The following is a 63,975-nucleotide window of genomic DNA, read 5'->3' on the forward strand; positions in this document are numbered from 1 at the left end:
TTTCTAAACAACTGTTAAAGATACAGAAGCTCTGTCCTCCTTTCCATATGGTCACCCTATCAAACATGCATAGATGGTGCTCATAGTGGCCCTCCATTAAAAAAAAAAAGGTTCCCCACTCTTGTTCTAAATGCTGTGGATAGCGATACATGTGTATGATGTTAGCACAGCCTCCAAATGGTAAACAATGAAGAAGTCTGCCTATTTGGATGCAAAGTGAAATTTGGCAGGAGCTGATTGTTATGCAGGGACAAGAGAGAAGCAGCACCCACCAAATGTCTCACCTCTTAAGAACTATTAAAGATCCAGGTCGTCCTTTAATTTGCACCTGGCCATCCTATAGCTCCTGGGAAGCTTTTCTACAGGAAGTTTTTTTTTTGTGCACTCCTGATTTCTCACTTGTGGTAGTTTGCTGATCCTTTACGCAACATGCTTTGCAACCATGAACACTTTTTCCTCCCTAAGGAGGAAAGTCTGGTATTATTTAGAAATAGTGGAATGTAGGGTGACCATATGAAAAGGAGGACAGGGCTACTGTATCTTTAACAGTTGTATAGACAAGGGAATTTCAGCAGGTGTCATTTGTATATATGGAGAACCTGGAGAAATTTCCTCTTCGTCACACCAGTTAAAGCTGCAGTTGCCCTGCCCTCTTTTAAATCTGGTCACTCTAGTATAGCTCCTGCACTTTAACTGTTGTGATGAAGAGGGAATTTCACCAGGTTCTCCATATACAAATGACACCTGCTGAAATTCCCTTTTCTATGCAACTGTGAAAGATACAAGAGCCCTGTCCTCCTTTTCATATGGTCACTCCAGCGGAATAACAGTCTCATGTAATTGCACAGTTCCGCCATCTAGTGGTTGTATATTGAAACATCTAGAAAGGCAAGAGAGAAACCCCTCCAGAAAAAAAGTACGTGTAAAGGACCCGATTGTAATCCTGCAAAGAATCTGGAAGCAGAACGCTTGGTAAATGTGTGGGATAAAAGCCTCATGTAGAAAAGCCCATTATTCATACACAGACCAAAAGATTGAAATCAAGGGGTTGGAAGGGCAAAACTCAGTTGAGCTAGGGGGTATTAGAAGAAGTTATGGATGAATGGCACAGTTCAGATCCAGATTACAAAGGCCATGGTTCATCATGTGTACATGTAACCTTAGGATATGGGTAGGGTGACCTTATGAAAAGGACAGGGCTCCTATATCTTTAAGGGAATTTCAGCAGGTGTCATTTGTATGCATGTAGCACCTGATGAAATTCCCTCTTCATCACAACAGCTATTCTAGAGTGACCAGATACAAAAGAGGGCAGGGCTCCAGCAGCTTTTACTGTTGTGAATACAAGGGATTTTCACCAGGTGCTGCATGCATGCAAATGACACCTGCTGAAATTCCCTTTTCTATTCAACTGTTAAAGATACAGGAGCCCTGTCCTCCTTTCCATATGGTCAGCCTATGTAATCTGGCCCTATACATATTCATTCCAGTGACAGAAAGGTAGATTTGCATGTAGATTTGTCTAGGTAGATTTACATATTTAATCACATTGGTTTTAGTGGGGGCCAGAGGGAGAGTGTATATGTTTGTGCACTTTTATTCAAATAAAATTGAGGGGTTTCATTGGGGGGTATTTTCAGATTTCCTTGTCAGGTTGTTGGAGCATGCCTAATTCCATGCTGAGTTGTAGCTAATGTCTTTGTTGTGGAAGTGATCTGCACAGTAAGAAAATGATACAATCCCTTTGTGCTCGAACAGTTGTTGCGAAGGATATTAATTCTAGTGACTCATTTCCTCTTTCTCTCCCCAATCTTCTTTCTGCAGGGACGAGTGGAAAAAGCACTGTGAAAACCAAGACCTGGGGGAATGGGTGAAGGGATGTAGGGTTTAAAAAGATAACTAGCGACAGTCCATCTGCCCACTCTCATGTCAGCGATACCAAATATATTTTTTGCAATTCTTTTTTTTTAAAAAAAGCCTCCTTATATCATTTTTTTCAATTGGTCCATTCAGTTGCACAGACTGAAAGAAGGTGCTCTGTTATTCCACATCGCCTGTGATCTGGACTGGTCCACTGTCTATACTGCAGACTGGGATGGCGGCAGGTGGTGGTGGTGGTGGGACGCTCCATGTATGAAGAAGAACCACATGAGTGCAGGATTCCCAATTGAACAGGAAAAAGCAAACTTCAGATCAACATCATGTTCATGTGCCCGTAAGAGAAACTTGGTATTATTTGCAGAACAGCATGAACCTGACAAGGGCTGAGGTGTGTGAATTCCTGGCTGAAGGAGCACACTTTGCTCTGGATAAATCCCACTGGAGACTCTGGGGCCCTTTCTACACCTAAGGATTATCCCAGGAAAATGGAGGGATCGTCCCTGCCTGCTCCCGGGATCCCCTGTGTGTCATTTGCATGCACAGGGATGATCCCGGGGAAATCCTGGGGGAAAAGGCAGGTGTAGAAATGGCCTGGGTCAAAGGAATATGAAAGCTTGCATTTATTGCAGGAAATACATGTTGTGTAGGACAGTCCCCAACTCAAGATGGAGGGAGACCCAAAGAGATTTCTCCTCTCTGAGATGCAAGAGCATGAAGAAGTAAGGTCAGCAACCCTAAGAGTATCAGTCTAGCATCAGAAGGAAGATTAGCACAGAACACAGGACAGTCTAGGAAGCTTGGAGTGCCTCTCTCTCTCTCTTCCCTTTTCATGCAGTCACAACAGCCTTTTTCTTTTCTATTGAGGTTACTTGATTTGCATCCACACTTCCAACAGATATGTATTTATTGTTACATTTATATGCGGCCTCTTTACCTCTTAGAAGGAACCCAAGGTGGCTTACATGATCCTCCTCTTCTCCCTTTTATCCTCACAACAAAGGTAGGTTAGGCTGAAAGTCAGTGACTGGTCCAGTCATCCAGTGAGCTTCATGGCCGAGTAGGGAATAGAACCCAGATCTCCCTGAGTCCCAGTCCAACACTCTAACCACTGCACCACACTGGCTCTCTAATGCAGGAGTTAGAGCAGGTGAAGCTTTTCACAGCACACAGAGATCCACAGGATCATCTATAAATTGATGTGGATCTAGCCAGAGGTGTACGAGGGGCAGTTGTTAGCACATCCCAATGTTTCCCAGGTCCTTTCTTAACATTACTCTTTGAGAGAATCTATCTGGTACTAGTGGGCTCTCGTTGTCCCTGCTTGCAGCGTCAGAGCCAAGCAGAGTGGAAGGCTACAGCCGACAGGTGTCCTGAAGCAGAGCAGATGGCCACACTCTTAACATTAACAGAGGCAGGTCTAGAAAGCAATGGGTGCTTTCAGATGAAGCCGTAATGGCGCCCATTGCCCCACAGACATTTACAAGAGTACAGATGTTGTCTTTGATAGGTGACCCTCCTGTGTTTTCCACCACTTGTTCTGTCTTTTCCCTTACCATGGAAAAATCTGTTAAGGAAAAAAGAGGGAGCAGTTGCACAAGGCCTTTGGGTAGGTGGTGCTAGGAGCCCTCGGTCTGGAAGCAGCCAGTGTCATACCATCTCTTTCTACGTTTTGACGTCAACATATAAGCCCATTCCCTGAATTTGATAAGTCATGCACTACCAACATGGTCATGCTGAAGCATGACCAAGAATATCACCCATGGAAATATTGGAGGAAGGGAAGGAGTCCCTCTCTCATAATACTAGAACTCAGTGGGGTCATCCCATGAAGCTGATTGGTGGGAGATTCAGGACAGATAAACGGAAGTACTTCTTCACACAACACCTAGTTAAACTATGGAATTCACTTCCTCAAAGATGAAGTGATGGACACAGATTCCTGCAAGAAAAGGCCATCAATGGCTAGTAGTCCTGCTGGCTATATACTAGCAGAGGCAGTATGCCTACATATACCAGTTGCTAGGGAACACGGGTAGGAGGGTGTTGTACTCATGTCCTGCTTGTGGACTTCCCATGGGCAGCTGGTTGGCCACTGTGTGAAGAGAATGCTGGACTAGATGGGATGCTTGGTCTCATCTAGCAAGTCTCTTCTTAAGTTTTTAGGAGGCCGTGCATCCCAGTTGGTTGATGGGGCTATTAATGCTGGACTGGGGTGGTGCCAGTGATGAGCAGGAACCTGTAATGGTGAGTTGGGGTGGAAGCCAAAGTTGGGATGTGGAAGTGGTGAGGAGAAATATGTGTGTATGTGTGTGGGCAAAGAAGGTGCAGAAAGGAGGGGATCTCCCCCCAGCCACCTTGCTTGTCAAATGTGACAGGCCTTGAGCTAGTTTTTAATAAGTTGTGAATGCTTTGCTGGCAGCCAAGAAAAAATAGCCACTCCAAGAAGTCATGGAAGCCAGACACATACAGCAAAGGCATGAAGGCAGCTTTAGTGAGGGTCAGTTGTGCTCTGGCACAGAACCATGAGGGGGCAAGGGGGAGGTGCTGCTCTCAAACCCTTTACTCTCCCTGGCATTAATTCAGCTTCCGCTCAACCGTGGACCCTGAGGATTCATGGCGCACAGAGCACTTGATGGAGGCGTTGGAGCGAAGGAGGTTGTGAGAAATGCTCAGGGTCCTGCTGGTGCTGTAGGAGCTGTCCGTGTTCAAGATCACCTGTCCAGGTGTGTCACCCCCTCCATGAGCCACAAAGGCCAAATCGCATGCTTGCCTCCATAAAGCACAACAAAATACCAGTTTCACAGAAGGCCAGTTGGTGATCCTCGCAGAAAGATGCAAACACACAAGAGTCCAAAGATCCCACCTCCCCCCATACACATACACAAACTAGGCCAAACGTGTGCACACCCAAAGCCAGGTAAACTACACACCACTCAGAAACCAAAGCATGAAAACAAATCAGCTAACACATCACACAAAATGTCAACTCACATAGCACAGGTAAAATACCCCATCCTTATTTCCCCCCACTACAGCAACCCCTCCAGGACACTGAGCTCCATCACACCAGCAATTCATTGCATGCTCACCACGCCTGGTATGTGGATTTGCAGTGCGTTACTCACATGACGTCATCCATGACCTGCACTCATCTCGCCCCTTTCCCCGCCCCCTTGTTGCATTTTATTTTGGTGCAGGGAAAGTCTGGATTATTTCCCCCTCTCACTTTTTCCTTTGCTGGGGGCATATACTAATGGAGTCTTGCTGACGAAAGGGGAGGGTGGGGCAGTTCTCCAGATTGATCAGGTTGGGAACAGAATGATGGACTAGATAGGCTTGTTGCACCATTAAGACAACAATTCCTGCTTTTATCACACCTCACCTGGTGGTCCCATCTGTCAGCATAGTGCCACAGGAATGAGGTTCCCAACAGCTTGCACAAAGACAAAGGGCTCATCTACACCAAGCCAGATATTCCACTATGAAAGTAGTATATAAAAGGCAGGAGCCACACCAAGCAGGATATAGCGGTATGAAATAGCCTTGATTTTTAAGACTTTTAAAAAAAAGTTTGTAGTTTTAAAATTATTTTAAAAAACTGCTGTCATTTTTAAAGATAAAGAGATTAAACTTGGCATGACGCTAGCTCTTAAGTAGGGCTTTAGTCACACCAAGTTTGTAGGAGATCTATTCATGGCTTCATTTTTTAGTAATTTTTAAATTCACCCCCTCAATCCATATCCCCCTTACACACACACGTTAACCCACTCCTGCGCATTTATGGAGGGAGCTTTTATCCTTTACTTTGCTGATGCGGAGCTCTACTACTGCTGGTGGAAGTTTCTACTCTAGCCTTTTCCAACTTGGTGCTCTCCAGATCTATTGAACGGAGCTCCCCACTCTGCACTTGAAGCCCAGCCAGCCAACAGGAGTAATAGTTTAACTGAGATAAAGAGCTTGCCTGTGCCTGACTCAGTTGTAAAAGCTTTCTCACTCATGATGCCAGCCAGCGCAGCAGCACTTTCACACTGTGGAAATGTGGATGATTGACTTCTATGAGTCCGCCCCCTCCCCCATGGCCAGAATCAGCAGCCAGTTGGTGTTTCCCACTCCCCTGAACACTGCGATTGGAGGAGAACACGGTCACAGGCAGTGCTGTGGCAATTCCTAATTGGTTAGCCACAGATGCCAATATAAAAGCTACCCCTCACCCCACTCAGCGTCTTCCAAATATGGAGATATTCAATTGAAACACCCCCGCCACACACACACACACACAGAATTGATGCCTGAAAAACAGTCGGATAATTTCGGAGGCGTTAGAAGCTCCGATTGGGCACGTCTCCGCTCTGATATTAATTGATGGGTTTTTAACCGGCCAATCTCCGCTCTGGAAGATCGAATGCTCTGTGGATGTTCACGGTTACGAGATAATTCCTGGGCTGAGCGCACACCCCGAGTGGACTGCAAGTTGAGCAGGTAAGCTCACCCCCCCACACACATTAACCATGCTCAATGGCCATTACGAGGCCAAACTGAAAAGCAGTGGTAAAGTTACAGTTGAAAACCAAGCTAGGCCTGACCTTATTCACATTGCCTTGCATGTTTGCTTTCTTTTAAATAAGTAGCAGGTGCATGGAAGTCTGTGCTAGATGGGGATCAGGTCATAGTCTTTTCTCCCTGCCATGGTCCATATTAGAATATCCTCCCTACCCACTCTGTCATTTGGGAGCTATTAATGGTGTAGTGGGGTTGCAACGGACACCATCATGGCAGGGGCAAATGGTTAAAGTCCCCCTCCCATATGTGAGTTACTGGTTCCTCTCTATTCGGCCCTGGTTAGGCCTCATCTAGAGTATTGTGTCCAGTTCTGGGCTCCACAATTCAAGAAGGACGCAGACAAGCTGGAGCATGTTCAGAGGAGGGTAACTAGGATGATCAGGGGGTCTGGAAATAAAGCCCTATGAAGAGAGACTGAAACAACTGGGCAGGTTTAGCCTGGAGAAGAGAAGATTGACGGGAGACATGATAGCACTCTTCAAATACTTAAAAGGTTGTCACACAGAGGAGGGCCAGGATCTCTTCTCGATCCTCCCAGAGTGCAGGACACGGAATAACGGGCTCAAGTTACAGGAAGCCAGATTCCGGCTGGACATCAGGAAAAACTTCCTGACTGTTAGAGCAGTGCAACGGTGGAATCAGTTACCTAGGGAGGTTGTGGGCTCTCCCACACTAGAGGCATTCAGGAGGCAGCTGGACAACCATCTGTCAGGGATGCTTTAGGGTGGATTCCTGCATTGAGCAGGGGGTTGGACTCGATGGCCTTGTAGGCCCCTTCCAACTCTGCTATTCTATGATTCCATGGGCTTGATCAAGCTTGCCTCCTCCTCCCACATTTGCAGTATTACTTGATTATATTATATTAATGGCTGAAATGACATTCCACAACAGAACACCACTGTGTTTGCTTGCATTTATTTCTGGGTTTGGGGAGAGCAATTCCTTGCCAAGTTGGACTCGATGGCCATGTAGGCCCCTTCCAACTCTGCTATTCTATGATTCTATGATTTATGATTCTATGATTTTATGAAGTAATGACTGAGAGGAAGCCATGTTTGTAAGATCTTCAGGTGATGGTGTTTCTCTATAGGTCACATCCCTCAATGTACTGATACAGGTTCTCACCCTGGCAGTAGCTTCTCCAGGCCACCCTGGGGAAAAAGAGATCAGATCAGAACACCCAGTCTAACACACGCCATTTTACCACAAGTTTGGTTCCATCACCTCCCTATTTGAAACTTCATGATCTAAATAGGCATATTAAAAGAACAATCATGAATCTCATCTTACAGGTTATAGATATTCTTATGGGCTGCACTTGCAAGATGGAAGTATGGAATATAAATATAAATATATTTAATGAACATTCAAACCATGGAAGCTCCTACTAAGGAAGAATATTTCTGCAGGCTCTGAATTGCAAACGACTCACTGAACTGATCATAACAGATGCAGAGAGAGGGGACATGACCATTGTTTAAACCATGGTCTGTTGTAAGGTTATGCGAGGGTTGTTTAACCCTCGCATAACCCCTGCTGCAACGACAAAGCCCAGGTACTGGTTGGATATGCAAAATACTGGCCAGCATACACCGGTATGTGCCACAGCTCACCGTGGCTTAAATAACTTGTGTTGGGCTACTTTGATCATGTGAACTGGCCAAATGAGTCACATAGAGGGAAAGCAGATAAGCTTCCTCTGTGAACAGATACTTGGGGCTCACAGGAGCTTGTCATCATTAACGTTTAATGCTTGAGTGAACCTATTTCTATTTCTAGTTATTTTACATGTTCAGCGTATGGCCTTGCCTTGTGATGCTACAGTGGCCATGTGTGGTCTACCCTGCAATCCTTCACCTGCTATAAGGGAATGCCAGTAAGAGCCCCCATCTGTCATGTCTAGCCCTGCTCCCCCTGGGTTGGAAGAAGGTGTTTCAGGTGATCAATCAGAGTCAGACTCTGAAGTAGAGGAGTCGGTGCCAGAAACAGGCCGGCCTGTACCAGTGGGGGAGAAAGCTCTCACGGGCTCTTCACCAGCTGGGAGTGAACCCTCTCCAGAGCTTATCTGCTCAAGGGAAAGAATACACAGTCAGTGGGAAGCCAATATTCTTCCGAAGGGGAGGGCACGGAGAGGTTAGGGTTTAGCTGCAGACTAAAATGGGTGGAGCTAAAGGAAGGTGAGAGAAAGTCAGCCCGGCTGGCATCCCGTCAGAAGCTGCCTCAAAACTAGTCGCTCTGAAGTTAACTCATCTTGGGAAAGGACTTTCCATTCTTCTTAAAAGGACAATTGTCTCGCTTAGTTTGAATAGTTTTTGCCTAGGGAAAAGTTCCTAGAAATTAGACTCTCTTCAGGTGAGAAGAGATGTTTATGGCTTGAATAAAGCTTTGTGGATTACTTAGCAGGCCTCCTTATTGTCTCCCAAGAAGGCGGGAGGTTTTGAGAAACACGACAGCATTCCTCCTCCCCTTCCCCAGCCCCCCAAAGCCCCCTTACCAAGCACCCATTCCATTTGCTGAGTCTCTGACCACAAGCTTAGCACAAGCCACGGATGGACCGAGGTTATCTGTCAGCAGTTCTGCAAGGGAAGAAGGTGGGTTGTAAGCATGAGAGTTCCCTATCGGAACGTTATATGACAGGAGCGGTTCCAGGGTGACAAACCACTCATCCGTTTCAACAGAGTCCAACTCTCTTCCGCTAAAGTTGTGTTGGGGGCACTGTTCGTTTTGCTCTCACTGCTCAGTAGTTTCTTTTCAACTGTCACATAGATGTCTTTCGATGAAATACAGTACATGTATTATTCTCTCACATAGTTTCTCGGATAATTACTTGAAAAACATTAATTACTACTTTGAAACTGCCCAGTTTGCTTAATATTATATTTCCAATTGGCATAAGTTCATCTTTACTAATGCACTTGTGAGGTTTTCCACACAAAAATGAAGCACTGGGGAAAAAATCCTTTTTTGGCATTTTGCTTCCTCACATCACTGCTGCCCTTTCTACACCTACGGGTGTAGAGGGCCGGAGAGGGGGCGATCCCAGATCATTGCCCTGTGTCTACACAGCTGCGCAATGTCCTGGAAGGGAGGTGGGACGGCGTGTGTGTTGCAGGCGCCATTTTTTTTAAAGGAAAAGGGGCTAGAGCTCACTTGCCCTCCAGCAAAAAATAAGGTAAAAAACAAAACAAAAAAAAGCCCTGACCCTGCTCCCCTCCCAATGGCCCTGGACTCCCCCTGTCCCAGCTCCTTCCCTCTGATGACCTCCGCTAGTAACGGGCAGGAGGGAAGAAGCCGGGACAGGCGGCCACACACCTCCTGCAGTCTCGGGATGATCCCAAGACTGCGGGAGGAATCGGGTTTTCGCAGGGAGTACTTATCCCTGGGAAAACCCGTGCTCATCCCCCCTGTCCCCAGGAGTCCCTGTGTGTCATTTGGATGCACAGGGACTCGGCCGTGACCAGCCTGGATTTTCAAGGTGGTGTAGAAACGGCTTGCTAGTACATCAGGGATTTGAATAGCTAGAGACTGGATGTTGGGTTGTGTGGCCTTCCTTGCATCCAACCATTTTCCTTGGGTTGATTTGCTTGGGTGAGTTTTGGTGATGCTCAGGTTCTCCCTGATCACCACGTTTCAGGGTGGGAAGAATTTTGTGGGGAAAGCAGCACTGAGAAGGTACACACATCACATACAAAAGACAGCAGAGCTCCTACAGCTTTAACTTCTACTGTTACTTTCTACTGTTAGTTTTTCCCTACCCTGTGCCTGCTTACCCTACCCTGTACCTGTTTGCATTCTCTTCCCCTCCTTATTGTTTTATTATGATTTTATTAGATTGTAAGCCTATGGGGCAGGGTCTTGCTATTTACTGTTTTACTCTGTACAGCACCATGTACATTGATGGTGCTATATAAATAAATAAATAAATAATAATAATAATAATAATAATAATAATAATAATAACTGTTGTGATGAAGAGGGACTTTCACCAGGTGTTGCCTGCATATGAATGACACCTGCTGACATGCCCTTTTCTATGCAACTGTTAAAGATACAGGGGCTCTGTCCTCCTTTCCATATGGTCACCCTATGCACATTTAGCTCTCCACGGGAAGCCAGGACTCACCGGAGCATTGAATTCCACAGATGTTAGAGCTTTGCTCATCACCATACTGGCACCAGTAGTGGCTGTTGATCTGGAAGATCCCAAAGTCAGTGCTTCCATCATAGTTGTTGTAGTGTGTGGCATCGGTATTGTAGCTGCTCTCGTGAAACGCCGTGCAGACCCCTGAGACAGAGCACATTGGGATTGAGTGCAGCCATACTGGGGAGGGTACCTCTACTACTCCTGCCATACCACATGGCTCACAATCCTGCTCTACCAGGAGCTACCCAGTGAGTCAGAGATGTTTAGGACAGCAGGGAACCTGTCCAGGAAGGATTCACACCAAGACTGGGTGCTGGTTCAGCACTGGCTGGGCCCCAACTGAGTGGCTTTATAGGTGGCACTGCTGCCATATCTGTTACTCGCCTGTCCTCAGGACCCTGATCTAGACCTTGTGAAGTGTTCGGCTTCCTTACTGCAAGTAAGTTATCTTTCAGGGTGGCTGACTCATGGGAGTTATTGGTATTCCTTGACACCCTTTGAACCTTGTAAATAAGGAGTGTAAACCCCTTAATATGGGGGCCACATCTGGAGACTGCAAGTGGTCTGGGCATTGTAGTCCAACACATCTGGAGAGCACCACATTGGGGAAGGCTGGCCAGTGTGGTGTAGTGGTTAGAGTGTTGGACTGGGAGTCAGAAGATCTGGGTTCTAGTCCCCACTCAGCCATGGAAACCCACTGGGTGACTTTGGGCCAGTCACAAACTCTCAACCCAACCTACCTCACAGGGTTGTTGTTATGAGGATAAAATGGAGAGGAGGAGGATTATGTATGCCACCTTGGGTTCATTGGAGGAAAAAAAGGCGGGATATAAATGCAATAATAAATAAATAATAAATATGTCATCCCAGTGCAACCCTGTATATGTGTAATGTACCCAGAAGTAAACACACACACACCCCTGTCTCCATAATTACGACTAGATTCATGGGCGGATGGACACAGAAAATCAAGGGCTTTCCTACATAAGGCTTTCAACCTGCACCTTTACTGAGGCTTCTGCTTCTGGATTGTTGGGGTGGGGGATTAAGATTGGCTCCTTTACATGTACTCCCCCTCCTCCCAGGTTTTTTCTTTTTTTCTCTGCCTTTCTATGTGCTACATTACTTAACCACTGGGTGGTGTGGTTGTATAGCGGAAACGTGCAAATATCTGCGTTTTCTATAAAGCACTGAGAAAAATACTATGAGGGGGGAAAGTGCGATAACGGTTGTAAAGCAGAGGAGAGGCTCTGGAGGATGACAACACTGTGTAAAGGACCACAAATTAATATGAATGAAGCATCACTAGTGTACAATAAAAGCCTTGTGTAGAAAGGCTCCAAATTCCCCCAAATACAGTGCACAATCTTTCCCCCTCCCATGGAGTGCCTGCCGTTTTCACAATGCTTGCCTAGCCAATTTCACCCAGTGGACTCACAGTTAGCCAGGCTGTAGCCAGCGTAGCCGTTTAACCCCAGTTGCTGGAGGCTCCGCGCCAGTTCACAGCGGCTGAAGATCTTGCCTTGTCCTGTGGTAAGGACGCAGGCGAGGAGAGCCAGCAGACAGAGAGCCTTCATCTTGCTAGTGCAAGGCGGCCAAGCTATCATGCCTGCTTTTATAGAATCTCCGTGGTGCACCTTTGGAAAGCAGCCAAGCTCAATGTGACTTTGAGAGATCCTTTGGAAGGCTAAGGCTGCCCTTGCTTAGCTATCGGAGAGAGAAGAGGTCAGGACTCTTAGATACCATTCCCTGGCTCCGGGTTCTAAATAACCATACTGGAATTGATACAACACTATCAGCTGACAAAATCTCAGGGGCACCTGCCTCAGCTATTGCAATAGCTTGGAAGAAGAGAGAACCACATATGCTGAGTTTTTAACTGACCCCAGATATGCTTTTAAATTTTTGTATATTTGTTTTTAATGTTCATTGTTTTTAACTTTTGTAAACCGCCCAGAGAGCTTCGGCTATGGGGCAGTATATAAATTTAATAAATAAATAAATAAAAATAAAAATAAAAAAATAAACCACTGCCTGCACTGGGGCAAGCCCACCTGGGGTCCCAGTCCTTTACTGGCAGTAAGAGCTTTAAGCAGAATGACCATATGGAAAGGAGGACAGGGCTCCTGTATCTTTAACAGTTGCATAGCAAAGGGAATTTCAGCAGGTGTCATTTGTATGCATGCAGCATCTGGTGAAATTCCCTCTTTATTACAACAGTTAAAGCTGCAGGAGCCCTGCCCTCTTTTGTATCTGGTCACCCTAGTATAGCTCCTGTAGCTTCAACTGTTGTGATGAAGAAGAAATTTCACCGGGTGCTGCATGCATACGAATGGTACCTGCTGAAATTCTCTTTTCTATGCAACCGGTAAAGACGCAGGAGCTCTGTCCTCCTTTCCATATGGTCATGCTAGCTTTGAGCTAAAATATGCTGGTAACTTTTTGTTTTTTAGCCCTACCCCGTTGGCCTTCAACCTGGCCCTCAACTGGAATGTGGTCCCTGAAAGCTTCTCCGAATTGGAACTTGGCCCTCGGGCGGGAAGAGGTTCTGCACCTCTGCTTTGGGAAGAAGCATGCAGGACGCTTAGCAGCTTCTCATGTGGGTTATACCCCTTGTATTCTGGGGAACATGACCAAGAGATTGGGATTCTCTCCCACCAGCTGCTGCCCAAGAAAGTTGCAAGGCAGGGGCAGTGGGGTGGATGTAAAGAAGTGACAAGTACTAAAAATGAAAAACAGACTGTCCTATCCTAGTCAAGTCTTGATCATTTTGTTTGCTATGGTTGTGCTTTATCTGCACATGATAAGCACAAGACAGGGTGGGGAGGGCAAAATGTTCATTTGCTTAGCACAGCAAAAAAAAACCCGTGGGCATCTGGCACACATGTGCTTTACTCTAGGGGTGACCCATGCAGTAGCTTTTCTTCCTCCTCCTCTGCCTTGTCCCAGATAGTTGCACAGAACTCTTCCTATGAAATGGAGTGGTTTATTTATTTATTTATTGAGTGCATGTTATGAATTGGGTGGGGAGATGATTTCCCCTACTGATAAACCCTTCCTTTACAAGGGTTCTCCCCAAAATGAACCCCTGATAGGCTGCCACCAGTCAGGTAGAATCCCTTTACACACCCTGGCCTGCCCAGCTGCATGGAGAGTTCTAAGCCATTCTGCCAAGAACCCCTCTGTTTAGCCCACCTCTAGGAAAACATAAAAAGAAGAGCACTTTAGATTTTCTTGCCCCAAACCCCCAAACACAGAACTTAACAAGGACCTTGTGAAAATCCTAAGAATACAAAAGGTGGTTCTGCAGCTGTGTGCAGTCCTTTACATGGGCTTGCTTTTTAGTGAAGAATTCCCTTTCAAAACAAAGCAGCCAATACAAATCAGTCTACCTGAGCTACTTACATATCGCCTACTTGAGTATTAGGTTTCAGAGCATATGCAGAGTTCATTGCAGAGAGAATATTTATTATTATTATTATTATTATTATTATTATTATTATTATTATTATTATTACTATTATTATTATTATTTCATTTCTACACTGCCCCATAGCCGAAGCTCTTGACCTCCTGGTTAGCTGTTACTAGGAAGATGACATAGACTGAGCAAACCCTCACTTTTACAGGTATCTGAGTTCAGTAAAAGCTGCCCCCTTAGAGATACTGACTGTTGTTTTTCCCATTGTTGCGACATCCTCCATTTCTAATGTCAGTGATCTAGCCAATAAGTAAATAAAAAATAGTTACGCACTGAATCCACCTTCGAAATGACCCTACACTTAAATGATAAAAAGACTGGCCAGTCAAAGGAGCTTAGATTTTAGCTGTGTGTTGGGAAACAATAAAATGAAATAAAATAGATCTAGCTCTTCAGGCATCCAGCTAGCCTACTAGATACTCTAGAAGGAACATTTGAGCTACATCAGCAGTAGGGGTTTGTTAAAGGGCATTTCCAGACTGTTTTCTGCCCTAAACAAGCCCCCCCCCCCAAGGGGTATACAATACAATAAAACAATATAATTAAGCAATTTAAAACATTATGCAAACATTAAAAACAAAGAGGGTGAAGCAATTAAAACTTCAATATTCTAATTGAACTTCACGTCCTGGACAAGGACAAGGATTCCAGTCATGAAGACAACAAACCCTCGTCCTCAGGGGAGCCTGACCCCTTATCCTCAGAAGAAGAAGCTCCACAAAAGGGCATTCTGAGGCTTCTTTCTACTCAGGATCCAGTTCCTCAGGAAGATCCCAGGGACCTGCCCCCCTGTATTCAGAGAGGAGGTTGCATTGCCAGTCTCGTTCTCTGAGGACTTCAGTCATGAGGACATCAGCACACCACAGCCACTCATATATTATCGCAGCCTAAGGCAACTGAGGCCTTAGCTAGACCTACTGGTCTAGCAGGACGGAGGGGTGAAGATCTAGTGATATTTTTATCGTGAGATCTCCCCCTCCGTACACACATGGCGTGCAATGACCTCAGAGGGAGAGGTATTGCGCCCGCCATTTTTTTTAAAGAAGTAGCAGCGCATGAGCGTTCATGCACAAAAGGTAGGTGTTCCCCTGCTCCCCCACCCCACCCTCGATGGGCGCAGTGCTCCTGAGGAGCTCTGCGCCCTATGTGCAGGTCCTGGCTGGGTCCTGAGTAACCACGAGGAACCGGAACAAACCGTGATGCCCGCACACACATTCCGCAGTCTCGGGCTCAGCCCGAGACCACAGAAAAAGATGGCCTAAAGTGTAGGGCGAGATCCTGGGGCAACGGAGGGATCATCCCTCCCTGATCCTGGGATCCCCTCTGCGTCATGTGGACACACAGGGATGATCCCGGGGATCACCCCGGGATTTCGCCATGTCTAGCTAAGGCTTAAGACAGACCAGGGCATTTTAAGAGAAAAGGCCTTAGTCGGTGTGAAGGTAGGGCTAACCATCCTAAAGCTCCTACTTAAGGGTCTTCCACAAGCTGTTGCTAGTTGGAGCAACATGTAGAGAAGCTCGTCCAGCTTCCAGCCTCAGCCCCACTTGGAGCTCTCCATGGTGCTGTCCTATTCCTGTAACACTTGACTTGCCCCAAACCTGATTTATAGTGACCCAGCTCTCTCTAGCAGAAGCACTTATTGAGCAGTTCATATAGGAAGAAGTTGACTTTGCCATATACAGTACTTGTCCTAAATCATTTAGGGCTTTAGAGATAAGAGCTGGCACCTTGAACCAATCCTAGAAATGAATTGGAAGCCAATTCAATTGATGTAATTAATACGGTCTGAAAAGCACACATCGGAAAGCATCCTGGCCATTGTGTCAACCTTGCAGTTCCTGCAGTTCCTGAACACTCTTCAAGTGGCCAGATCCATCTTCTCCAGGATGGTGCACAGCCATAGCTGAGCAAAGGCATTCTTGGCCACAGCCAGCATCTGGACATCCAGAAGCAAAGAGCACCCCCAAAATGCAATCCTGATCTTTTAGAAGGAGTGCCAACACATCTAGGACAGGTTATACTCCTAATTCTGGATCAGTTTGTTTACTGACCATCAATACCTCTGTCTTCTCTGAACTGAGTTTTGGCTTGCTAGCCTGGACTACACCCAGGCAATGATTCAGAAATTCTACAGCTCCCCTGGCATTAACTGAAAAGGAGAGATGGTGTTGCAGCAGAGTGGATTGTGAATGCATGCATGAACAGTAGACCTCTGAGGTTTATTTTGTGTAATGACAAAATTAGCTATGGCTGGCTGGTTGCTGCTGCTGGGGAGAAGCACAGAGGATATCTGTTATTGCTTTGAAACAGAGATTGGTTTGACCTCAATAAGAACATGCGAACCTCTGGAAAATCACTTTTCATCTAATATGATTAGATAAAATATGATTTTATCTAATCTCCCAGCTTTTGAACCTAGAGTAAAGAGGAGGAGGACATTCCCAGTCATTCTTCCTTGTTATTCTAAATCTAATGGAAAATCTAGCACATGGCTATTTGCGAAGGCATTACTTAAGAACATAAGAAGTGCCACGCTGGATCAGACCGAGGGTCCAACTAGTCCAGCACTCTGTTCACACAGTGGCCAACCAGCCATCGGCCAGGGACCCACAAGCAGGACACGATGCAACAGCACCTCCCACCCATGTTCCCCAGCAACTGGTGCACACAGACTTACTGCCTCAGATACTGGAGGTAGCACATAACCATCAGGGCTAGTAGCCATTGATAGCTTTCTCCAGGAATTTATCCAACCCCAACCCCTTTTAAAGCCATCCAAATTGGTGGCCATCACTATATCTTGTGGTAGTGAATTCCATAATTTAACTATGCGCTATTTAACTATTCAGTATTACTTCCTTTTCTTTGTCCTGGATCTCCCACCAATCAGCTTCATAGGATGACCCCAAGTTTTAGTATTTTGAGAGAGGGAGAAAAATGTCTCCCTATCCACATTCTCCATACCATGCATAATTTTGTACACCCCTATCATGTCTCCCCTTAGCCTCCTCTTTTCCATGCTAAATAATCCCAGTTGATATAACCTTCCCTCACAGGGGAGAAGCTCCAGCCCCTTAATCATTTTAGTTGCCCTTTTCTGTATCTTTTGCAGTTCTATCATATCTTTTTTTAGGTGTGGTGACTGCAGTATTCTAAGGGCTCATCTACACCAAGCAGGATATTCCACTATGAAAGTGGTATATAAAAGGCAGGAGCCACACCACTGCTTTGTAGTGTTATTGAAGTGCACTGCAGGATCTACACTACCGCTTTATGGTGGTACTGAAGTGCGCTGAGAATTGTTGGGGCCCATGGCACATCTACACCAAGCAGGATATAGCACTATGAAAGCAGTATGAAAGTGGTAAATGGTATGTGTCTTATGGCCCCCAACAATTGTCAGTGCACTTCAATACCACTACAAAGCAGTAGTGTGGCTCCTGCCTTTTATATACCACTTTCATAGTGGAATATCCTGCTTGGTGTAGATGAGCCCTCCATGTGTTTGCACCATAGATTTGTATAAGGGCAGTATGATACTGGCAGTTTTATTCTCAAGTCCTTTTCTAATAATGCCTAGCACGGAGCTTTCTTTCTTTACAGCAGCCGCACACTGGGTGGACATTTTCATCGAGCTGTCCACCACTATCCCAAGATCTCTTTCTTGTTCGGTCCATTGCCAGCTCAGATTGCAGCAAGTTATACTTGAAGTTGTTGGGGTTTTTTGCCTGGGGTCTGCAGCACAAGCTAATATGTAATAAGGAGGCCCTTAACAGCTGGGAAGGAGGCCAGTGTGTACAACCTTGCATTCCCCCGACCCCTCAAATACAGGTCTCAATTGCTCAATATTAATTGGCACAACCCAGCCAAGTCAAACACTTTAATCTTGTTGATTTAGCTCTCCCACTGAAATCAATGAGAGTTCAATGTGCTGAACATTGGTTGGTCCATTCCCATCCACACCAAAACAAGGCATTTCACATACAGGTGGGTGTACCTTGAAAGCAAACTGTTCCTTCTTCTCTGTTTGTCTCATATTAAACCGATTCTTATATTTCCTTTTGTTATGTCGCAGCCTAATCCCCCGCATGTTCATTATTTCTTCATTATTGACATGTATAGCCTTATATGCTAAACAGCTATCAAGATGGTATGCAGCAATTTAAAACAATGAAACCTTAACACGATTTTTTAACAACCCAAGGACATTAAAAACATTTAAGCAGCGACACAATTTATTCACAGGAGAGTAGTCCCAGTGAGCTGAGTAGGGAAGTCTCTTCCACAGAAGTGCTGTGGGTGACAATACAGGGCCCCAAAACTAATTTAGTGGTAGGACCATGCTATCATCCCCAAGACCAGAATGCTCAAGGTGACCTTGAGATGGAAAATGAAATCAGGGGGGCCTCCAAACAAGGAAATGTTGTAATAATGGGTGACTTCAATTATCCTTACATTGACTCGATAAATGCATATTCCAGTCATGACAAAGAGGTTAAATTTTTTGATGTCCTAAATGACTCCCCTAGAACAATTGGTCATGGAACGGCCAGAGAGGAGGTGACCCTGGACTTAATCCTAAATGGTGCTGCCCAGGGCCTAATACGAGATGTAAATATTGTTGAACCAATCAGTAATAGTGATCACAGTGCTATCAGATTCAATATATATACTTAAGTGGGAAACTGCCCAGGCAGTGCAACACAGTCACATTTGACTTGTCCCTGTGGTGTCACCAGCCTCTGTGACATCTATTATTAAACCTCTCCTTCGCTGCCACCACCCTATTCTTTATCTTCTAAAAGAATGAGGGAATAATAAACCTTTGTGTGTGAGGGTGCGTGTGTATTGTCCACTTGAAGTAACACTTATGACTGAGCTGACATGGTTGTTAAACAAAATAAGAATAGTTTATTCATATAGAAAAAGATTTTAAATGACACTTTAAGATTATCGCACTTTATCTGCAAACATCTACCTTCCTCACCCTCCCAGGGAATACCACCTCCAAATCCTATAACCCCACTTAACTAACACTATTTTGAAACAAGCCTCTACCAAACCTCATTCACTCCTACTAACTCCCTAACCCTGACTGACTCTTCTAACTCTAACTTTAACTAACTGCCCAACTGTCCTCTCACTCCCCCCTACTCTCTCTCTCTCTCCATTCAAATCAACCAACCAATCAGACAACACCATTCAAACTGCTCCCAAGCTGGGAGAGTGGGAATCCAAAATGGCAGATGCGGTTCAATGTAAGCAACTGTAAGGTGATGCACATTGAGGCAAAAAACCCCAACTTCAAGTATAACCTGATGGGATCTGAGCTGGTGGTGACCGAACAAGAAAGAGATCTTGGGGTTGTGGTGGACAGCTCAATAAAAATATCAATCCAGTATGCAGCCGCTGCGAACAAGGCAAACTGTGAAGAAGGCAAACTGCTTAATGAGGTTCACAGCTAAATCCATAGAGTCCCACACACACTTCTGGTTCAAATTCATGATGATTGGGGAGGAAGGAGGCTGAAGTCTGAACACATCTGGACAGTATCAAGTTGGGGAAGGCTGTTTTAATCCAATAGAGAGAAGCAAAAGATCCACCAAAGAAAGAGAATTAAGGCTGGATACTTTTCAGAAGAAGGAACTATTCTTTGTCATTCACTTATACAATATCCAAATCAAGAAAGGAGGCCTGTCAAAATTAATATATGGAATCTCTTATTACACGGCGCTTATCCTCCTCCTGACTCAGCTTTGGAGCCCACTGGGATGCCGCCCAATAGATCACATGACCAGTCCTTCCTCAGCAGGGACACCAGATTGGAGAGGACAGAGCTATATGCGCAATGTACATAGCAACACATCTGTATTCTTCAAGGACCTGCAGCAGCACTGCTTGGAATGGAATGAGATCAGGAGAGGGTGCTATGCTGTACACACCCTGGAGGATGTGGGTCACAGCAAGGGGCTGGGGCAGGAACAGGGAATGTTCTAGAAGTCAAGTCACTATGATGTCACAGGAACCCTGATGGATTCCAGAAGCACCTGTGTCTTGGCAGCCTCTGCCTCCAACCCCAGAAGGATCCAAGTGCTCCTCTTTAAGTGCTTGTTCAGTAAGTGGATCTAGAGGAGGGTGGTAGAGGAGTCAGGCTGGGTGTGGAATCTTGAGATGTAGGCCTCATCCACTGCTTTGGGATGGATATGTGGTCTTCAGGGATAAACAGAGCAGAACAGGTGCATGGAGCTAGATTCCTGTGGGAAGTGGCGGCTAGCGTTTTTATAGGGTGACCATATGAAAAGGAGGACAGGTCTCCTGTATCTTTAACAGTTTCATAGAAAAGGGAATTTCAGCCGGTGTCATTTGTATATATGGAGAACCTGGTGAAATTCCCTCTTCATCACAATGGTTAAAGCTGCAGGAGCTATACTAGAGTGACCAGATTTATAAGAGGACAGGGCACCTGCAGCTTTAACTGCTGTGATGAAGAGGAAATTTCCCCAGGTTCCCCATATATACAAATGACACCTGCTGAAATTCCCTTTTCAATGCAACTGTTAAAGATACAAGAGCCATGTCCTCCTTTTCATATAAGGGGCTGGAATGGTGAGGTAAAGTGCATGCCCAAACCCTACAAGGAAAGTGCTGTCCTGTACAGTGTTTTCCAAACTTCTGAGGTGTCAAGACACATTTCATTTCTATGTGAATTAAAATTGGTGGCCCAAACTCTGCAGTGACAGCCATTTGGACACAGCTGGTGTGGGGAATTTTGAATTGCTGGTACTTATATTTGCCTTTCTTGAATTTCGAAGGAGGGGGGACACCTCCACCTTTTTGGATTAAGTTGGCAGAATAGCTAAGGCCAGGTCTACAAGATCTCATGTAGCACGGGAATACCTATAATCCTACATCAGTGATGATGCTATGGGGTGCATGGATTAGATCATTGCCCAGAAGGTTGGATGGACCACCCTTTTCCCCTGGGGTTGTCCCTGGGTGCTCACTGTGCATCCAAATGATGTGCAGGAACTCCCAGGGGCAACGGGGGACGGGCACGGGTTTACCCTGGGATAAAGAAACCCTTGGAAAACCCGATTCTTCCAGCAGTCCCGGGACCATCCCACCTGGTACCCACTTACCTGCTCCGTGCCCATCAGGGAAGAGGTGGGCTACAGTTTCGCCATCCATGGGATGGTGGTGGTGGGAGGTAAGGGCTGCGATTTCAGGGGAATTTTTTTTAAAAATCGTATGTTTTTGATGGAGCGGGGCCTCGCTCCTGTGCGACCAGCCCTGCTGCTTAAAAACAAACAAGCCAGCACCTGCAATGTCCCTGCTTCCTCCCAGGACGATGCACGCCTCTCCACTTCCTCCTGGAATGCTGGGAGGTGTAGAAAGAGCCAAAGAAAGAATATCATCTTTGGCATTTAACACTGCTACTTCAATCTAGTTGGCAGCCACTGGAAGTGGGTCTCTTGCTCCTTACCAGAGATGAAGAGGAAGGTTTAGGCTGTGCTGATATACCTGACCAGTGGCCTTCAGTGACCAGCTTGGCTTGATGATGTCATCATTCATGGCCATTCTGGTGGCTGGAGGCTACTGCACAAACTGTCATGGCCTAATCCTTCTCCTTGGTTGCCAGTAAGGAGTGAGAGCCCTCCCTTAGCTTTTAGCCACTGTGTTAGCCAAGAGGGGCAGGGGGACGCGGTTCCTCTTACCAGTAGCCAAGCACTCAGAAGAAGGCAGTGTGCTCCATTGCCAAGCCTCTGCAGTGGCTTCTGGTGATCAGCTTGGTTGCAAACTAATGACATCATCACCTATGTTGATCACTGGAGACTGCTGCACAGATGTGGTTGTATGGCATGGTCCTTTTCCAAGGGTTTTGGTCACTGGTCAAAGTCTTTGCCACCTTTGATATCTGCCCTTCATGTTCTGTATTTGGGCAAGTATAGGAAGAACAACCACCATCTTTGAATTTGGGATAAGACTGGGGACTACATGATCTCTGACTAACCTATAGCACAGGGATGGGAAACATGTGGCCTTCCAGATGTTGGACTGATAGGAGATGGTTTGGAGCCCCATATAAACCTCTGGAATTTCTGAAAAATAAATTGAAATAAATAAGAGGGAAGTGTAGGATATAAGCCTAATAAGCACATGTTTGCATTCAACAAAGTTTTGAATATTACTTTCCAGGGCTGATTTTCATTTGAGGACATGTATTGAAAAGTCAGTGTGGTGTGGTTTATGTGGGGGAAATACTTGTGTTGTGGGAAAAGCCACATCAGTCAGGCCAAATTAACCCCACCTCTGCTCCTCAAGCAGCGGGGAGAGGATGAAATGAAATGACCTGGCTGTTGGATAACACCCCTGGCTGTCACCACAAGGATTTTTAGACAGACAGGAAATCACATTTCCTTACCGTTGTTCCACTTCCTGGTTCTCTTCTGCAATAGGGATGAGCAGAATCACATAGGTAAGAAAGCAGCAACCACATGGCCCATTCAGTTTAGTAGGACAGTTCCCTCTAGTGAGGGTTTTATAGCGCAACTTCTCCTGCACATGGCAAACAGTGCCATAGCTCAGAAAAGTCGGGTTTTCAGGGTCTTATTTTGAGATGGAAAAAAGAGCAGAAGGAGCAGGAGACACACAGGAGGATCACTGTGTCGTCAAAATGACCCATGAACATCTGTGATTGGCCATTCACAAGCGGGCTATTAAACGCTCATCTGAAGAAGCTCCATGAAAGGATCTTACAATACTTCTCTCTTTCCCCCTAGGCCATCTTGGAACCTTCCATCTCCACCCCGCCTGATGCCGTTCACCTGCCATCGTGTCCCTTGCCATTTTTTTTGTTTTAGGAATGAAGTTTTCTGTGCTGCTGCCTCTCCTCATGTGCCTTCTTTCCAGGGTGGTGGGGAAGATCTTTGGACGCTGTGAGCTGGCCCAGGTGTTCAAGAAGGCTGGCCTGGACGGGTACCATGGGTACTCCTTGGGAAACTGTGAGTGCCTTACACCTTCTCTCCATTCTCCTGCCCTTCGTGCAGTCACTCCTTGTGTGTGGAACACGACTCTCTGTCTCTTGTGTGCAGGATCTGGGTATTGGGATGAAGCAGTTGTAGAAGTAGGACTGTGTGTACCACAACCATGTATGAGCACAGAAATACCACATGGAATTTAGTGGTCCAAACTTGTGAACTTTAACCTTGAAAAGAAAAAGGTGTGTTTCTTATGACTGTGAAGATGGACTTGGAAATGTCTAGGCTAGAGATGGGGGACCTTGCGGCCCTCCAGATGTTCCTGGACTCCAAATCCCATCAGCCTCAGCCAGCATCACCAAGAGTCAGGGAAGATCGAAGTTGTAGTCCAACATCTGGAAGGCTACTGGTTCCTCATCCTTAATCTAGGAATGGAGTTTTTGAATGTTTCTACATGAGGTATTTGTTGAACGCTCATCATTCCCTATTCATAGTTGTTTATGGGTTCTCTAGATGAAGTCATGACCCTTTATTTGTAAACAGCACTTTTGGTGAGGTTTTTTTAGAGCAATTAATTTTTCACATTTAATTGTGAAAATGAAAGAAAATGCTATTTCCAGTTGTGTATTTGCCCTTTTCTGCTATATCATAGTGCCACCTAGAGGTTATGTACATGAAAGCAGGAAAGGAAATGCTCCAGCTTTTCCTGAAGCAGAATTTGGCCTCATCTTGGTGCAGAATTCCTGGATCCTTCTCCCTCTCCACATTACAGGGGTCTGCCTGGCTTTCTACGAGAGCCACTTTGACACGTCAGTGGTGGACCATGAAGCAGACGGCAGCACCAGCAACGGCATCTTCCAGATCAACAGCCGCCTTTGGTGTGAAGATTACAAACACTTCACACTGAACATCTGCAGAATCCATTGCAGTGGTGAGCTTTGAAGTGGGTTGGCTTCAGTTCTATGTCATGACACCAGAGGGCACTACACTGCAGTCATATGAAATATAGACTAGATAACAATAGTGGCTCCTACTGTACAGTCTAGCTCTGCCTTTACTTTCCGTGTGCAAGTGCAAGAGTTATCTACCCCGTGGAGTCACGCACACACCCTGTGCTTCTGTATGAGTCACTAATCTGAGCACACCTTCCGAATGGAAGTTTAGTCACCTCTGCAGAGACACACTGGCAGCCTACCGTGAGGGTGGCTACTGCTGAGTTTGAATAATTCAAGCGCACTCAATGCAGAGACACAGCAGAATTATCTCTCCCCCACTCCATCAGGAGATGGCTGGAAGGAGGCAAGGTCCGAGCAGTAAATCCTGCTGAGGAGCAATGGGCAGCCTCCTATGTAAGTGGGCATTTTGGACTCAATGAAATTCTCACGTCACCATCCAGCATACTGTGGCTCACGCTGTAGTCAGAAGGTGTGCTGATCCACGGAGATCTGGGCTAGATCTGCACTACTGCTTTATAGCAGTATTGAAGTGTGGTGATACCTGTTGGGGGGCACAATCCATCTTCCATATACTGCTTTCATAGTGGGATTTCCTGCTTTTTATCCCACATTTGCAATGGTTTGACACAAGGTGTAGATCTGGCCCAGGTCAAAGGGTTTGGTAAGCATGTTCTCCTCCGGATAGGAAGGGACGAGGCGGAAGCTCAGGCTAAACTTGTGAGTGACCTCTGCAGCAATCGGAGTCGAGGGCATTGGCACAGCCCCTCATGCCCTGTTTTTCTCTGTCCTCACAGATTTGCTGACCAGTAACATCAACGACGATATCGTCTGTGCCATGAGGATTGTGCAAGGATACAGAGGCCTGGGGGCCTGGTAAAGGGATCTGTAGGGGGTATGGGACATGGGAATGGTGATGTAATTTGGTGATTGCTAAGCCCCTGCACCCGAAGGAACGTGATGGCATGCTGGGAAAAGCTCAGATGCCACAAGGAAATTTGCTAGCAGGGCATGGTGGGGATATCCAACTTCTGTATTTAGTACCCACCACCACCACCACTGTTCTGGACATTTGGCAGCCAGAAGCAGATTGTCCCTAAAGATGGATAGTAACCCAGGAACTGTCTAAACGCTCAGAAAACCCCAGGGTGGGTGCGCGGTAGCACAGTGCCAATTATATGACGACGCTGCAATTGCACACCCACCCTGGGGCTTTCCGCTGAAGCTGCAGAGAAAAAAAGTCGGGGACTTGCCCTGACACCTTTTCCTGTGGAGCAAGGCGAGAACGCACAAGACGGTGACAAGACAGCCCCAAGGTCTTGCTCTGGAGTCGTAGTGGAGGCGTGGCTGGGCAGTGCCTGGTGGAAGGCGACCTGCAATGGGTTGCCTTCCACCAGGAAGAGGGGGGGAGCGGTTCCGGTCCCTGGATGGCCACCCAAACCCTCTGCGCTCCCTCCTCAGCATTGGGATTACCCGATGCCACCCCAGGGGAGGAAAACTACAGGGTTTTCAAGCCAACCCGGTGCCATGAAGACTGACAGAAGGTGAAAAGCACCAGAGACAACAACCAAGGGAAATAATTATTAAAGTAAGCTACAGAATTGGAACTAACAATTTTTATAATGCGCTTAAATTAAAACAGAACAAAACACCAATTTATTTATTTATTTATTACATTTTTATACCACCCAATAGCTGAAGCTCTCTGGGCAGTTCACAAAAATTAAAACCATAATAAAACAACCAACAGGTTAAAAACACAAATACAAAATACAGTATAAGGGTCTGATGCCATAGGAAAGTTTTAAAAAAGAAGAAGAAAACATGCTTTACAATGCCAAAAAATCTCCAAATGAAAATCCCTAATTAATTTGGTACACCCATATAGCAAATAGATCTGAAAGGCCACCCAAGTCAATGAAGATTCAATACTGGCTGATGAATACCCAGTCACTGGAGAAGTTTCCACAAACTCTTATTTAAGCCTACAGCAACACCCTAGATAAATCATCCATATATTGGTATTCGATAAAAGCAAACGCAATAAAAATCCCGCAGTTTCTCAGTGCTAGTAATGGTATCAAACTCTTCAGGTATGTAGATCTATAATAACAAAAATATAAATGACCTGTAATTATTAGTGATCACAAAAGATTGTGCAAGCTTTTGAGAACTTCAGACCCCCATCAAGCAGGATGTTACAAAAAACAGGTGTGCATGTGGTGGGGGAGGTAATAGGGGAAGGCAAAAAAAAATCTGATTGTGAAGTCACAGTGGGCTCATCTACACTAGGGTGACCATATGGAAAGGAGGACAGGGCTCCTGTATCTTTAACAGTTGCATAGAAAAGGGAATATCAGCAGTGCCATTTGTATGCATATTGCACCTGGTGAAATTTCCTCTTCATCGCAACAGTTAAAGCTGCAGGAGCTATACTAGGGTGACCAGATACAAAAGAGGGCAGGGCTCCTGCAGCTTTAACTGTTGTGGTGAAGACGAAATTTCACCAGGTTCTCCATATATACAAATGACACCTGCTGAAATTCCCCTTTCAATACAACTGTTACTGTCCTCCTTTTCATATGGTCACCCTGATCTACACCAAGCAAGATATTCCACTATGAAACTGGTATGAAAGTGGTATATAAAAGGCAGGAGCCACACAACTGTTTTATAGTGGTATTGAAGTGCACTGACAACTGTTGGGGCCCATTGACACATACCATATACTGCTTTCATAGTGCTATATGCTGCTTGGGGTAGATGTGTCATGGGCCCCAACAGTTGTTAGTGCACTTCAGTACCACTATAAAGCAGTAGTGCAGATCTTGCAGTGCACTTCAATACCGCTATAAAGCAGTAGTGTGGTTCCTGCCTTTTATATACTGCTTTCATACTGGAATATCCTGCTTGGTGTAGATGAACCCAGTGTCTTCATGTTTAGAATCCCAAGATGAAGGAGCGGGGCGCTGGGAGGGCTCCCTTATTCTCCCACAACCTGCTTTTTGTAACATCTTGCCTGATGAAAAGATCTGGAGGTCTCAAAAGCTTGCACAATTTTTGAGATATATATTTTTTATTTAATAAAGGTATTACACTAATATGGATTTTGGAATTTTTCTTGCAGTCAAAACAGTTACTTTTTTGTTGGTGTTGCAATTTGCAATGTAAAAACCCATCTGATTTGGCACAATATCTTAACTTTCCAGTTCAATTGCAAAAATGTTACAACAGCTGATTCAGAACTCAGACTGTGATGGGTGTGATCTTGTAATCATATCCTACCTGAAAAGTCTCTTTCCTTGCATATCTTGGGTAGATTCTAACACCAAACAGTAGTTAGGAGCAATGAAGACATCACGATGGGGAAACTCCATTGGTGAATATATATATATGTATATTTAAAAATTAGGCTGCGGTATGAAACAGGAGTACTCAGGAACAGATTTTTTTTGCGAAAGGACTGGAAACTCAGTTCCTGTTGTAAACACAATTCCCTACACTGAGTATGTGCTCAAGGGAACCCTGTTCCTTAATTCTTAATGGATGTCTGCTTCCCCCCCACCCCCATGCTGCATACATCCATAGAATTAGCACAATGCAAGTCAGAGGTTGAATTACAGCATTTGAACCTAATGGCCAAAGCTTTTGGTGACAACAACAATCTATTTATTTATTTATTTATTTATTTATTTATTTATTTATTTATTTAGACACCTTTCTCATAAAAAGACTCAAGGCATCTTACAACAGGGATTAAAACATTAAATTAAATAAATAAATAAAACATATAAAAACAGTTAATAATAAAATACTAAGACCTGAAAAAAACAACTGATTTAAGAAGTCCATCATATTTATTTTTATTTTATTATTGCATTTATATCCCGCCTTTTTTCCTCTAAGGAACCCAAGGCGGCACACGTAATCCTCCTCCTCCTCCTCTTCCATTTTATCCTCACAACAACATATGCTGTCAAATGTCTGTGAGTAGAGGAGTCTTATTTATTTATTTATTTATTTATTTATTTATTTATTTATTTATTACATTTATATACCGTTCCATAGCCGAAGCTCTCTGGGCAGTTTACAAAAGTTAAAAACAATGAACATTAAAAACAGATATACAAAATTTAAAACCACCAAAAGTATAAAAAGCAACAATACCCATGTGCCGAAAATATGACAATGTCGGTGCTAGGCAGGCCTCACTGAAGAGGACATCCCATAATCGGGGCAGGGGCAAGGGGGCAGCACTGAGAAGGCTCTCTTCCTTGTTGCTGCCTCCCAAACCTCCCTTGGAGGAAGGCCTCTGTTTTTGATCAAAGTTTAAGGAGAGGTTCATTCTGGGACTTTATAAGGCTTTATAGGTTAAGGGCGCAATGCTATGCATGTTTAGACAGAAACAAGTCCTAAATTCCCAGCAGCATGACCCAATCAGGGTCTAAACATGTATAGATTTGTGCCCTGAGAGGTTAAAACCAACACTATTACACTTTTATCCTGCCCTCCCTGTAAAGAGCTCGAGTCAGCACGAATGGGGTTTCCCCACGTTGTCCTCACAACCACCCTGTGAGGCAGGTTGAGCTGAAAGAGAACAACAGGTCGAGGTTTGTTTGTTTGTTTATTTATTTATTTATTACATTTTTATACCGCCCAATAGCCGAAGCTCTCTGGGCGGTTCACAAAAAATAAAACCATTAAGAACATAATAAAACATCCAACAATCTAAAAACCCAAATACAAAATACAATATAAAAAGCCCAACCAGGATAAAACCACACATATTCTCCCAGCAAAGTGCATAGTTCACTGGAGCTTCAAAGGCAGGGCTTTGCGTAGTCTCCTCCCTTGATGCGGAACCCTGCACCATCAGAGTTCCACATGACCAGAGGCCACGTACATAGAGCATGCTCCTTTCATGAATATGGCGACTCCCCAATGTGTGGATAAGTGGGGGAGAGGGATGTGATGGCATAGTGGGAGCATCCTTTCCTCTACTCCACATTGACCCTTACCATTCCCCAAAGCTCATACACATCTGCCAAAGAAAGCTCATATGCAGCATTCAAAGAATGGACTTCTGACATAACAATATTGACATGTATACATTTGAGGCACAATCCAATGAGAATGTACGTCTGGATGGCTGTCATTGGTTGGATTTCTTACCTCAGGCATCCGTGTTTCTTGGGTTGGTCCTGGTCATAATTCCCTTCGTGTCCTCTGCTTCCAGCTATCCTAGCCTTCGGAGTTTATTCCTGGTTCAGAGGATCTCTAGATTTACAGCTGAATTTTCCATTATATAATCTCTCGACTAACCACATCCCACCTTCAGTGTAGTCATCTCTGAGGCTGTGTAGCTTCTCTGGGAGACATCTCCTCCCCCAGAAACTAGTTATTAAGTTGGGCTCTTGTTAAGCTCTCATCTGTTTCTATGGGGATTGCCTAGCAGAATGTACAGGTGGATGGGCCCTTTTGAATTTGTCTCCTATATTTATTTGGACTGAGTTTACTAATGAAATTCTCTCTCTCTTTCTCTCTCTCTTCCCTCCCTCCATCTCATTTCCCTCCCTCCTTCCCTCCTTCCTTCCTTCCTTCTTTCTTTCTTTCTTTCTTTCTTTCTTTCTTTCTTTCTTTCTTTCTTTCTTTCTTTCTTTCCCTTCTCAGGATGAGTTGGAAGGAAAATTGTGAAGGCCTTCATATGTCTGTTTGGTTGAAAGGATGCATCCTCTGATAAAGAGAGAGAAATAGAGAGAAAAGTAAAATGAAATAAGGGGAAAGCAGTTTGTGGAAATGCTTGACAACAGTAATGTGGAGTGCCCCTAGATCATTGCCTTCCTGCATTTGTTTAAAGTTCTGGGCTGGCCCTTACAGCAAGAAGAGAGATTGTAACTTGGACACTGAGAACCAAATCTTGTGATATAAAAATATTTATTCAAGCGATGCGATTGAGACGCCGTGTATTACAACTCTTGTGACTGTGTGTGTGTGCTGGGATCAGTGAGGCCTGCAATTTTCAAACTGCATATTCCAAGAAGTCCCTCAGAAGCTTATCAGTGTTTCCTCAATTTGAAGATCAGTTTGGCAGAAAATGTTGAAAGACAACTTGTTCCATGTTACCAAATTCACTCTGCAATCTACAGCTTCAAGGGAGTGTGTTCTAGTATGCTTCCAGTTCAAACAAAGGCAACAGTGAGGCCTAACAGATCTGGCCAGCGTCTTGTGTGAACTGAATGTGCATCCTATAAAATATTCCCTGGAAACCTCAGCAGCATGCTGGGGTTCCATGGTTCCTCATTGGGCAAGTCAGCACGGAAAGTGTTCTCTGAAGATGGAAACTTTGAAAACCATTACATCAATGAAAGCTGATGAGTTGAAATTGATGGGGTGCATGTTGAAGAACTCTGAAGGAAGGTTCCATTGTTTGCCTGGATCAGACTGAGAGCCAAAGTACACCTCACAAAGATCATGTAGTGTGTAGCTGAGGGTTAGGTTTTTCTTTACTCTAGTCCAGGGGTGGGCAGATCCTAGACATTTTGGACCAACTCCCAGGAGCCCCTTTCAACATGGCCACTGTTCAAGAATCCTGGGAACTGAAGTCCCAAACATCTGGAAATCTACTTTCTGCCTGCGAGCACAAGCAGCCCCGATTCAGATTGGGACCACTACACACTGGGAGGAGAGGATTTAAACCCCCAAACTATTTTCTCCCATGGGGCAGAGGAAGTGATCCCCAACATCTGGAGGGAACCAGAGTGGTGATGGCTGGGCCCTCCAGATGTGGTGTTCAAACTTTCTACCTTAAGTGAATCCTTTCACAATTGGCTCCTCTGTTCCCCTGCACATCTACGACAGTGCCCCAGTATGGCCAGACCTATTGAGCCTCAATTACCTCCCTTGCACTGAGAACACAACATAGTCATCTAACATTCCTCAACCAGTTGTGGTGGAATATAAGTCCCATCATTTCCAGCCTGCATGGGGGCACTATGCAGTGTGCAGCTGCATATTGCTGGGGAAGATTGTTGAATGGTGAAGCTAGCTGTTCTTTGGGGAAACCAATCCACCAGGACCAATGAGCTAACATGGATATTAGGTGGATCAATGGCTTGACTCAGTAGAAAGCAGATTCAGCTATTGTACTCCTCAGGGAGGCTTCCCAGAATGGTAGTGGCCAGGAGGAAAACGTGTGGATTATCACAGGTATAGCTGTCAAGAAGCAGGAATTGAAGGGGTGCAAGAGACTAGATTGTTGGTACCTCACATTTAGTAGTATGTGAGGGAGCAGGAGGGGCACCATTTGAATTTTTCTGCCTCTTGGCACCAAAATGGTTTGGGCAGGCTTGGGAATTCACTCAAGATGCTGCCAGTAGTTCTAACCTGAATATTGCCTTTTCCTTGAGCAATTAGTTCTCATTTTCAGGTCATTAAACCGCAAAGGCTGTGCAATTTTTAAGTCTTTTAACCCCCAGAAGCAATGTGTGATTGTTATCCTGGAGAAATTGCCACTTTTTCAGTTCCAAATAAGATAAACTAAATGCATTGCGTTTGGTTTATACAATGGTTCCAAATGGAAGTGGGAGGTTTTATTTTCTCTCTAAGCTTATCTAGATATAAAATGCTTTAGCTCTCTACAATGATTGCCCAGAAACATTAGAAACCCACTAATTTTAATGGGTGCCCTTGCCAGTGGTTTATGCTTAACCAGAAATGAACCAGAAAGTTAGCACAGCCCATTTTGAGCTGATGCTCAAAAGCACAAAAAAGGAGTGGCTGTAGATTCCAATTTGAAGTGTAGGGAAAAGCCTGTACACATCTGGATTGTAAAACAGCATGGCCAAGTTAGGGATTATGAGTTATAGTCCAAAACATCTGGAGAGCACCAGGTTGCCTACCCCCATTACAGCCAAGTTATGATCACAAGTCTTATTGGGACATGGCATCTCTTCCATTTGGACAGAATCTCCTACCTGAAGATTCCTGAACCATTTAACAGCCAGGGTGTCTAGGTAATTTCCTTGGTGTTGTGTGTGCATGGGAAGAGACATCACATGGCATCAGGGAACCAATAGAATAGAACATGATGCCCTCCAGATGAAATTGTCCCATTCCCAACTGGGGTATTACTAATTGGGGATTGGTGAAGCAGGTGTCTTGGCATAACCATTTTGGGGAGGTATACTGGCAAACCTCTGGGTTAAGCTGGGTTGGAAGCTGATGGGTGTTGCAGCTCTGCAAATGTGTTCCTTAAGATCCAAATGAATAATGGAGCAACCTCGCTGAAGGTAATGGTACTGAAATCAATGGGCACAGGACTAGCCAAAATTGATCCATTCAGCTGGGATGTTTGTTAACTGGCTTTTGAGGCATTGCAAACATTTAACCAACCCCCACCCAATCTTTTCATGTCCCAACCCAATGTAAACCCATTGAAATGCATTGAAGTCAAGTTTGTTTGAGTAAAGTCTAGCAAATTCACTGCACATAAAAGAATTGTGTCAAGGCTACAGCTTTTTTCATAATGTAAAATGTTAAAAATCTCCACCTACAGTCTGAAAGGCACAATCCACCCCAAGGTTAAACCCTTCCCAAGTCCCAGTTTTTGAAGGTTAACATATTTCTCCTCTCATATAGGAAACCTTGTTTCATGTCATGTAGGAGACTATAGACACTGAAAAGTAATTTCATTGTAGCATCACTTTTATTTACATTTTGCAACAATACTGACAAGATTAAAAGTATGCAAAATGCAAGTTCAAGTCAGTATTTTTTATTGTTTAATATATACATTGCATAGCACCAACATCAGATTTATGTAAAAAAAAGGACCAATGCGGTAGCAAAGTAGAAGATTAGGCAGAGATAGCATAGGTTATATCTGGCTGTGGGGTAGCAAGGCAAGGGAAGATTGGCTAGAATGTAAGAGGGAATCAGGTCAGGTCATTTAGGACTTTTATGAACAAGCAGACTAGCTATACTTTCTACTGAAATAAAAGATGCTAACAGTTTAGTCAATGGGACTTCCAAGCAGACACAAGACAGGATTGTGACAAGTCCTGAGCAAAGTTTTGCCAGAGTAGATATGGGCTTGAGGATTATCCCAGGCAAATGGAGGGGTCTACCTGCTCCAGGGATCTCCTGTGTGTCATTTGGATGCAGAGATGATCCGGTAATATAGGCCTGGTCTAGCTATGTAAATAAAGGGAGGCAGTGGTTGGAAATACTGCTGACAAAAAGCTGGGGTGAACACCCTCCAACCAAACAGAAAAAACCAAATAATCACAAAAACTATTTGATGTTTATATACCTTGTTCTCATTGGAAAGTTATGCAAATATATTGTTTTTAAAACAATATATCACATCAATATACAATTGTGTGTCCCATCTCAAATTTAAACAAAATACTTCTGGCCAATTACTTCAAGTATTGGTGGCATGTAAAATACATTAATAATGCTTATAATAAAGTACAATTTTACAGCATTTGGCAATGACATTCATGTAATGAAAACAATTATGCAGCATGTGGTAATTCAGTAACATGAGTCTGGTACATATAACCTGTTTATATGTATGGAGTAGATTTTATGCTTTTAGTAAAGTTCATGCCACCATACATTTTGCAACTCTTGGCAGGTAGTGTCATCAGGCACCAACTTGTTAAGTGTTTTGAGGATTGAAAAGCCCACAACTTAGAACCTTCAAATGCAATTGTTACTTATTTAAAAGCTAGAAACAGAACAGGTTTCAAGTCTTTAAAAAAATGCCCTGGTTGAGGATCCTGGCTGGAAGCTACCCAAACAATGTAGCACTTTCCCAGGTGCCATAAGAGGAGAGTGCTAATGTTTGAGCAGTGTCTAAGCCAGTGTGGCCACTTGAGGAACTGGGATGAGTTAATGGGCCACCCTAGAAGCTACTTCATCACGGAGCACTTAAGACAGCAAATGACACAGAAGTGGCTCTTGTGGTGAAGTCACCTCCAGGAGGAAGAGGCATCCCCTGCAGCATTAAAAGGGTGGCAAGGAAAATAGGTGTGTATTATAGATTCCTGGCATAGAGTGAGCCTGAGCCAGACCCTCACCCAAACAATGAAGCACTTTCTTAATTAGACACATAATAGAAAGTGCCAATGTCTGGGCAAAGTTAAGTCAGGGCATGTGAAGTTGAAGAACCACACTGCAGAATTCGTGGGACAAGATTACATTTGCTCTGCAAAGCAACATACATGGCTACATGCACAAGATCAAAGAAGATCATTCAGGTCTGTTCCAAGTGGAGGTTTGCAGATTGTGGTTTGACTGGCTTTCATTTCCAGAGGAGACAGGATTTGCTTTGTTTTATTATCCTGGGAAAGACAAACAAAGACACATTAGAAAGAAAACTTAGCACAAAATGGTACCCAGATAAGAGTAGATAAAAATCATCCCCCTTATTTAAGTTCCAAAATCAAAACATGCAAGGCTATGACAAGATGGGAGCAAGGAGATGCTGGACCCCCTTTTTTCCTGTCACAGCCCCCCCACCCCGCTTTAGCAAGAACCACCATTTTAAAAGCTGAGAGACTCTACCAGTAAATCCCATTGGCCTCGTAGCTCAGCCAGGCCAGAACCCCACACAAACAATATAGCACTTAATTGAATCCATTATAACAAGAAAGTGCCACTGTCTGCGTGGGGTTCAGGAAGCCTTTTTCAACTCCCATCAGGTTTTCCAGACCTATGAATGGAAACTTTTTGGGTGAAGGTAAAACACTTTCCAACCTTTCCTCCAAATTGGGAAGGGAGGGAACGTTGGAGTTAAAAGAACTCCGGATCTAGTCTACTGAATTGTGCATAGAAGAGGTGGGATCCTATGTATATTTCGACAGAAGTCCCAGCATCCCCCAGCCGGCGCAACTTACTCGGGAGAAAGCATGGTTTGCGTAGGATGGCGCTGCTTTACTTGGAACTCAAACCCCCATTACATTCAGTGGGTCTCGCTCACAAGCCAAGTGGGCATGCGACCATGCCCTTAAAACTTGAGAAGCGAAGGAGATAGATTTCAATGCAACGTTCAGCGCAATATTGGGCAACGGAGAAGCCCGACACGAAGGCCGCCAGGGACTGCAGGCCGCTGTGCTTCTCCTCGGATCGGAGACCTTTCGATCGCGGGCAAGGAACCGATCCGGGATTGAGCTCAGCGCTCACCCGGTAAGGCAACCTTGTTGAGCCGATGGCAGGGGGTGGGGAAACAGTCCCAAGTTAGAACAAAAAGCACTCTAGGATATCGTAACTACCACCGGCTGAAAAAGATCGTGGGGCGCGTTCCGTAAGAGACGGATATTATTAAACGCAAGGGAGACGCAAAGTTCACCTCCCGTTTCCACCGCTAGAGGCGCTAAAGAAATATGTACCGGTTCACGCAGCACCCCTAGTGGTTGTAGCGTGAATGGGTTTCGGGCCGCCCAGCGTGCCTCGTTAGGCGTTCAACCGCTTTTAAGGGATTTAGATCGAAAGCTCCTTTTTTACACCAGAAGTGGGGGGTGCGTGGGTAGGAAGGCGAGACAAGAGCTCCGATCGGGGCAGTTTCGGCTGGGGCATCTCCCGCTCCTTTTCCCGCACTGGAGACGGAACCTGACCAAGACGTTGCCAATACAAGGAAGCACTTTCTCAAGGTTCGAAAATCACAAGGGAGTGCCATCGTATTGGTGGCGTCGAGGCAGCAGAAAAGCCTTCTTGGACGGACCCACCCTCGTGGTCGACGATGCCCCCCCCCCAACGTCAGACACCACACAAATCCTTCGAGCTCCCCACCTGCAGAGTCACTTGGGATGCCAGCCCACCCAAAGAGACCCCCACCCCACACAACAACCTTGAATCATCCACGTGGGAGCGAGCTTTCCTCCACCCGTCCAAAAGATGCCCAGACCTCCCCCCACCCCACAAACTCTTCAAAGCCGATCTTTTGACTATGAAAACCACGTGGTCCCCTCGACCCTGGTGAGGACACGGCGCTTCATATCCACGACCGATACGATCTCCTAAACTAGTCCCATTTCCCTGCACCCGCTTTCGGACATGCATCCTTTTCGACTCAAGGCATCCAGGGGCAACGTTGCGTTTTGAAGTCCCCATCAGCATTCCAACCACACGCAGCACAATCCCCACCCCAGTATACCTCCATCACCTCTCAAGCCCTATGAATGAAGTCTTATTGAGGAAGGGTCGTCGGTATGAAAGAGGCACTCGCGTTAAAAAGACAAAAAAACCAACCCACCTCTAAGGGATACCAATTTCCGCTTCTACGCTCCCGCCAGGTCCCATAAATACTTTTGGAAGGTCAAGAGATAAGGCAACCTGGAAGGTCTCACGTGCCTTGAGATCGGAGATTTAAAAAAAATCCCCACCATCTCCACTCCACCGCTCCTACAGCCCCGCAAGGCAACGCCAGGTCACTGCAAGAATGCCAAGAATTTAAACCTCCCGGACCGATCAAGGGGTCTCCACGTGGTCCTCCCAAAATCCAATCCATCCTCTTCCATTGGAAGAGCCTCGCCAAGCCATCGCCCACTCCGCCCCCTTTCCTCCCAAGAGACCCCACCATACTCACCAAGCCCTGGTGATGTCTACCCGTCGCGCTTCTCCTGGGCTCCAGAGTTGTGCTTGTCCCACCGCGGGCCGTCCTTTATAAAGCTTGGGGCTTCTGGCGTGTCATTGGCTCACCACTTCCCTCCATTGGCTTTCTTCCTCCAATCAAGTTCAAGAGCTGGGGTCCCTTCCCCTCCCACATTTGGCCCCCCCGCCCCTCCCCTGATCAAGCCCTTGCCTGATGAGTGGATCAAGAGATGGGTGGGGCCAGGAGGTGAAACAATCAAGGGGTTGATGAGCGAAGATGGCTCAATCCATGGCTGGAGACAATGGGCCAAACCATCCCCCCTCCATCCAGGAAGGTGGGTGAAAGAGGACAGCCTTAGGTATGCAGATGCCGTCCCATCCCATTCCAATGGGCCTGTCTGTCTTGAGCCCTGGAGGGTGAAGAATCTCTTTGTTTTACAGAAGTTTAGGTGCTCAGGCCAAAATCCAATTATTTTGGATCAGCAGATAATGCCAGACAAAGTATGGGGAGGGGTTGCGTGTTGTTGCAACTGAAAGAAGGCTCCTATGAGATATTCAAACTGGAGGCTTCATCCATGTTCCCCCCCCCTTTTTTTTTGGACCAACCGCTCTTAATTCATTTTAACTTTCCATGGGCAAAACAATTTTATTTATTATTTATTATTATTACATTTCCATACCGCCCAATAGCTGAAGCTCTCTGGGCGGTTCACAAAAACCAAAAACCAAATTCTTTCTCTCTCTCCCCCCCACCATGGACCCCTATGGATTTCTGTGCCACACTTCCCCTTCACAGACCAGCTTTACAAATATATAAGGATTAAAAACACAATCAATTTGAGAAGGCCAACACTATGCAAACTTTATTTATTTATTTAAAACATTTGTACCCTGCCCCATATCACTAGGATCTCAGGGTGGCGTCCAGATAAAATCATACAATATAAAGCAATAAATATACACAGCTAAAAACAATTAGCTTTATTAACACAATTAATAAAATGTATCTGGGTGTGTATGGACGTATATATCATTGCTATCAACCACATCATTCATCTGACCCAATTAGTTATGAGAGCTAATGCCAACATTATTAGACTTTAAGGTACCACAACAGAATAACATGTTTCCTAGAAGTCAATTCTAGTACAGAATCCATGAATTTTACTCTTCCTCCCGCTCTTTATAACTATAAACACACCCACACCCACACCCACACCCAAGATCCTGAGCAGTTCCAGTTTTGTTAACTAAGATAGTAGGCTTTCAGAATGCATAAAACACTTCTTCCGTCAGGACATGGTGAGAACTTTTCATGAATTCATCATTGGCCCAACAAAAACTTCTCAACCACAAATAACTGGACAATTATTTTCAAGGATAACTTCAAAGGGGTTAGCAAGGAATGGCAGGCACTCCTTCCCAATATTCCCCGCTCTCTAATTTCCGTCTGTCTTTAATATGTTTAATTTAACAAAACTCCCACTACTTTTTCTGGAACTACTCCTGACTGTTCTTATGATGATGGCCTTGAACTGATACGCAGTTACATTGAAGTTCGCCCCACTGAATGAAGTGGGACAAATGTCTGAATAAACCTCCACCTAAGGTTTATTGTTACTTATTGCTTGTTACTACTTAAAATCTTGCTCAGGGGTTTCTTGAGAATGGATGTCACATGGGTGAGATCCCTGGGCTCTGGCCAGGCCATCTATTCTATGGACTCGCTTGTTTTCTGTTGTTCAAAACGATATGGCATTTGGGAGGTTTCCATTTCTATCTGCTATATGGGCCTCTTGAGGTCTGGCCTATGGTACTGGGAATGATGGGATTTGCAGTCCAGCTCACCTGGAGGAGGACATTGGGTTGTTGGGGAAGGGTCCAAAGTCACCATGGAATCCTGTTAGATCTTTGTAGTGCAGTTACTATGCTGTTGACTAGCTGATGCCAGGGTTTTATGAGGTTCATTATTATTATTATTACTACTACTACTACTACTACTACATGTATATTCCATCTTTTTTCTTGTTAAGGAACCCAAGGTGGTGTACATAATCTTCCTCCGCTCCATTTTATCCTCACAACAACAACAACCCTTTGAGGTAGGTTGGGCTGAGAGTCTGTGACTGGCCCAAAGGCACCCAGTGGGTTTCCATGGCTGAGTGGGGAACCTGGATCTCCCGACTCCCAGTCCAACACTTTAGACACTACACCACTCTAGCTCTCATCTGTGGGCCCCGATTCCCCCCTCCAAACCTTGAGAAAATCCACCAAGGCAACCTGGCCTTTAATGGTACAGAGGTCACTACCTGACCTGGAAGTTTTTCTTTCCATCTTCATGCAGAGCGATGACTATTATTAGTCATCAGTAGGTCATTGATGATACTGAGAACTGGATGAATGAAAGTTGGCATATCTCTCTCTCTAATCAGAGCACATAATTATTCACCCTGAAAAGTTACAGAAAATACTCAGTGCCTGGATGTTGTTTTCTAACATTGAAGGGTACTAAGAATGTCCTGGTTTCCTTCTTGCACTTTGGAATAGAGTGACATGGGAGATGGGATGAGGCCAAGTTCTGGAAGAATAGCCATTTGGTCTGCGAAAGCAAAGATAAACACACAAACAAACCCCAAACAAAACAGAGGAGTATTGCATTTTAAGAAACATCCAGAGGGCTGTTCCATCTGAAAAAAATAATCTAGTTCATTGTAGCAAGGGGCTCAATCAGCAAAAACTGCAATAAATTCCTTGCAGCGGAATCCTATGCATGTCTACTCAGAAGTAAGTCCCATTGAGTTCAACGGGACTTATGTATGGGATTGTTGCTGCAGGACTTCCTTTGCTGTCTTATGTACTAGTGGGCTTTCTTCCTTCCCCTGCTGGTTTTATTTGCTCCTATTCTTGAGCAGTGCTTTTTATGATCAGATTAAAAAATGGGAAAATAACATATGTGTACACTAAATGAAATACTTGTAAAAGCAACCTCTTTAGATCCTGTCTAATTTTCCTTTCATTCTTATCTCAAAATTCCTGCAAGGAGCTCCGGGCAGTTCTCTCTCCTGCTCCCCATAATTTTTATCTTCACACAACAGCCCTGCAAGGTATGTTGGGATAAATATGTATTACAAGTAACTTGATTAGAACAGAATGCTGGACTAGATGGGCCCTTGGTCTTATCCAGTATAGTCTGCTTATGTTCTTATGACAGACACCCTCCCCTCCTCCCACCAAGGTCACACAGTGCATCATTAACTGATAGGATTTGCTGTCGCAAGATACAGTCCAGATGTTTTGGACTACAACTCCCATCAGTCCCAGCCAGGATGGTCAATAGTCAGGGGTGGTTGGAAGACTCCTGGAGGACACCAAATTGGTAATGACTTGACAAGGGGAGTAGAACAATGAGTCTATTAGTTAAATTGCCACTCCCAAGTCTGGACGCAGTATGCTGAATTTGAGAGGAGGCACAATTTCCTTCAGCGGATTTCCTAGAAGTATCTGGTTGGATGCATGGAAAAGAGGATGCTGAGCCTCATGGATTTCCATCTGATGCAGCGGGTCTCACTTATTTTCACTACTCTTACAGGCTCTCTGGAGAGAAGAGCAACTCTGAGTTTGTGCAGAGACCTTTTCCCTCCTCCAAACAACACCTTAGACATGTCTAGAATGAGAGGACTGGACTCCTCCCATGACTCAAATGAAGCATTGGCGGGATGGGAAGCATGGCTCCCTTGAGAAGGAAAGAGCTGGGAAGAGACTGGGAAAACCTGATTCTCTCCCATGCAACCAAATCCTTGGCTGGAGGACTAGGGGAGAGGACAAGCAATGAAAAGTAGAGAGGCCAACATGACACTTCAAAGCAGTTGGCTCCAACCTAAGCGAGCCACACAAGTCCCAGTGAAATCAATGAGATTTAAATTAGTCATGATGAACTTTTCACATTGTCTTCAATGGAAGCCACATGCCATTTACTTAGGTTAAGAACATAAAAACATAAGAGTACTGGATCAGACCTAATAATAATAGTAATAATAATAATAATATTTCTTACCCCGCCTCTCCATTCTGATTGAGGCAGGGAACAACAGTAAATATAAAATACATAAAACTGAATTAAAACATAATATACATTGATAAAACATCCTAAAATCATTTAAAAAACATCCTAAAATCCCACTGGATAGGCCTGCCAGAAGAGATCAGTTTTAATAGCTTTCTTAGATGCTAATAGACTTTTAAGTTGACGAGTCTCCTCCGGCAGGCCATTCCACAGTCTGGCTACCACAAATTATGCAGTCGAATTTCCCACATTTGGGGAAATCACAGGGGTCAGCACACCCGGAGTCCAATGGATGAGCCTCACCCTGGGAAAACCACCTTCGTGATCATGGTGTCTCCTCTGCCAGGTAAGTACCAAAGGTCCATCTAGTACAGCATTCTGTTCACACAGTGGCCACCCAGCTGCTTGTAGGAAACCCAAAAGTAGGACATTTTTGCAATAGCACCCTCCTGCACATGTTCCCCAGCAACTGTTGTATACAGGCATACTGCCTCTCATACTGGAGGTAGCATATAGCCATCAGGATTCGTAGCCATTGATAGCCTTATGCTCTATGAATTTGTCTAATCCCCTTTTAAAGGCACCTAAATTGGTGGTTGTCATCCCAACCTTATTTTGTTGTTGGAAACTTGGGAACTGAGTAACACACTTTGCATTTATAATTCACTCTACAGGTGTACAAAGTGGTTTGTGTGCTACATTTCAGTCATCCTTACAACTGCCCTGTGAGGTAGGCCAGTGCTGATCACCTCCAAATCATTATCAGAGGGTGTGGTTGGTTCGCATGGGGGCACCTTTGGATGAGAGATTTCAGTTGGGGATTTGATGGATCAGGCTCTTAGTAGCTTTCCCAAACCAGATCTTACCTTCCCCCAGTATCATTCAGCAGTAACTGAAATATTGGAGCAGCTAACCTAATTGCACGAAATGTAACTTCACGTTGAGGCGCAATCCATCGGCTGTCCCCTTGCACAAGCACCATTGTTGTGAGGAGAAGGCTACACAAGAGCATGTTGTGGGGGCCCTATTGGTTCCAAAGGGTCTTGTGCAGGAGGACTCCCTGGTGGATTGTGCCCTTTTTTGGTTCCTCATCTGCTAGAAGACTATTCACAGCTTGTGTCGCTTTATTGCTTTTCTCACTGTATCACTTGTCTGCATTTTCTGCCTCTGTAATTTGAGCTCAAACATGACATTTTAAAACATCTTAGCACACCCCATTTTGGAGCAGGTGAAGTAATGTACATTGCCATCAAGAGAGCTGGGGGCAGACAGCATAAGACCACAGCCTAAAATTACATGGGTGCCATTGGACAAATCACAACCTGGCCATAATTTGGTGCCAATGGAAGCTTCCCTCCCGGGGCTAATAGCAGGCACAAGGTTGCTTTTGTTGGGGGTGAGAGAAAAGGGTTAAAACTACCCCCCCAAGCTGCAGTCCAGACCAAAAAACAAACAAACAAACAAAAACCACAGGCCTCTGCCTGCTAATAATTTATGTATATATTTATTTTTAATGTGACTTTTTTTTTTTTTTTTGCTAAGGATGTGGTTCAGCACATCATGCAGTTTGGCCCCAAGTCCTATTGAAATCGATAGGACTGAAGCTCATCACAGGCCATTTGTTTCATTGTGTCAGTGGGAGCCACATCACAACAACCATTAGCTGGACAGAGGCCCATGTTCTGAGTAAATGTGCAAAGATCAGATTGAACATCACGAAAAACAGACAAACAAAACCCAGCCCTGCTGTAACTGAAAATAATAATAATAATCACCTGAAATTCCCAAATCCATTTCAAGATGAAAAGGATCCAGACATTTTGAAAACCAGGGAGAATTGGTCACTCTGTTTTCAGTTAACTGCAACGTTTTCAATATGACTCGAAGGGAAAACAACACACCACATTATTATAAGGTCATTATTTTTAATCATTAGCCTGATCCTACCCTAGTTGACTTAGAAGTAGGGCCTTCTGAATCCAAAGGGACTTACCCCCAAATAGGTCTACGTAGGACTGCAGTGTTTGGGTTCAGAAATAAAAGGCTGTCGTGGCTTTCATGCAGGCAGCGATTCAACTGAAATGTTGTGTTTACAGAGAAGCTGCTGGAAAATACATACATTAATCTTCTCCTTGGTTTTCCCCTAGATTTCCAGTAGTCCCATACCATATCAGGGGGGAAATACCCTCAGAGTATGATCCAGCCATGGCTGCACACAGTCAATGGATCTCAAAAGCATTCCCAGGTTTTTGTGGGCCATTAGGTAACAGTGTGACCGATGGCTCCTCCCCGTTTTTGTACCTTGGATGGACAATATTATCAGGATTTATAAAATTTTGGTGTAGGGTTTGCCTGGTTTCACTTTTTCTTTCATATAGTTGGCAGTTTTAGGCTGCAACCCTGCACACGCTTACCTGGGCGTAACTCCTGCTGAACTCGATGGGGCTTACTCCTGAGTACACATAGATAGGCTTACCCTGTTTGTTCTGTTCAGGAAAGATCCAGGATCACATATTACAGTTGTGCAGCCATCTAGCCAACTTGCAATGGTCAATATTGCCATATAGTAAAGGTTGTGGGTTTTTTTTAATTAATAAAATAAATCATTATTTTATTTATTTATTTATTTATTTATTTATTTATTTATTTATTTCATTTTTATACCGCCCAATAGCTGAAGCTCTCTGGGCAGTTCACAAAGATTAAAATCATGAAGAGCATAAAAACAACCAACAATCTAAAAACACAAATACAAAATACAGTATAAAAAGCACAACCAGGATAAAACCACACAGCAAAAAATGGATATAGGTTAAAATATGGAATTAAAACAGCAAAGTTAAAATTTAAGTTAATAGGTGTTAAAATACTGAGAAAATAAAAAGGTCTTCAGCTGGCATTAGATGCCAAACACTGACACTGGACAAAGGCATGGAAACATTTAAGATAAAAAAGAGAGGCCCTTCTCTCCTGACCACCAGTGAGAGAAATTAGATGGGTCTCCACATGGGAGAGGGCCTTCTCTGCAGGGGCCCCACATCTGTGGAATAAACTCCCCCCCCCCCCCCCGGTCCGCCATGCACCATCCTTACAGGCTTTTAAGAAGGCCTTAAAAATGTTTTATTGTACTATGGCCTTCTCATAAATGAATATGGTTTTGCTGCTACTGCCCTTGTTTTTTTATGGTTGTTTATACCGTTAGCTTTTCATTGTTTTTAAGTTAATTGATATTTTACTGTTTATGCTTTTATTGCTTTTAATGTTTATAATTTTTTTTGTATAATTGTAAGCCTCCTTGGGAAGCCTTCTGCCCTGAAAAGCAGCTAAGAAATGTTTTAAATAAATAATAAAATGTGCTATCATTAAAACAATACACTCCTGCTGCTGATGGCCTCCTCTTGTGGGCCCATGGTTCAATAGATATTTCATGGCCAAGGACCCACCACCCAGCTGGGCCCCACTGGCAAGAGCCGCCTGGAGTTGCTCCTTTTATTTCTCATTAGATTTGTGTCCCATTTCCCCCCTCTTGTAAGGGTCCTTACATAACCTTCCTCCTCTCCGTTTTATCCTCACAATAACTCTGTGAGGTAGGTTGGGTTGAGAATCCATGACTGACCCAAAGTCACCCAATGAGTCTCATGGCTCATGTTTTAACTGTTTTAATTGTTTTTACTGCTTTAAAATTATATATTGGTTTAAATTTGATTAATGGTTTAATTTGTTTTTAGCTGTGTGTATTTATTGTTTTATATTGTATGATTTTATCTGCACGCCACCCTGAGATCCTAGTGCTATAGGGCAGGATACAAATGTTTTTAATAAATAAATAAATGGCCGAGTGGGCACTAGAACCTGGATCTCCTGAGTCCCCGCCCAACGCTCTAACCACTATGCCACACTGGCTCTCTTTACCTTTGCGACCCGCTTGTTCGCCTCTCTTATGCTCTGGGTCAGACAACGGTGGTGGTGAGAAGGAGGAGGAGCAGATACCCCTGGCCTGCTTGCTCCCTGGCTCCCCGGCTGCCAAGCAAGCGAGGAAGTGGGAGTGATGGTGGGAAAGACCAGGACAAGGGAGAGCAGCCAATGACATTGGTGGTGAGAAAGCAGAGTCCCCGAGGGAGGGGGCTCCTTGAGGGTGTCTTGCCCCAGAGCCCTCCAAAGCCTGAAACCAACTCAAGGGGTGGAGGGACCCACAGCCTCTGGGCCTCCTCCCCTTCCTGTGCGAATGTATGTGGTACAGAGGAGTGGAGTGGCGGCAGCGGCGGCAGCTCTCACTCACCTGTGCCAAGTGATGGGCAGCTCATCAGCCACCACTTTGCTTCCTCATGTGCACCATGTAGCCCAAAGGATAGATGTAGGGAGCACCGTGCAGCAGGATGGATGTGGGTGGTGGGGTGGCGCACAGTGCAGCAGTGGCCGTGGCCACCTCAGATGACAATCCTGGGGCATTACTCTGGTGCTGCAGCTACCCAGATGGCTGGAGCGGAGCCCGCCTCCTCCTCCTCAACTTTCACAGCCTTGGTGGCTGGCTGGCAGGCATTATTATTATTATTATTATTATTATTATTATTATTATTATTATTACTCCTACTACTACTATTTATTACATTTCTATATCGCCCCATAGTCGAAGCTCTCTGGGCGGTTTACAAAAGTTAAAAACAGTGAACATTAAAAAGAAATATACAAAATTTAAAAGCATAAAAAGCATAAAATACAAACAAAAACAGACAATATCTATTTAAAACAACTATTCTGGGGTTAGTTAAAAATCTCAGCATATGCTGTTAAATGCTGTTAAATGCCTGGGAGAAGAGAAAAGTCTTGACCAGGCACTGAAAAGGTAACAATGTAGGCGCCAGGCGAGCCTCGTTGGGGAGAACATTCCGAGCAGAGGGTGGGTTAAGTCTTTGACTTGCCGAGTGCAGCAGGCCCAGCCTTGCCTCGACCTTGGCTGGACTTGGAAATTGAAAGAAAGCCTCGGAGCAGTTGCAGATGGCCCACTCTGGCCGCCAGCTCTGTCATTGGGCGCATGCTAAAGGTTCCCTCTCTGAAACCACCATGCTGAACGTGTTTTATTACAAAAGCCACATAGGCCTTAGCTAGACCTAAGGTTTATCCCGGGATCGTCCCGGGGTCACCCCTGTTCATGTAAATGACACACAGGGGATCCCGGGAGCAGGCAGGAATGACCCTGGGACGATCCCAGGATAAATCTTAGGTCTAGCTAAGGCCAAAGAGTCTTGTGGCACTAATCCACACCAAGCAAGATGTTGCACTATGAAAGCAGTATATAAAAGGCAGGAGCCACACCAAGCAGGGTATAGCAGTATGTAAGCAGTATATGGTATGTAATGGGCCCCAACAGTTGTCAGTGCTCTTCAACACCACTATAAAGTAGTAGTGTGGTTCCTGCCTTTTATATCCCCCCTTTCATACCACTTCCATAGTGCAATATCCTGCTTGGTGTAGATTACGCCTTAAATCAAAACAACAACAACACCACAAAAAACAATGAGTCTTGTAGCATCTTAGGCCATAGCTAGACCTAAGGTTTATCCCTGGATCGTCCAGGGGTCAAACCTGTTCATCTAGGTGACACACAGAGGATCCAGTGCTCAGGCAGGGGCGAACCCTGGATGATCCTAGGATAAACCTTAGGTCTAGCTGTGGCCTTAAAGACTAACATTTTTTTTCCAAATTAAAAGCAACAGAAGCTTTTATGGACACTGAAAACTTATGCCAGTATATTTGTTTGTCTTTAAGGTGCCATGAGCCTCTTTGTTTTTTTTGCTGCCACAGACTAACAGGGCTACCTCTGGAGTGTGTCTATTACAGTTTTATCCTCCAAGATGTTCAGTGCACCATACATGTTTTGCCCCTCCACCGTCTCCCTATTTTATCATCACAACACCCCTGTGAGGTAGGTTAGGCTGAGAGAGAGAATGCCTGCCCAGAAGTCACCAAGGCCACAGCTAGACCTAAGGTTTATCCTGGGATCATCCAGGGTTCGCCCCTGCCTGAGCACTGGATCCCCTGTGTGTCACCTAGATGAACAGGTTTGACCCCTGGACGATCCAGGGGTAAACCTTAGGTCTAGCTATGGCCCCAGTGAGCTTCATGGCTGAGGGGGGGACATGAACCCCCCCCCCCCCAAATGCTAAGTGGCATTATTGTTGATCTCCCTAGTATATTACTGTTGGGTTACTGCTGATACTATGCCTGGAAGTGAGACTGCCATTAATGCTTCAGCAGATTTAGTTGCTGCTCAGGGATCCTGTAGTCTCTGCGTATCCTTTGGCAACCAACATTAGAACGGCAATAGATTTAGAATGAATTCCTTCTGTTCCCCAACCCTGGAATACTTGGGCAGAGTGACATCTTCATATCCTTTATACATTGTACAGGTATGGAATAACTACGCTTTTTCTCTTCCTCTTGTTCTTTCAGTTTAATTCAATTGAATTTCATTTGGTTTCATTCATTCCCCAGTTCCTCCCGAAAGTTAAAGTGAGTTTGTGGAACCATTAGGCTGTGATTGTGTACCCGTTTGCCTGGGAGTAAATCCCACTGGACTCAACTGGACTTAATTCTGCATAGATGTTTTTAGGGTATTATAACAATCCTTTTTTGGCTGTGTAGAAATTTTACAGAGCAGAAAATAAATAGGAATTAGCAGAGAATCGGCTTGAATATGCATCAACAACAACAAAAGTTAGTTGTTGCTATATGGAAATCTATAGGATTGTGCCCCCCCACCAATCCTGGGCAGATAAATGGTTAAGTAAATTATAGAATAAAGCCAAACTGCCCAGGGCCAGCATACAAATTTTCATACCTACAAAACAAAAACAAGTCTATTCATTTTAGAGCTCATTTCAGTGTTGTTGTTATTGGGAATCAGAGATGTAATTTAAGAATTTTTTAGTCTTATTTGTGATGCATCATATTCATTATGAACTTTTAACTGGAAATGTGGGGCACAGCTCAGCCACAGTGAAGCACTTTTAGGCTGCAATCCATTATCCACTCACCTGTGAGTAAGCCCCATTAAAATCCATGGGGCTTACTTCAGAGTATAAGATTGTGCAGCATAGCATCGGAAGAAAAGGGGAGATGTATACTCTGGTGCTGAGAAAGGTTTAAAATGTTTAATGGCGATTTCTTCAATAAAAAATCATACGTAAATTTTAAAAAGACAGAATCTGTCTTTTTAAAATTTACGTATGATTTTTTATTGAAGAATTTACGTATGATTTTTTATTGAAGAAATCGCCATTAAAGATTTTAAACCTTTCTCAGCACCAGAGTATACATCTCCCCTTTTCTTCGGTTGTTATTGGTGCTTTTGTCCCCTTTTCCACTTGCAGCATAGCATCGGTCAGAAATTTCTCCCAACTGTGGGAGTTAAAAATGCTGTATTTTGGCTGGATCATACCCTTTGTTGGTCTTGTAAGCCTTATTGCTAAATAATATTAACAATTATTGAATTAAATGCAAGCACCGAGATGTACACATACTACCTCCCCCCCAGTTCCATTAAATCCAGTTCCATTAAATAACAACGAAGCAAGGTCTGTTGACTGGTGACAAACCAGGCTGAAACAAGGGATAATAGTGAAAAGTGATGGGAAACTTGTCCCAGAAGTGAAGTGGGTAAAAGTTATGGAGGAAATAATGTTTTAGGGGGAAACTAACCAGTTTTTTCTTTCTTTCTTTGTGGGTTTGGGGAAATTGACCAGGTTTCACATTTTGATGGTTGATGATGGCTAGAAGCAAGAGCTGGGATGGGGGTGTGGGTGGCAATGGGAATGAGGAGGCCAGATTTGATCCTTCTGCATATCAATAGTTCTTGGGAAGAATCCAGGGAGGATGGAAGAGGCAGGAAATCTGCGGCCCCTAGGGGGTTGGGGTTAGGGTGGGGGAACTCTCTGCATTTGAATGAAAGTTGAATAGACAGAGGGGCTTTGTGATGGGAAGATTAAGTGCCCTGCCACCAACTATCTCAACATCCCCCCATCTTTCTTCTCCACTCCCATCATTAGCATCTTCCTGGCCTTGTTTCAGAAGCCTGGAGCCAAGGTTGACTTGCAAAGGCACTTTATTATCAACCTTCAATTAGCAGGCAAATGAACCTAAGGCAAAACACGCTCTAGAAGGGCCCCTGATGTATCCTACACATGCAGCTCTTACACAACAGGCTGACACACCCAAACCGGTCCATCCCCAACCTGGTGCCTGCCAGATGTTTTAGACTACAGGCCACATCAGCCCCACTCAGCATGGCCAACAGTCAGGGGTGACGGGAACTGCAGTCCAAAACATTTGGAAAGCACTCGGCTGGGGGAGGCTGCATAAGCCACACCTGGCGGCCTACCTGGACTTGTAAATGCCTGTTGTTTTTTATGCCTGCTTCGGAGCTGGCAGGCCCCGTGCATAGGTTAGTGAGCTGCCGTTGGAGACGACCTATTTACAGGTGTCCACCCCACTGGGTATTGGGAGAGCTGTTTTAGCACATTCACCCCACCCCACCCATCAATACAGGCAGGAGGGGGGGCATCTCAGATTTATGTAAGGCTGTGCCAAGTCAGGATGTTCCCCATCATGTTTTAATGGGGAACCATGACATAGGCCTTAGCTAGACCTAAGGTTTATCCCAGGATCATCCTGAGGTCATCCCTGTTCATGTAAATGACACACAGGATTTCCTGGGAGCAGGCAGGGACAACCCCAGGACGATGCCAGGATAAACCTTAGGTCTAGCTAAGGCCTTGGTTGGCCAGCCACCATGGGAACAGAATGCTGGACTAGATAAGACTTTGACACAGGGTGGATTTGATTTAGCTCAATTTGATTTAAATCACGATTTAAATCACTACTCAGAAAGACTCGATTTAATCATGTGACTCCCCCCTCCCCCAACAAAAAAGTGCACTCTTCCTCCTGAGTTTTACACAACCCAAAGTTACCAAAGACTCATTCTTGCTGGTATAATCTTAATATTTACAACCAGATGAAGGTTTCGTTTTTAGAACAGCAACTTTTCAGATTAGTTTTACAGTTATATCAAAATACTGATTTGGTTATACTATTAGAAACACATCATAGATAATTATGAACTTATTGCAAGGTGAACTATCTCCAGTTCAATAGGTTAATCATTCATATTTGGACTACTTTTCTGTTGTACTTTATTGGAAGGAGAAAAATAATCTTACAGAAACCTCTGGAAGAGCATGACATTGTGAATGGATTAATGGAATTCATTTACCAAAAAATTTAAACAGCCTCATGCTACATAATTAAAAACTAATCCTTATTACCTTTGGACTATAATGTATCTTAAATAGAAAACTGTCTTTAGATAGATTTTTCCTCAAAAAGCATTTAAATAAAACAAAATCTGATTTTGTTTTATTTAAACAAAATCACGTGAGGTACTGGTTCCTCTCTATTCGGCCCTGGTTAGGCCTCATCTAGAGTATTGCGTCCAGTTCTGGGCTCCACAATTCAAGAAGGACGCAGACAAGCTGGAGCGTGTTCAGAAGAGGGCAACGAGGATGATCAGAGGTCTAGAAACAAAGCCCTATGAAGAGAGACTGAAAGAACTGGGCATGTTTAGCCTGGAGAAGAGAAGATTGAGGGGAGACATGATAGCACTCTTCAAATACTTAAAAGGTTGTCACACAGAGGAGGGCCAGGATCTCTTCTCGATTCTCCCAGAGTGCAGGACACGGAATAACGGGCTCAAGTTAAAAGAAGCCAGATTCCGGCTGGACATCAGGAAAAACTTCCTGACTGTTAGAGCAGTGCGACAGTGGAATCAGCTACCTAGGGAGGTTGTGGGCTCTCCCACACTAGAGGCATTCAAGAGGCAGCTGGACAACCATCTGTCAGGGATGCTTTAGGGTGGATTCCTGCATTGAGCAGGGGGTTGGACTCGATGGCCTTGTAGGCCCCTTCCAACTCTGCTATTCTATGATATGATTCTATGATTCTATGATTTAAATAAAAAATTCTGATTTTTTAAATTTATTTTTTAAAAAAACCATTGATTTTTATCCACCCTGGTTTGACATGATCCAGGAGAATGGCTCTTATGATGACCTAGATTTGGAAGCGACTCTGTGGCAGGTCCCCCATATTTGGCACACTGGAATGGAAAGTGTATCTTTCAGAATCGCCTACAAAATCACCCACCCCCTGTTCTCTCAATGGTGGGACGTTCCTTCATGTTGTACTCTCACACTCCGTGATTGTCCAAGTTGCTGAACATTTGTTGAATTGATGAAATCCATTCATGATTAGATTTATGAACTGAATTCCTGTTAGGGTTTCGGGCTGGACAAGGACTCAGGAGACCCGGGTTCTAGCATCTATGAAGCTCACCAGGTGACTTTGGGCCATATAGCTGAATGTACCTCATAGGGTTGTTGCAAGAGGAAGGAAGTGGGATATAAATGTAGTGATGATGATGATGATGATGATGATGATGATAATAATAATAATAATAATAATAATAATAATAATAATAATAATAATATCTCAAGTAATCTCCCTTCATGTTTCAGTTCAACCTTGCTTCCACCCCATTTCACCTGGAAGAATGAAGATTCCCCCATTCCTCCTTGCAATGGCCCATTACTACACAGCCAGGATGAACTCCTTCATCCCACTTCTGTGGTGTCACCTTATCAAATACACTTCAGGGCAGTCAGTGTGGGGTAATGATTTGCAGAGGTGGGCAATTTATGCCCCTACAACTCTCATCATCCCTCACCACTGGCTATGCTGGTTGGGGCTGATGGGATTTGTAGTCCAAAACATCTTGAGGGCCACAAGTTGCCCATGCCCGGATTAGAGTGTAAGGCTAGGGTGGTGGTGAATACAGTGTTAGTCCTACTTAGAGTAGATTGTTTGAATGGCATGAGTTTGCAGTTAGTCAACATTGGATATGACCCTAGGACTGGAGATTCCCAGTTTCGAATCCCCATGCAGCCATGAAGCTGACAGGGTGACCTTTGGCCAGTCACTACCTCTCAGCTTAATTTACTTTACAGGGTTGCTCTGAGGATAAAATAGGGGTGGGGTGAACCTTGCATGTTGCTTTTATCTCTGTGGGGGAAAGAGGATATAAATGCAATGAACAATAAATACAGAAAAATAATTAGACGTCTGGTCTCAATGCTACGGCAACATAAGACCCTAGGACGTCTTCCCTTGGTCTGGATCTTTTGGAAAACAACTCCCAGAATTCCTGACCATTGGCCACATTGGCTGGGACTGATGGGAATTGAAGTCCAAAACATCTGGAAGGCAGCAGATTGGGGAAGGCTTCCTCAGGCCTGAAACTGGCGCTCTGATGATTTTTGGATGGCCCCGAAGTTGCCAGCTTGGATGTATGGAGGATACATTGGCCATAGCAATAAGATTTGCTCTTGGGGGCAAGGAATCAATGTGATGTGGGGTGCTCTGGTCCACCCCACCTTGCCTTCTAAGTCCACCATCATTGCATGCATGGTTTAGACAGAAAAAAAGACCTACAACTCCCAGGGCATCTTGTAGGCTATTTGGTTCGGTGGTTTTTTTTCTCACCTGGGAATCCTATAGACATTAAAAACAAAAACAAAAAAATTAACAATAATGGAAATTAAAATGAATAAAAATTTAAATTAATTTAAAATGAATAACATTTTTTTTTAAAAAAACGGCAGAATATACTCAATGTACTGCGGTTGATTTCCACAATGCCTAGATAGATTTATTGTAGTCTAGACCCACCCCTTCTCCTTAACCTTTGGGAGTATTCCTTATTCTGGAGGCTTGAATGAGCTGGGCAGGCTCCCTGGGGATTTTCTGAGTGTGGTGTTGATAGAACATGACTTAAGCTATTGGCCAAGGGTGGCACCTATGGCCCTCCAGGAAGATGACTCAATCTTTTATCAGCCCCCCCATCCCCCATTGTGTAACTGCTATCACAATCTCTGCATAGGTGACTCACACCCTGCCCAAATCCAATCATCCACCTCTGCTGGGGGCGTTGGGGGGGTTGTTGTTTTTTCTTGCCATGTGAAATGACTTCAGCTAACGCTGTCAGAAGCACATGACATGACCCCAAATTTAGCCATACTTTGTCTAACCATGATGTATTGCCAGCCAGCGGCCTCAGGAGATTTTCTTGTTGCTGTTCAAAATAGATTTATTTTTTTTGCAACTGAGTTTTATTGCAAATTTTGTTTTTTAATTGGTTTCCCCCCACAGTGGGTTCTAATCCATGAAAAGCTTGGGCCATAATAAAAATACTTCTGGTGCGTGTGTGTGTAAAGAATGAATGTTCTCTAGGGCCTAATCTACACCAAGCAGGATATTGCACTATGAAAGCAGTATACGGTATGTGTCAATGGGCCCGTACTGCTATAAAGCAGTAGTGTGGCTCCTGTCTTTTATATACCAGTTTCATACCACATTCATAGTGCAATATCCTGCTTGGTGTAGATTACACCTAAATGATTTAGAGTCCAGGATCTTGAACATTTTAGTTCCTGGACTACATGGGGAAAAATTGTCCCCACCTCTATCCCAGGATATTACAACCTGCCAGTCTAACCAGGATCAACTCAGGATCCATTCCTGAGGAAAGTTTTGTGTACATGTCTGTGTGTGCTCTTATTAATTTTCAAATGTTGAATCAGTGAGTGGAAAAGTACTCAGATTTGGAATGTGCCAACCCGGTGGTTTCAATTAGCTATGGTGGCTTGTTTTAATCCCTGGCACAGGCTGGGTGGCATTTTCCTAATTACCCACCCAGGCTTGTTTGAGAGGGAAACAACCCTCCAATAATCTACGGGCTGGGTTTGATCATGCAAACCGTTCCATTGATACAGAAATCCAAGAGATCATAACAACTGGCTCCTAGTCCTGATAGGTATGTGACCACCATTATTTAGGCCTATGTAGACCAGTTGCTACAGTAGGCCTATGTAGACCAGTTGCTGGGGAACATGGGCGGGAGAGCGCTGTTTCACTCATGCCTTGCTTGTGGGCTCCCCATGGCTAGCTGGTTGGCCACTGTGTTAACAGAGTGCTGGATGAGATAGACCCTTGGTCTGATCCAGCAGGGCTCTTCTTATGTTCTTAGCAATTGATTGGCTCCAATGTGAAAGCAGATGACCTGTTGGATTGGTTGATGTTTCCAGAAACATGGGCCTTGGTTGTGCCAGATCCCACTTCAAATCGAGAGTGGCAAGGGATGTTCCACACAAGTACTTCAGGGCTCTACCAGCTTTGAAATCTCCCAGAAACCAACTTCTAAGCCTTACAGGGGTAGGCAACTTGTGGCCCTTGAGATGTTTTGATGTACAACTCCCATCATCTCCCACCATTGGTGATCCTGGCTAGGGTTGTAGAGAGTTGGAAGCCAAAATATCGGGTGAGCCTGGTGTCGCTCACTCCTGTTTCAAAGGTAATGTCACATTGCTTGCTCCTGTTCTAAGGAAACATGCAATCCTATGCATGTTTAGAAAGAAAAAAGGCCTACAATTCCCAGTATGCCCCAGCTAGCATGCTGGGAGACAGTCAGCTTCATAAGAATTAAGGAATGACCCAGGAATCCTGATGCTGACACCAAGGCCATAGCTAGATGGGACAAAATCCCAGGGCAATCCCCGGGATCGTCCTTGTGCATCCACATGACGCACAGGGGATCCTGGGATCAGGGAGGGATGATCCCTCCCTTGCCCTGGGATCTCGCCCTCTCCTTCAAGCCCGCTTTTTCCACGGTCTCAGGTTGTGTGTGCGGGTGTTGCGGTTTGTCCCGGTTCCTTGTGGTTACGTGGAGCCAGGACCCACACACGGGGCGCAGAGCTCCTCGGGTTAGGAATGGTTCATATGACACACTAAGTCATGGTTCACACATCATGCCAAGCCATAATGTTTAGCTCAAAATGCTTAACTACTGTGGCTTAGTGTGTCATCTGAACAGGATCACTACAGAACAAGTCCGAGAACTGAACAAATGGGACTAACTTCTGAGTAATCGTGCATAGGATTGTCCTGTTCGAATGGCAACAGATACTACAGCAATTTTGCTTTTCAAGTACAGGGAGGTGGGGGCAGAAGGTAGGTTGAGTTCCACAGGTAGAGCTCAGGGTGATTGGCGGGACATCAGCAAAGATTTCTGTCTCCTGGTTGTTTGATATTCACAAGCAAAATTGCCAGGGAAAATAATTTCTCTGCCATAGCTGGATCCTCACCTGTAAAATATGGCAGGATCTACATTACTGCTTCATAATGGTACTGAAGTGCACTGACAACTGTTGGGGCCTGGGACACATTCCATATTCCGTTTTCAAACGGCTTTCATAGCGTTATACCCTGCTTGGTGTAGGTCTGGCCTATGATTATTAATTGGTCTGTAGAAGCCAATAGCCGATGGCCATGCTGGCTGGGGGATGATAGGAGTTGTAGTCTGACACATGTGGAGGGAAGCAGGTTGGGGAAAGGTCAAGGATGGCCCTAGGGTTCTAGTAAATAAGGAAGCTGATCTTGCAAGTCTGCCGTCTGCTCACCCCTGGTTTAGAATATTGTTACTCCAAAGGCCAAACTCTGTGGTGCTTTTAAAGCAGACCAGGTAAGGCAGGGACTGCATAAAGCAGGTGGCAAAGAGCCATCCGCAATTTGAATAGTGGAGCAAGGGGGTGTTTCAGGGTAAGATCCTAAGGGGAGCCATGGTGGATCAGACCAAGGGCTCGTCTAAGTCCAGCATTCTGTTTCGCACAGTGGCCAACCAGATGCCCACTGGAAGCCCAGAAGCAGGAGACAAGTACAACCTCCCACTCATGTTCTTCAGCAACTAACATAGAGAGGCATACTTCCTGATAATATCCTAGCAAATGCTTGAGCCTTCACCTCTTGGGTTTCATAAATCTCCTGTCATCACTTTCTTGCCTTTTCGGATGTGGAACACATTATCCTTGTACAGGCTAATCCCAGGTGAGCTTTCTCAGAAGGAAGACCCTCTGGGATCAGTGGGGATCGCTCCCCAGGAGGTGCGGCTGGGGTCTGCTCAGAAACAAAACCCTTGTCCTCTTCCACCTCCAGTGAGAGGAACTGGTGGTGCAACCAGTTATGGGGGATGGGTGGCTGGGTGGATGTTGTCTGTAGGCAAGGAGATATTTTCTTTCTCACATCCCTCAGCCTCCTCCATCTGATATGCAGGAATTTGGCCTTCAAGGCTGAAATTCATTTGCAAATTGAGGAAGGGTGGGAAGGGGGGAAGCAAACAGAGACAAAGGAATGAGCTGGCAGAGCAACACAAGGGGGCTGAGATCCAGCTCTGTACTGTACCCAAAAGCTTGAGCGACCTCTGGACCAGGTCTGCTGGGGGCTGCCCAGACCTGCTCTTTCACTCCTCTTTTTGAAGTGCTGGCAGTTCTCAGAGGGCACCTCCTGAGGGAGTACCGTAAAGGAAAACCAAAGTCACAGCATTCGCATGGAAGGAAGCAGCAACGCATTGGGTGGCGCAAGCAAAAAACGTGGCAGCGAATGATTTACAGCCAGAGTCTCCCCCATGTTTACTCTGAAGTAAACTCCCAAGAAAGTGTGTGTGGGATTATAGCCTTAGTATAAACCCGACCAACTAGACTCCCGTTCTGGATCTGGGGAATGAAGCCACAAATGGCAAATTTCATGGTGACTCAGGCCTTAGCTAGACCTAAGGTTTATCCTGGGATCGTCCCCGGGGTCATACCTGTTCATGTACATGACACACAGGATATCCCGGGAGCAGGCAGGGACGACCCCAGGATAAACCTTAGGCCTAGTTAAGGCCTAAGGTTTATCCCGGGGTTATAGGCTGGAGTGCTTGATAGGCTGGAGTGCTGGGCTGAAAACAACAGAATTAAATTTAATAGGGATAAATGCCAAGTTCTACATTTATTATTATTATTATTATTATTTATTTATATAGCACCATCAATGTACATGGTGCTGTACAGATAACACAGTAAATAGCAAGACCCTGCCGCATAGGCTTACAATCTAATAAGTTGTAGTAAACAATAAAGAGGGAAGGAGAATGCAAACAGGCACAGGGAAGTGTAAACAGGCACAATTGCACAGTTACAAGATGGGGGACACTTGGCTCAGCAATACTACAAACGAGAAAGATCTTGGAATTGTTGTAGATCACAAGCTGAATATGAGCCAACAGTGCGATATGGCTGCAAGAAAGGCAAATGCTATTTTGGGCTGCATTAATAGAAGTATAGCTTCCAAATCACGTGAGGTACTGGTTCCTCTCTATTCGGCCCTGGTTAGGCCTCATCTAGAGTATTGCGTCCAGTTCTGGGCTCCACAATTCAAGAAGGATGCAGACAAGCTGGAGCGTGTTCAGAAGAGGGCAACCAGGATGATCAGAGGTCTAGAAACAAAGCCCTATGAAGAGAGACTGAAAGAACTGGGCATGTTTAGCCTGGAGAAGAGAAGATTGACGGGAGACATGATAGCACTCTTCAAATACTTAAAAGGTTGTCACACAGAGGAGGGCCAGGATCTCTTCTCGATCCTCCCAGAGTGCAGGACACGGAATAACGGGCTCAAGTTAAAGGAAGCCAGATTCCGGCTGGACATCAGGAAAAACTTCCTGACTGTTAGAGCAGTGCGACAATGGAATCAGCTACCTAGGGAGGTTGTGGGCTCTCCCACACTAGAGGCATTCAAGAGGCAGCTGGACAAACATCTGTCAGGGATGCTTTAGGGTGGATTCCTGCATTGAGCAGGGGGTTGGACTCGATGGCCTTGTAGGCCCCTTCCAACTCTGCTATTCTATGATTCTATGATTCTATAAGGCCTCAGTTCCAGCAGACCTGATTTCAAATGGCTGTGGAATTACTACTACTACTACTACTACTACTAATAATTTTATTTATTTATTACCCACCTCTTCCTCTGGATCAAGGCGGGGAACAATACTAAATAAAATATAATACATAAAATAAATATGGTCAATCGATGCCTTCTGTCAGAGACAGCCAACTCAGATGTTTTGGACTATAACTCTCATCAGCCCCAAACAGGGATTGTGGGAACTGTAGTTTAAAACATCTGGAGGGCAATAGAAACACAGGAAAATGAAATTGACAAAAACTTTTTATGAGCAGGAAATGAAAATAAGGAATTGCTGGAGCCATGTCTCCTCACCCCACATAAGTACTTGCGGAGAATCTAATATATCCCATGCTTTAAATGATAGTCTATTTAACTATATGGCATACCAATGTGATGTATTAGCCAACATGTTGGATAGGGGAGGCCTGGTTTTAAGTTCCTACTCACCCATGAAGCTCCCTGGGTGAACCTTATCTCTATCTTTCCCTCTAAGCTATCTCACAGGTTTGTTGTATGGGGGAAAGTGGGAGAACCCCAAAAATGTTGCTTTCAGCACCTTAAAGGAAGACTGGAATATGAGTGCTCTGTTGGCCTGCGCTGTGCAGCATTACCTAGATCAGTTTACCCCAACCCTGTACCTCCCAGATGGACCACAAGTCCTATCTTTTCCCAGTCAGCTGAGGGATGGTGGAGGTTGTAGATCAATACCTCCAGGTCTACCAAGTTGGGGAAAAGTGACTCTCAATAATACTGGTCCAAAGGCTATTATTTTACATTTTGGTATGTTTTATTTTGTTGTAAGTCTTCTTGAGCCTTTTTTTGGGAAAAGTGAATAATAATAATAATAATAATAATAATAATAATAATAATAACAACAACAACAACAACAACAACAACAACAACAACAGCAGCCCATCATGTTCATCTAGAAAATCTGTCACAAGTGAGAAAGAGATCATCATCATCATCATTAATAGACAGGAAATTCCTGAATCAGTAAAAGACAGCATGGTTTGGCAAAGTCTGTCATGTGCGTCTAGAAAAACAGTCACAAGCAAGAAAGGAGAGATGATGATGAAATTATTATTATTATTATTATTATTATTATTATTATTATTATTATTATTATTATGACACTAATATTCTACTTCTGAAGCCAAGGAAACATGACCCTTAAATTCTTTGGCTTGGAGACTGTTTGGGAGACAGATGTAACATCTCTCAGCTCTTTGGAGGAAGAGCAGAGTATATAAATCATAGAATCATAGAATAGCAGAGTTGGAAGGGTCTACAAGGCCATCGAGTCCAACCCCCTGCTCAATGCAGGAATCCACCCTAAAGCATCCCTGACAGAGGGTTGTCCAGCTGCCTCTTGAATGCCTCTAGTGTGGGAGAGCCCACAACCTCCCTAGGTAACTGATTCCACCATCACACTGCTCTAACAGTCAGGAAGTTTTTCCTGATGTCCAGCCGGAATCTGGCTTCCTTTAACTTGAGCCCGTTATTCCGTGTCCTGCACTCTGGGAGGATCGAGAAGAGATCCTGGCCCTCCTCTGTGTGACAACCTTTTAAGTATTTGAAGAGTGCTATCATGTCTCCCCTCAATCTTCTCTTCTCCAGGCTAAACATGCCCAGTTCTTTCAGTCTCTCTTCATAGGGCTTTGTTTCCAGACCCCTGATCATCCTGGTTGCCCTCCTCTGAACACGCTCCAGCTTGTCTGCATCCTTCTTGAATTGTGGAGCCCAGAACTGGACGTAATACTCTAGATGAGGCCTAACCAGGGCCGAATAGAGAGGAACCAGTACCTCACGTGATTTGGAAGCCATACATCTATTAATGCAGCCCAAAATAGCATTTGCCTTTCTTGCAGCCATATCGCACTATTGGCTCATGTTCAGCTTTCAATCTACAACAATTCCAAGATCCTTCTCGTTTGTAGTATTGCTGAGCCAAGTATCCCCCATCTTGTAACTGTGCATTTGGTTTCTATTTCCCAAATGTAGAACTTGGCATTTATCCCTATTAAATTTCATTCTTTTGTTTTCAGCCCAGCACTCCAGCCTATCAAGATCACTTTGAAGTTTGTTTCTGTCTTCCAGGGTATTAGCTATCCCACCCAATTTTGTGTCATCTGCAAATTTGATCAGCGTTCCCTGCACCTCCTTGTCCAAATCTATATAAATAAAAATGTAAATGTTTGTTCGAAATAGACGTTATATCTCCGAAAGTTCTTCACCGATTGCTTTGAAATTTTGACACAATGTTGCATTCGGATACGCGAGCGTTGTTATGTAACTATGTTCTATATGGGAACAAAAGTTTGTCTTAAAATCGAAGAAATAGGCTTCCTAAAAACCAGTCCTGCTGATCATTGTGACATCGCCAACCAGTAGGCCAATCCACTGCCTCTGCCTCCTCTCCTACTTGCATGTTCTCTCCTATTTGTTCTTCTAGGTCATTGTGACATCGCCAACCAGTAGGCCAATCCACTGCCTCTGCCTCCTCTCCTATTTGCATGTTCTCTCACAATTGGCTGAGTGAATATAGATGCCACACCTGTGACAGTTACACGTTCTGAAGAAAGGTAACTGCCAGGAGTTTCCACTAACCTCCTCACCGTAAAAACATCCTTTTTAAAAAACCAAACAGTAGGCCAATCCACTGCCTCTGCCTCCTCTCCTATTTGCATGTTCTATCACAAAACTTTGCAATGGCACGCGGCTTGCAGTAAAAAAATTACTGAGCAACGTCATAGAAGGAACAATCTTGACAGGACCTTTCAAAGGTGAAGATGTCCTCATTCCTCGCATTCCTATGATTCCAACAGATATGCCATTTCAATTTAAGAGATTGCAATTCCCAGTTCAATTGGCGTTTGCAATCACCATCAACAAAGCTCAGGGCCAATCTTTAGAATTGTGCGGTTTAGATCTAGACACAGATTGCTTCTCACATGGACAATTATATGTTGCGTGTTCTAGAGTCGGCAAACCAGACAATCTCTATATCTACACAGACAATGGAACAACTAAAAATATTGTATATCCACAAGCATTGTGAAATTAAACATATTAGAAACATCCGCTTTGTCTTTTCTTTCTTTTCAATTTAACCAGACTGAGCCACAGCAACGCGTGGCAGGGTACAGCTAGTCATTAATAAAAATGTTGAAGAGCACTGGGCCCAGGACTGAGCCCTGCGGTATCCCACTCGTTGCCTCTCCCCAGTTTGAGAAGGTTCCATTGATAAGTACTCTTTGAGTCCGATTCTGTAGCCAACTGTGAATCCACCTAATAGTTGTTCCATCTAGCCCACTTTTAGCTAGTTTGTTAATCAGAATATCATGGGGCACTTTGTCGAAAGCTTTGCTGAAGTCAAGATATATGACGTCCACAGCATTCCCACAGTCCACAAGGGAGGTTATCCTATCAAAAAATGAGATCAAATTAGTCCGACAGGATTTGTTCCTGACAAATCCATGTTGGCTTCTAGTAATCACTGCATTGATTTCAAGGTGTTTATAGATTGACTTCTTTATAATCTGCTCCAGAATTTTCCCAGGGATGGATGTCAGACTGGGATATAAGAAGATTTCTAGATATCCACTGTCACATTCTGGGCTGTTTTCAACCTGGATGTATAATAATGCTAGTGCGGCCAAACTTGGTAGCCTCCAAGGCCAAAATTCAACTGAAATCCTCATCCCTTTCCCTGTTGCCTGTCGTGAACTGGAAGATCTAGGTTCACTTATGAGCAATACGTTAAATGGGATTTTTTACTCCCGGAGAACAGTGCTGAGAATTGCAGCCTTAAAAGTTAATAGTGGACTTTTGTTTTAACGAATTGTAACTTTTAAATGTTGTGAGTGGTGCTCTTGTACCAAGACAGCAGGATATAAACATTTTAATAAATTAATAACTTTGGTTGGGTTGTGCCCTTCCCCACTGGCAATCTCCAAATGGCAACACAGTATTAAATACTATTTTAAATATGCTAAAATTTAATAAGAATAAGAATTGGGCAGGTAACCTGTATTCAATGTTAGTCTAACTTAAATTGACCTGTTTAATCTTTGTAAATCGCCCAGAGAGCTTAGGCTATGGGGCGTTATATAAATGTAAATAATAATAATAATAATAATAATAATAATAATAATAATAATAATTTCAATGGGACAACTGAAAATACAACTGGCTTTAACCCAAGGTATGTAATTTAATTTTAATGTGGATCTTGTTTTATTGAAGGGGTTATTTTTATTTGTTTTGCTTTTTTGTTCGTTGCTGTTGTGCTTCATGTTTTTATGTGATGTTTTCATTTGTATTTTTTAAAATCATCATCATCGTCATTATCATCGTACATTCTTCTGGGGGAGCCTGTTAAGTGGTGGAAGGCACAATTTATCAACCTAATAAATAAATACCCATATGCCAGTTGAGGAGAACACTTCATGCAACTGATAAAGCGACTCCCTATTACTCCACAAAAGCTTGTGCCATCATAAATCTGTTACATCTTTTTACTAGGCTGTCACAAGTCCCTAATTTGACGTTCCTTTGTTAGGGGGATATTAATCTCACCATTATTTTCGGCTGGTGAAAGAGGAAGACTCCAATAGCTCCAAGATCCTCCTCCTCCTCCTCCTCCTCCTCCTCCTCATCATCATCATGATATATAGGCTATTCGCCTATAGCCAAAGCTCTCTGTAACCAATGCTAAAACACATTAAAACGACGTTTTCAGAAGTTTTTAGAGCCCTTAGAATTTTGCACATGCACAGGCAACCCCCACGCCCTAACTGTCCCCACTGTCTGGGTCACTTCAGGGAGGCCAACTCCACACTTCGAGTTGAGAGCGATTCCCTTTGGGGGTGTTGATGATGGGGTGGGGGGCATGTTGGAAGAGGTGCCGGTTCTGGTTCTGGCTGGACGGAGGCGCGCCCGCGGGGTGGGGGCGGTTTGCGAAAGTCTTCTCGGAGGGGCCCTGGGCAAGCCAGCCCTCATTGTCTCGCACCGCCTGCGGCTCCCAGCGGGGATTGGGCTCCTACCGCTATGAATATCAAAGGGCGATGGGAGGAGAAGGAGATCGACCATTGTGCGGGGCGGGGGGAGCGGGGAGTTCTCGGACCCCTGCGCGCTTCTCATTAACATTCAGGCTAGATTAGATCAGAGGAGCCAATTAGTGCTGATGAAAGGTGGGGCGGGGGGGGGGGGGGAGAGAAGAGGATGCCGCAGGAAAGCAGGGATTCCAGCCATATTTCACCTTCCACCCCAGCCATCACTTTAGAGGGAACGCCCTGAATATTTTTAACATTGTTTTCGTGGATGGGTTAGATCCAGCATCTGCCTCCCATAAGGCTCCACTCACAAAAGGCCTCTCCCCCTGATTTTGGGGGGGATCCCCTCCGCCTCCTGTGCCACAACTCGCCCCCTACACCAAGCAGGATATGACACTTTGAAAACGGTTTGAAAACTGTATGTAGAATGTGTCCTGGGCCCCAACAGTTGTCACTACTGTTAAGCTCTTTCTACACCTAAGGGTGTAGAGGGACACAGGGGAGATGATCCTGGGATTTTCGGCTTCCGGGATAATCGCCCTGCGTCCAGACGGCCGTGTGACGTCCTGGAAGTGAAGAGGGACGTCATGCCCATTGTGGCTGTCATTCTTTTTAACATAGGACCCGGGAGCGCAAATGCGAAATGTAAGTTCGACAAACAAACAAACAAAAGCCCCAGCCCCACTACCCCCCCCCCATGCCATTGGACTCCCCCCAGCCCAGCTCCTATTTGTGGGATCAATTTTTCTTTGGGATCGTCCTGGGACCACGGGTAAAACCGGGATAACCAAAGTCTCAGTTATCCCAGGGAAATGGAGGGATCATCACTGCCTGCTCCCGGGATCCCCTGTGGCCATGGCTAGACCAGGCCTATATCCTGGGATCGTCCCGGGATCATCCCTGTGCATCCAAATGAAACACAAGGGATACTGGGAGCAGGCAGGGACGATTCCTCCATTTGCCTGGGATAATCCTTAGGTCTAGCTAAGGCCTCAGTGTCATTTGGATGCACAGGGACAATCCAGGGACGATCCCGGGAAAAATTGAAGGTGCAGAAAGGGCCTTATAGACTGTTCTAAAGCAGTAGTGTAGATCCTGCCTCTGTGCAGCATTTTCAGGGGGCTGCTGTAGAAAAGAGAGGGTAGAGAAGTCCACTACCGCCAGCACAGCTGATTGGCTTAAATCTGGGTCCAACCTGATGTTTCGATTTTGTGTTGATGGTTTTATTCATTCATTTATTTGTTAGATGTACACCCCACCTTTCCTCCCCCTTCCAAGGAGCCCACAGTGGCATACTTGGGTTTTCTCCTCTCCATTTTATCCTCACAATAGCCTTGTGAGGTAGGTCAGGCTGAGTGTCAGTGACACCCA

The 63,975-nt window shown here is 44.7% G+C and overlaps 3 protein-coding genes and 1 non-coding gene across 4 annotated transcripts in view; 2 read left to right on the forward strand and 2 right to left on the reverse strand.

Annotated features, from left to right (window-relative positions):
- The window catches only part of LOC134396569 (lysozyme C, milk isozyme-like), a 25,002-nt gene extending 23,111 nt beyond the window's left edge, over positions 1-1,891 (forward strand). The window contains exon 4 of the mRNA XM_063123087.1: positions 1,825-1,891. Within this exon, the coding sequence (XP_062979157.1) occupies positions 1,825-1,891 (67 nt within the window). The remainder of the gene's footprint in view (positions 1-1,824) is intronic.
- A 5,634-nt stretch (positions 1,892-7,525) lies between these two features.
- On the reverse strand, positions 7,526-12,162 carry LOC134394249 (lysozyme C-like). The gene is made up of 4 exons (XM_063119520.1): positions 12,024-12,162; positions 10,565-10,726; positions 8,936-9,017; positions 7,526-7,592 (listed from the first exon to the last, which is right to left on the reverse strand). The coding sequence occupies exons 1-4, from the start codon at positions 12,160-12,162 to the stop codon at positions 7,526-7,528; spliced, it is 450 nt and encodes a 149-aa protein (XP_062975590.1).
- Positions 12,163-22,932: 10,770 nt separating this feature from the next.
- Positions 22,933-29,737, forward strand: LOC134396570 (sperm acrosome membrane-associated protein 3-like). Its single transcript, XM_063123088.1, has 4 exons — positions 22,933-23,071; positions 23,820-23,978; positions 24,798-24,876; positions 29,671-29,737. The coding sequence occupies exons 1-4, from the start codon at positions 22,933-22,935 to the stop codon at positions 29,735-29,737; spliced, it is 444 nt and encodes a 147-aa protein (XP_062979158.1).
- Positions 29,738-40,857: 11,120 nt separating this feature from the next.
- LOC134397058 (U1 spliceosomal RNA) lies at positions 40,858-41,014 on the reverse strand. Its single transcript, XR_010025339.1, has one exon. It is a non-coding gene; the product is annotated as a U1 spliceosomal RNA (small nuclear RNA).
- Between the last annotated feature and the right edge of the window lie 22,961 nt (positions 41,015-63,975).

This window comes from Elgaria multicarinata, chromosome 3 (assembly GCF_023053635.1).
Source record: "Elgaria multicarinata webbii isolate HBS135686 ecotype San Diego chromosome 3, rElgMul1.1.pri, whole genome shotgun sequence".
Taxonomy (NCBI): domain Eukaryota; kingdom Metazoa; phylum Chordata; class Lepidosauria; order Squamata; family Anguidae; genus Elgaria; species Elgaria multicarinata.

Coding starts and splice junctions, on each gene's coding strand:
- LOC134394249 (XM_063119520.1), bottom strand. CDS start 12,162: ATGAAGGCTCTCTGTCTGCTGGCTCTCCTCGCCTGCGTCCTTACCACA. Junction 9,018..10,564: donor CTGTGGAATTCAATGCTCCG/GTGAGTCCTGGC, acceptor CTTCCCTTGCAG/AACTGCTGACAGATAACCTC. Junction 7,593..8,935: donor GCAAATGGAATGGGTGCTTG/GTAAGGGGGCTT, acceptor CTTTTTCCCCAG/GGTGGCCTGGAGAAGCTACT.
- LOC134396570 (XM_063123088.1), top strand. CDS start 22,933: ATGAAGTTTTCTGTGCTGCTGCCTCTCCTCATGTGCCTTCTTTCCAGG. Junction 23,072..23,819: donor TGGGTACTCCTTGGGAAACT/GTGAGTGCCTTA, acceptor TCCACATTACAG/GGGTCTGCCTGGCTTTCTAC. Junction 23,979..24,797: donor CTGCAGAATCCATTGCAGTG/GTGAGCTTTGAA, acceptor CTGTCCTCACAG/ATTTGCTGACCAGTAACATC.